At 37.6% G+C, this 72,089-nt stretch overlaps 1 protein-coding gene across 3 annotated transcripts; it reads right to left on the reverse strand.

Annotated features, from left to right (window-relative positions):
- Positions 1-29,531: 29,531 nt before the first annotated feature.
- LACS9 (long chain acyl-CoA synthetase 9) lies at positions 29,532-56,103 on the reverse strand. Of its 3 annotated transcripts, XM_088887619.1 has the most exons (13): positions 55,807-56,100; positions 55,547-55,616; positions 53,635-54,187; positions 53,212-53,292; positions 50,801-51,073; positions 43,191-43,322; positions 42,911-43,084; positions 42,547-42,776; positions 42,003-42,120; positions 36,583-36,714; positions 36,339-36,473; positions 36,054-36,260; positions 29,532-29,936 (listed from the first exon to the last, which is right to left on the reverse strand). In XM_088887619.1, exons 3-13 carry the CDS (start codon positions 54,079-54,081, stop codon positions 29,769-29,771), a joined length of 2,097 nt encoding a protein of 698 aa, XP_088743745.1. In that variant the 5' UTR covers positions 54,082-54,187; positions 55,547-55,616; positions 55,807-56,100; the 3' UTR covers positions 29,532-29,768. The 3 variants fall into 3 exon arrangements, with proteins under 3 accessions (XP_088743745.1, XP_088743746.1, XP_010242787.1); XM_088887620.1 differs by lacking the exon at positions 55,547-55,616 and having other exon boundaries at positions 29,532-30,883; positions 55,807-56,103; XM_010244485.3 differs by lacking the exon at positions 55,547-55,616.
- Positions 56,104-72,089: the final 15,986 nt, after the last annotated feature.

The following is a 72,089-nucleotide window of genomic DNA, read 5'->3' on the forward strand; positions in this document are numbered from 1 at the left end:
TATATAAGTTGAAAAGTCACAAACTTTCTCTACATTATTACCCCTTTGATTGCAAGTAAAACAAAGGAAAGTAAATGGTTTGCTGAAAATTTCAATTTTACAGTGTGCACATATTCAAAAGTGAAAAAAGAAAGTAAATGGTAATTATAGGGAAATGTTATCCCTTCTAATTTAATTTTCATCTCATTTAGATTCCCATTTAAGATTGATCTTCTTAATTTCATAGCTTATTATATTTCCCAAGTATTTAGATTTGCTTCTCCAAGTTTAGGTGAAATGCTAAAAAATTTTGGGATATAATTTGTTTTTCAATTGAATATCATTTTCCAAAGGGAATAATTTATTTTAGGTGCAACCAAAAGCTGCTTTTAGGTAGAAATCATACATTTTTGTAAAAGCTGGAGATAAGGATGAGAGGATTCTTTTATCCCACCAACTGCACATTGGAGAAAACTTTGCTGTTGAGGAGCTTTTTCCGTATTGTATTAAATGATTTAAATACACTGTCCTAAAATTAAAAGTTCAAGGTATACTCAATCAATCTACTGTTTGACTTTTTGGTCAAAAAAAGCATTAAGAGCAATTACTCTTTTACCCCGCAGCCTTGATATTGTGTCATGTGAAAGATGTTGATTTGAATGAATTAATTAATTAAGGAGCCAAAGTTTTTTTCAGCACATTCCATGGTATAAGATGACGATTTGAATAATTTCAGACATCACAGCCAAATGTCATAGTTCAGTTAGAACATATAGTCCAACAAGTCCTGACAATCTTACAGACCACTTTCAGGGAAATTCCATGGCAATTTAGACAGATCAGTGCTACTGCTCTGGGACAAGTTGCAAATTTAATCAACAAACAGAACGCCCATTCAATTAAGGAACAAACTATTAAAATAATGGGCAGTCAGTCATTGAGGAAAATGCAACCACATTGTTACCATATATCAAGGATCGATCTGTTTCATGTAAATTAAGCTTGGTAAATAATTAAGCTATATATATATCAATTGACAGGCTCATTGTAGATTTCTGAATCCCGCAGAATGTAATATTCAAAATGTCAAATACTCTCATTATATGCATCAATACCCGCCTTTAAAGAGGCATCAATTCCTAACTGGCACCTATCCCAAATGTAATTTGGGACTAAAAATTCTAATTTTAGGCTGAATCGTCATTCTTTCTAAATGTGTAAAAGCTCTATGAAATAGAGCAATTAATTAAGGCTGCTCTATGATTTGTGTATGAAATCCATGCATCATCATTGTGATCATTATAAATCCCAGTCTGGTATCATCATCATCTAAGCCTTGTCTCAAATATATGGGGTTAGTTACATGAATCTTATTTTATCATTCTATTCTGTTCAGTGTAATATTCATCATTAAATTATGGGTAATCAATTCATTTTTTTTTACTATTTCCACTTTATATCCTTTTTGGTGTGCTAGCTCTCTAACCCCTTCGACTTGTAATAGATAATCTGAAAAAAAGAAAAACTTTGTAATAGATAATGTTTATTACAAGCTCTGGTAAAGGAGGGAAGGTTAGCAACCAGCATTAATAATTTTTTGCCAAACTCTCATGATCATCATGGCCATCTTGATTTGCCTAGGTCTATCTTAAAAATGTATCTAATGAGATTGGAAAAAAAGATTAAAGTAATCTCTTGCTATGGATAGTCAGAAAGAAGATCATACAACAGATGAAACCCTAAATTGGTTTCAAGGAAAGGATCCTTGACTCCACCCAAATTAGCTTTATGAATTTATACATACCTTAAGTTTCTGAGTAAAATTGTAATAGGGTGTAATTTAAGTAAATATCTTAAAGAACCTTTTACTCTAAAAGCTAATACACCCTCTCACTTAAAAAGTGTATAACTACAGGCCCACTCACAGCTTGTGTTGACAATTTAAAAGCTTAAACTGTTAGGTAATGTCTGTGAATAGGTTTTTATTCAGTAAAACAAAAAATGTGTTTTAATATTATTTATCATAAGTCATAAAATAGTACTATGCTAGTGACTTATTTTTCAAAAGAAATTGCCCATCATTTTTTACTTGGCTTGTGTTTTTTATCTAAAAGTCTAGAAAATGTTGCTCAAGAGTCAACACTAATGAATTTTATTGAAACTGCAAAAGCCTTTTAATCCATGCTACAGAAATTAATGGGTATGCAGTTGAAAATATTAATTAATGTTTGGTATTGATACTGCAGATACAGCACGTTTTTTGAGAAAATAGTGTTTTTTTTTTGTTTGGAAACGTTGCTGCTAGGTAGGACGTTTCTGTTTGGTACCAATGCTCCATATCTGTTTTCAACACTGGTACCCATTATAGGAAGTCCACATCACTGCCATATCATGTCCTTATTGGCAGCAATGAACTCCAATCCGAGAAAATGTCAAATTCGGCGTTGCTCCAAACCACGCCTTCTTGATTTCTAAAGTGTGGCTTGGAGCACCATTTTTTATAGAAAAACGGTTCCAAACATATTAACGTTTCTTGGAGCACCATTTTTTCCAACGTAGTGCTGATATGTCACCATTTTCTGGAGCAATAGAATCGATGCCAGACCGACCCTAAGTAAGAGTGCACCTCATCCACAATAAGTGTGAATAGAATTTAATTAAAAATTTAAATTATGAGATAGTTACTAGCAATATTTGCAGTTAATTTTGAAGGTAATAGCTGATCTAACAATGAAGAAAAAGATATATAAATAAGTGAAAAACATATGAAATAATTGGAAACAGGGACCAGCTTGATGCTTAGCCGAAAAAGAGAAAGCTCTGAGAAGTCATTTATCCAAAGATGACAAATACTGAAAATCCCATGTGAAGCTTACCCTTATTATAGTTCAGGAGCTCATAGATGAATAAGGATCCAAGGTTCCTGAAGAGAAATCTATGTCATATTTTCTTTGTTGATAGATGAGTGTGGGCCATAGCTTGAATGAAATTTATTCCCAAGCTTCGATGAAAGTTTCTGTAAACATAATGGGTTTCAGTATCTATTTATTACAGAATCATAGCAGCAGCAGCAGACTTGTCTCAACTATATACATGGAATGGCTAAATGAATTGAAATCAGCTTCAGTGCTCACTAGACTGCACTTACATCGTTTATACAGTCTTTTATAGCCTTATATTAAGAATATCTCTACTTATATACCTTTTTATGAAGAGATATTCCAAATGTAAGACATTTGGTTACCAAAGCATTAATTCCATGGCCATTTTAATAACTCTTGATTAGTAATTAATCCCCTCAAATTTAATTGGTTACAAAAGAAAAACATTATGGTTGGTTGTTGGGTTGGGGATCCCTAACACAAAAGCATTAATTCCTCATTTAATTTGCATCCACTTTTTTGTGACATATTATCATTGTTTATTTAATTATTTCCAAGACTAGACAATGAAGGTAGCCCATTCGTGATACTGTGATACACACAACTCCCCCAAACCCGTGGGATTTCATCCCAAATCTTCACTACAATCAGCCAAATTTATAACCAACCATCAGTTGATACATACATGTATAAGCAAAATGATTCGAGTAGGGGTGTCACTTGGACTGGATTTGGTCCAATCCAATCCAGTCCAATGTGAATCCAATCAGGTTTAATCTAATCCAATGAATGTTTTGGATTAATTTAGACTGCTCAATTCAATGTCTAGACTATTCAATCTGTTCAAATTTATTTTGGTTTAGATTAGTTTCAACCCAAACATGGTCCATTGACACATGTATTCATATCTTATATCAATAGATCAATATTGGCTTAATCCAACCCAATTCAATATAAATTTGTTACAAATGGACCAGGTTCAATACAATCTAATAAATATTTTGGACTGGATTGGTCCAATCTAATATGTTTTGTTGGCCCATTCAATCCATCTAAATTGATTTTAAACCGATCTATTGACACCCTTAGATTCGACTACGATACTAAAAAAACTTGTTACCAATCAACCAGTGTCATAAAAATACATAATAATCAATCAAGTGGTATTTATCAAAATTCAACCTGGAGGAGGGGCCGAGAGGGGTTGATTGGTCAAAGCTCTTTAATTCAGTATCTATCTTTCCAGCATCAAAGTTTTGCAAACAGATTTGGGGTCCATTGTGTTTTAAATGGACGCTCATTTTCTTCTAAGAATTCCCTTCAAATACAAGGCATCTATATTCATCAATTAACATCAGTTCTGGGGATTCTAGCTAAGCTGTTAGGTGAGGTTCCTGAAATTTTTATTCTCTAACATATGTTGGCTGCATTAGATACATCTGAAGATGCTTCACCCAATCCCAGGTTTTCCATTCCCTAGTCCAAGTTTGCAAAGAAACAAATAAAAAAATAATAAAAAATCATGCAGCTGGTTCGTGGTCCTTGCTTTTGTGTTATGAAAGTAAGCTCGCTTTGTCCTTGGTGGCGCCCCACCTTGGGAGATTTTCCCAATACACGGATGGGATGTGCTATGGGGCGCCAATGTGATCTCCATGGGTTGGCCTTTCATGTCTCGTAATTTTAATTAAGTGTTGTTTTCTATTAACTGAGGAAGATCAACTAACCCCCCATAAACAAAACAAAAGACCCATTTCTTAATTTGAAATGCCTTTTATTTGCCTTTAGATCAAACAAAATTCTTTCTAACACACACCAATCTCAAACTATGGATGAATTCAAATGGCTAAATATAAAAACTGTGATATATATCTTGTGTTTAGGGCTACTAGAAGAGTTATTAAATTATTTAGGGCCCAATAACTTGCCAAACTATCCCTACTACCTAGGTCCAGTATGACCTTGATAAAGTCACAATCTCTCTATATTGTAATTCGTCTCTTTTCTAAGGTTAGTTACTGCATCTTACCATACATTTGTTCAAAGATGCAGCCAAATTTGTCCCTCTTAGCTGGGATCTCCCCCACAAAAACTTGTACCCCATGAAAGTTTCACTGGCATAGACCTGTACATTGGGAACATCTCCCATAAATTTAACACACACGTAGGGAAAATATTCAAATTCACATCTATTCCCACACAGCACATCTCAACCGTGTATTTGGAACATCTTCCAATAATGACAACGAGATGTGTTCTGTGGGGCACAGATTAGAATTCAAAAGATTCCACTCTGCGGATAGATGGGGTGCGTGTAGAGTTTTTGTGGAGGGAATCTGGGCTCCTCTTAGCTTAAAGCTGAAATGAGAGAGGGTCCAAGCAGCAAACAAAAGAAGCGTCAGAGAACCGTCAAACGGATCCTCTCTCACATGGGTAGGGGGCCATTTCAGCTCTGCTTGGCTTAAGACGAGTTCACATCATGGACCAAAGCGTGGCACCACATTGTGTGTGGTTTATTTGTCAAAATCTGACTCATTTGGGCCAAGTCACAGTACACAACCATGAAGGTTCTGTCAGCGTTTTCAATGTAAGTGATATGGGTCTGATAAGATCGAACCTAGGATTTCAGGTTGCAGTCGCAAGTTGAGACAGAGATCCCATCTGATTGAGACAAAGAAACCCAAAGAAGGATTAATGGCGCTCAGTAGTGGTTGGTTGGTCTGATTTCAAATTACCGGCATCAAAAGTTGCTTTCCAATCTCAATTGGATAAACAAGCTCAATGTGACAACTATCTAAATTATAATGGGAACATATGATTAGGAACTAGTTCAACCAATGATCAGTTGCTCTTGTGAGATTAGACAGGCCAAGAATCAGCTGGAACCCATGTGAAGACAACAGTTTTCCCTCTATCTTATTGGTTAATTAATTAACTAAACAGTGTTTTGTTTTACAATACTTGTTCCTTAAATTGCAAGAAGCAAAAGAACAGATGGCATAGTTCAACTAATTTATGTATGGCTGTTGAAGTATGATTAAATTCTTTGATAATGAAGTCCCTTAGCTTGCAACTTAGAAATGAAATCCATAACATATACATTTTGATCAAACAGCTGAACCGCCAAATTGTCAGGTTCAATTAGTTTCCGTGTGAAACAGAAATTATAGTGTGGGATGGGGGGATATACCAAAGGGATTCATGACTCATCTCAATTGTTTCTCATTTTAAGCCCATATTAGCCCCAGACCCACGCTTTTGCCTGTTTATAATTAGTGAATATTATTTTTAAATATAGAAATAATTAAAAGTTTTAAAATATTATTAATGCAATGAAAGTTAAATTTAAAAACTATTGGGAAAATATTTATCTTCTATATTGCTTAGTTGTTACATTAATTAGATCCTACGATTAGAAAAAATGATTTGGATGTTTTATTTGAATCTTATTATGAACATAAGTGAAACTGGAACAAAAAAAGATAAAAGTTAATAATTTATTATTTAAAATATATAGTGCATATGAATCTCAATTATTAGGATATAAGAGAACTTGTATATCCCCCACTACTAAAACCTTTAATTCTATTAGTAGAAGAAATAGAGTTAGTGTGGTACTTAATTAATAAAAGGCAAAAATCAGCTGTCATTTCATCAAGTTTATTTATTGAATTCAATTTTTATTTACAAGCTAATTGTACTAATATAGTAAATTCCCTTAACTCGTAAGAATTAAATAACTTTGATATTTTAGCTTGGTGGAATGTGAATGGAAACAATTATCCCGTCATGACACATGATCTACTAATCGCTCTGATGTCCATAGTTTCATTGGAGTCTTCTTTCATTACATGTACTATGGTTTTGGATGACATGAGAAGCTCATGAATCATAATATCATGGAGATCTATATATCTTTGAAGGATTTGTTAGATGCTAAGACAGACTACAAGATTGGGGAGGGCATGACACTTCACCAAATGTTTCATTAGAAACAAATGATCTAAATCAAGATCAAGGAGATGAAGGCGGTGAAACTTGAAGATTTGAAGTTGAAAAAAATAGCAAAATAATGAAGTCAATATTTTTTTGTATACTAATAATTGCACACCATTTTTAAAATTATGTAAATCTTATATTTCAATTTTATTTAAAAGTTATTTGTGATTTTTTCAATAGTCAATACCACTATATATTTTTATTTTCAATTTTGTTATAATATTTTTATATTTTATTCCAATTCCATTGTAATTTTTTTTCAATTTATGTTTTTTTTTTTTTTGCTTTGCACTCATTAAATTTAGAAGAAATGAAATTTCTTTTCAATTTGTTGTCTATTTTGTATTTTGTTAAGTGTTTTAGTTAAATTTATTTTCCCAAAATTTTTATCATTTTTATTAGCAAAAAACGAAAAAAATAAAATAAACAAAAAAAGCATAGCTTTGCCCATTCCTGTGGCCCTACACAGCCCAGACCCATAACATAGCCCAGCTCAGCATGGGCTCGTGTTGCGGGCAATGCCGATCCTGACCTTTGGGAGGTTCCAAGCCAGGCAGTTACGACCCACTATAGCAGGAGCAATCCATAAAATCATGTTAACACCACACGACCCACATTATACCTCTACCTCATCCTTTGATCACTATTAAAGTCAAAGTCAGGACAACCAAGAACGGCCCAAAAATCCTGATCCACCCTATGCCCAACAAGCAAAAGCAAGAGCAGAAGACCAAAGAAACCTCAAAAGAAACCCAAACAGCTCCCTAAAAGGCTAAAAGACTTATAAAATGAATGAGCATAAAAAGCCCGGGCCGAGACAGGATGGGCTCCCCACACACACCCCACAATCCATTCCCTCCATGATTTCGGAACATCTCCCCATCACAAACACAAGAGACGTTCCCAATACACAAAGGGGATGAGCTGTGGGGTGCAGGGCACACTGTGTGGGCAATCCATCTGAAGTTCTGAACTCGCTCTGGCCAACCCCTGTCCCCACCCGGGTCGGACAACAAGAAACACCCAAACACAAACAAAGGCCTTAAACTGAGACTTTCTTTCGTCTACCCCTGTTACCCCCTGACTTCAATTGCTATAATTTCCTTTTCTACTAAATTGGACCTTTAGGTATTGAGCATGAGCCCATGACTACAAATATCTACTTCCTTTATCCATCAACCGTTTCATTAATGAGTCCGGTTCCATCTTAAGTTGCAGACTTCTTTATCTAAATTGTTAATTCTATCACTTTGTCTAAACCACAACAGATTTCCTACAGATAAGAATTTTGCATATACTATGAAAACAATACGGGTGTTCATCGTTTGGTTCAAACAAAAAATCGAATCGAACCAAACCAAACCAAATTTGTGATTTGTTTTGGTTTACACCTGGAAATTGTTTAATTCAGTTTCATATTTTGCTAAATTGTGATTTATAGTTTTGGTTTGGTTTCTTTGACATTATAAAATGAATTAAACCATAAATCGTAAATCGAAATTATATATATAAGTGATGTATAAACATTATATATAATATAATATATCTAAAGTGAATGGATAAAACTATAAATATATAATAAAGTAAATTGTGAATTAGTACCCTGTACTTTGGGCTTAGTCTTAGTTTAGTATCCAAATTTCAAAATGTACTAATCCAATACCTGAACTTCCAAAATATTTCAGTTTAGTCCAATATCGTTAACCATCATTTAGTGGCATGTGAAAGGAAGCAAATCCTCTTTAGATATTATGTAATTTTTTTTATCAACCATCCAAATGACCAATTCTTTATCAACCATCCAACTTTAAATACTTCGTGAATTCGAACTTCAAAAATAAACATTTCTGACTCTACTAGAATCATTTGGATTCTATTACCCAAAATATCGAAGTAATCTATAGAGAAAACTACTTCCAAGCCTAGAACTATGTTATATGACTCACAACTAGTTGAGGGGAAGATGGAAGATGGAAGAATAAAATATGTTCTGTGACGGGCTTTGTACCAATGCTGCAAATGATGTATCTAGCATTGATTGCCAAGGTTAATTATTGTTTGGGTCCAGAAAACCAGTTACCTACTGCCTTCAGTGATGAAGAGGAAGTGTTACTGATAGTGAGCCGTGGATGAGGTAATTGGGTGACTTCTCTCGGCTTTACATTGTGGGGTTCAGCAATGGTGCCAATCATGGTTTTTAAAAACTAACTGGTGATTGAATCGGTTAAGGATTTGGTTATTGGTTCAAACGATTTGAATGGTTAATCAGTCAGTTTAGTGGTTTGTTGACCAAAATTAACGATTTTGAGGAAAAAAAACAGTTTTGGAAGAAAATGGAATTGATCAATGACCGATTTCTGGTTTTTCTAGTCCGACTATCCGATCCAATCCTCAGTGGTACCAACATCTGAGCCTTTGGAGCCAAGTACTCGGACCCATCCTCCCCTGAAGTATGTTATACGTCCAAGGGAAGGGTTGTCATCCAAGTGAAGTAAAATTTAACTAAATGAAGTAAAACAGTTGAGAACTAACAGCTCAAATTCCAAAAATAAGAGATCTTTCAAAGACGATCCACGTACGTACAGGAAAGTTGTAGAGATGCACTGTTTTCAAAACCGGACCGGATCGGACGGTCGGACTGTAAAAACCGGGAATCGGTTACTTGATTGGTTCCATTTTCCTCTAAAACCGTTTTTTCCCCAAAACCGTTGATTTTGGTCAATAAACCACTAAACCGGCTGATTAACCATTCGAACCGTTTGAACGGTTTTAACCGTTTTTCATTTTTTTTAATTTTTATCAGAATGGACTGATCATTCGGATCGAACGGTCGGACCATTCGAACCGGTAACTGGACCCCTGACCAATTCAGTCACCGGTTCGTTTTTAAAAACCATATAGAGATGTGTAGGAACAGAACTATAGCCTCCCTTCATTTCTCTTTCTTCTCTTTTAGTTATTGTGCTCGAGTTGGAGAAATCATCGAAGCACAACACGGATAAAATGGCATGTAAAGGTTGAGTGTTACAAATTTTAGTTCAAAGAGTTTGTCCATGATTGAATTGAACCTCTTATCTGAATCTTCAGCTTTACAATCTAAAGTGGAGCTTTTTACCATGGAATCTTCAACTCGCGAGAGAAACCATCTCTATGCCCCACTGTTTCTATTTCTCTGGTTCGATAACAAATGAATTCCTTTTGATTCAATCCTCATTCTTGAGGAAGAAGATGATGAATAATATCATATTTTGAAGGATAATTTTGATATATTGAAAAATTTAAGCACACATGTCATCATGTGATATAAGTAATTGACTGATTGCTAATAAACTTTTTTTTATAATAAAATAATAAAATAAAAATTTTAAGTTTTAAAATTTAAAGGTACTATTTGGGCTTTCTAATTAGGTTAAGCCGAATAAAATCAAAGAATGATCCAAAGTTCCCCAAACAGTATTAGTAACCACACCAAACTGTAGTCTGGTTTGGTTCCTGTATTAAAACAGTTCTATTTTGTTTGGGAATTTCTCAAACCATAATTTATTGGTATGGTTTGAGATCTTCTTTCAACCACACCAAACTGAATCATGAACACCCTAGAAAATAATCCAGCCGTATATTAGAAATATCTCTCCATGATTTTAACATGCACGTACTGGAGATACTCCCAGTGGTACAGCTGGATGTTATTTGAGCAGAGTTTTTGCTTTCAAGAATCTGGGCATGTCTAAACCTTTTCTTACCAATTTCTCCACCTTAAGCATTGTGGAGAAAACCTTCAGGGCCATAAATTGCACATATCCCAACTTTTCTCTAGCCCCACTGTTGGATTTTAATCTCATAAGAGATTAAATCATAAGAGATTAAATCCAATGGGTTTGATTGGTCAATTACATGAGAAATTGCACCTGTACACTAGATTGAAAAATCAATTTTTCTCTTACAAAACCCAATTTTGAACTTGTCCCACATTGGAAAATTATAAGTTTTGTTTTCAGAATTTCAATAGGAGCTGATTTACACTCCTTATAATTAGTAGAGGAGAGTATGGGGATTCGATATCGCGCAACGCACGCGCACATGTGTGCGCGCGTGTGCGGCGCAATGAGGCGCTTTAGAGACGCACTTTGCTCGCACTTCTCGCGATGGGCGGCTTTGGTTTTGGTGCGTTGCTGATCGTTGATCACTGTTGATGAGATCAACGGTCACGATTCAATCGGGTGTGATCAAGAGACACAATTCAAAGTTAACAGCCACTAACTGTTAACTACTTTTTAAACAGTCACAATGTTTGAAATTGTGACTGTTCAATGTGCCTTCTCTAAACCAGCACCTACCTTTTCTTCATACATCTTCACAAATTATTTAAGGAGAATGAATCAGACTCCAAAACACACAATTTCAAAATTCACTCTCTCTCTCTCTCTCTCAGTCCGGTCTGCTACAGTTTCTCAGAAGGTTTCTTTGGAGACTCTTCAACTTTGCTGGTTGCAGATTCTCGCCCAAGGCTCTGTTGTATCCTGGGAACGAATTTGCCTGTAACCCAACAGCAAACTTAGTGAAATTGAGTGGGGGCAAATAGCGTTCTAAAGATAGTGTCTTCAGACACGCCTCAAAGCTTCTCCTCCAAAGTTACAGTGACCCCATTTTCTCCAACAATTTTAGAACGTTATTCTGCAATGGAGGCGGAAGCAAGCATGACTTCGATCAAGATGATGAACCAAGATCTTGTTCGACTGGACTAGTTCGATGGAGCAAATTTCAGCCAATGGCAAGACAAGATGACCTTCTTTCTAACCACACTGAAGCTATACTATCTGCTGGACCCGAATCTGCAATCACTTCCTGAACCCACTGACAAAGACTTAGAGAAACTAAAGAAGGAAAGAGCAAAACGAGAAGAGGATTCACTTCTGTGCCGAGGATACATACTGAATGCTTTATCAGACCGGCTCTACAACTTCTACAAGGAACTTACATCTCCAAAAGAAATCTAGAAGGCCCTGTAATTCAAATACAAGGTGCAAGAAGCAGGTACGAATAAGTATCTTATTGCAGAATACTTTGACTTCACCATGAACGACCATAAACCCATACTGGAGCAAGTTCATGAACTACAAGTGATAGTCAACAAAATTTGATCCCTTAATATCATCCTTCTTGAATCTTTCCAAGTGAAAGCAATCATTGCCAAACTTCCACCCTCTTGGAAGGATTACAGGAAGAAGCTTCTGCACAAGGCTGAAGAACTTACCTTGGAGCAAATTCGGCAACACCTTCATATTGAAGAAGAGTCTCGATTTAGAGACAGTAGGGATAAGACCCTGGCCGGTATGCTGAACTCTAAGGTCAATTTTGTGGAAAACGGATCGAAGAATACTAACCCTGCATTTTAAGTAAAGAAGAATGATGGAAACTTCAATAAGAGCAACAATAAGAAAGGATCCTGCTATGTTTGTGGAAAGAATGGGCATTATGCCCGAATCTGCCGACATCGCAAAGGCGGAACCAAGTCTGCAAACATGGTAGAAGACAATCTAGTGGCCATGATTACTGAAGTCAACATGGTAGAATTGTCCTCTGGATGGTGGTTTGATTCAGGCGCCACAGTCCATGTTTGCAAGGACTTGTCATTGCAAACAGACATATGAAGAAGTGACTGATGGCCAGGAGGTACAGATGGGAAACCAAACATGTGCCAAAGTTGCTGGAAGAGACAGCATAGAGTTGAACTTCACCTCCGGAAAGACGCTAACTCCCCTGAATGTTCTCCATGTTCCTGACATTAGAAAGAACTTGATCTTAATAAATCTTGTATGTAAGAGGGGATTCAAAGTTGTCTTTGAATCCGACAAACTAATCCTATCCAAGAATGAAATGTTTGTTGAAAAGGGATATGGTTATAATGATATGTTCAAATTAAGTATTAATGAAGGAAAAGTTTCTACTTATATGGTTGATTCTTTCTCTTTATGGCATGATAGATTAGCACACTTGAATTTTAAACCCATAAAGAACATTAGCAAACTTGGTATAATTGCTTACAGTAATGAATTAACTGAAAAATGTGAAATATGTTTAAAATCTAAAATGTCTAAGAAACATTTCCCTAGTGTTGAGAGAAATTCTCAACTTCTAGAACTAATTCATTTTGACATTTGTGAATTCAATGGTGTATTAACTAGAGGAGGTAAGAAATACTCCATAACATTTATAGATGATTTTTCTAGGTACACCTATGTCTACCTTATGAAAACTAAGGATGAAGCCTTTGACATGTTTAAACTATATAAGAGTGAAGTTGAAAATCAACTAGAAAAGAAAATTAAAATCTTTAGAAGTGATAGGGGTGTTGAATACTTTAAAAATGAGTTTAATTATTTCTGTGAATAATTTGGAATAATACATCAGCGTTCTGCTCCCTATACCCCTCAGCAGAATGGTCTAGCTGAAAGGAAAAATAGAACACTTACAGAAATGATAAACTGCATATTGTTAAAAGGTAATGCACCCTTAAACCTGTGGGGGGGGAACACTCCTAACAGCCTGCCATTTACATAACAGAATTGTTTCTAGATTTAATAACAAATGCTCATATGAATTATGGACAAAAAGAAAGCATAATTTAGCATATCTAAAAGTGTGGGGGTGCTTAGCATATTCTAGATCCTAAAATAACCAAATTAGGACTCAGAGCTAAGAAAAGTATATTTGTTGGATATGCAGAACATAGCAAGGCCTATAGGCTTCTAGACTTAGAGTCCAACATAATAATTGAAACTAGAGATGTTGAAATCTTTGAAAATAAACTGTGTTCTAAACCTACAGAAAATGAATCCACAAAAAATGACAGAGAAACTCAGATCTCAATACCTGTTGATAATAATGAGACTGAAAGAAGAAATGGCACAATTGTAACACCTACAATAGGACTTAGAAGAAGTCAAAGACAAAGAACAGAGAAACACTTAGGTTTAGATTTTATCTCTACTCAGTCAATTGTATTTTTGGTTGAGGCTGATAGAGACAAGATTTTAAATAAAATACTTATTGTTCTAAACATTGAAAATGATCCAAAAACCTATAGTGAGGCCATGACCTCTAGAGATGCTGCCTTTTGGAAGGAAGCTATAAATGATGAAATTGATCCAATAATGTCAAATAACACATGGGTACTAGTAGATCTACTTCCAGGATCAAAACCAATAAAATGTAAATGGGTGTTTAGAAGAAAATACAACACTGATGGAACTGTACAAACTTTTAAGGCTAGATTGGTAGCCAAAGGATTTAGTCAAAAGGAAGGGATTGATTACTTTGACACCTATGCACCAGTGGCTAGAACAACTTTTATTAGAACACTCATAGCATTAGCGTCCATTTTTCACTTATCTGTTCACCAAATGGATGTTAAAATCGCTTTCTTAAATGGTGATTTAAATGAAGAGGTTTATATGGAACAACCAGAATGATTTGTTTTTCCTTGAAACGAGAAGAAAGTCTGTAAACTGGCTAATCACTATATGGATTAAAACAAGCACCTAAACAGTGGCATGAGAAATTTGATTCTTGCATCCTAGCTTTTGGTTTTAAACATAATAGTGCTGATAGATGCATCTACTCAAAATTCACTGAAAATTATGGAATAATTGTATGTCTTTATGTTGATGATATGCTTATTGTGGGTACTAATATGGTTGGCATAAATGAAACTAAAAACTACTTATCCTCTGTCTTCAAGATGAAAGATTTAGGAGAAGTAGATACCATCTTGGGAATAAAAGTTAAAAAGCATAATAGGGGTTATGCATTAAGCCAATCACATTATATTGAGAAATTACTTGAGAAATTTAAGTATTTAGGGTTTAAAGAATATAGCACGTCATATGATTCTAGTATAAAGCTAGTAGAAAATACTGGTAAAGCAATTGCACAACTTGAGTATGCTAGTGCAATAGGAAGCTTGATGTATGCTATGCTTTGTACCAGACCTGATATTGCATTTGCAGTAAGTAAACTCAGTCGGTTTACAATTGGGAGAGTTCTTGGGTATGTCAAGAGAATCTTGGAACTTGACTTGTTTTACTGTGATTATCCAGCTGTACTAGAAGAGTACACTGATGCAAGTTGGATTATCGATAACGGAGATAACAAGTCCACATCTGGATGGATTTTCGTCCTTGGTGGGGATGCAATCTCTTAGGCATCCAAGAAACAAACTTGTATATCTCACTTGACCATAGAATCCAAATTCATAGCCTTAGCGGCTGCTGGAAAAGAGGTTGAATGGATTAGGAATTTATTATTGGATATAAAACTTTGGCCTAATCCTATGCCTCAAATTTCTATTTACTGTGATAATGAGACAACTTTGTCAAGGGCCTACAGTGGTACCTACAATGGTAAGTCCAAACATATAAGTCTGAGACATGAATTTATTAGGCAACTGATTCAAGATGGAGTCATTACTATAACCTATGTGAGGTCAAGTAAAAACTTGGCTGATCCTCTTACCAAGGGCTTGGCCAGAGATTTGGTAAGAATGAGAACCAAAGAGATGAGATTAAAACCCTTTACTTAATCACTTGTAATGGTAACCCAACCTAAACTGAAAAACCATCAGTATTGGGTTTAATGGGTAACAAGTTACAGCAATGTAACTGTTAGCATTGACATTAACAAACTTCCCATCACAACATAAACAGTGTTGTCCGTTATGATGAAAGGTTGAGTTAAACTCTTAATGAAGTTCTGAAATATGTCAAATAACGGAACACATAGTGGAACTTCACCTATGTGAACATAGAAGTGGTGCTGCTTCTCATGAGAGCTTGGGTTTACTCTCGGGATTGTTCATGAAACCAAGAAAGAAGCACATGGCCATAACAGTGCTGAGCAAAACTTGAAACTCATGTAGAAACTGGACATTTTTGTGTGTATAGGTCTTCGGTCTGTCTTGAGAGTAATTGGTTTAAGGTCTTACTACCAATAACTTTGACAAGGCTCTGATATAACTATACTAACAAGAGGTTTAAGTTGATAAACACCTTTTGTATGCATAACTGTGTCATAGTAGTTTGGATTAAGAGAGAACTATGTAATTGATCAATCAATGTGGGGGATTGTTGGATTTTAATCTCATAAGAGATTAAATCCAATGGGTTTGATTGGCCAATTACATGAGAAAATGCACCTGCACACTTGATTGAAAAATCAGTTTTTCTCTTATAAAACCCAATTTTGAACTTGTCCCACATTGGAAAATTATAAGTTTTGTTTTCAGTATTTCAATAGGAGCTGAATTACATTCCTTATAATTAGTAGAGGAGAGTATGGGGATTCGATACCGCGCAACATGCGCGCACGCGTGTGTGCGGCGCAATGAGGCGCTTTAGAAGCACACTTTGCTCGCACTTCTCGCGATGGGCGGCTTTGGTTTTGGTGCATTGCTAACCGTTGATCACCGTTGATGAGATCAACGGTCATGATTCGATCGGGTGTGATCAAGAGGTACAATTCAAAGTTAACAGTCACTAACTGTTAACTACTTTTTAAACAGTCACAATGTTTGAAATTGTGACTATTCAAGGTGCCTTCTCTAAACCAATACCTACCTTTTTTCATACCTCTTCACAAATTATTTAAGGAGCATGAATCAGACTCTAAAACACACAATTTCAAAATTCTCTCTCTCTCTCTCTCTCTCTCTCTCTCTCTGTGTCCGGTCTGCTACAGTCTCTCAAAAGGTTTCTTTGGAGACTCTTCAACTTTACTGGTTGTAGATTCACGCCCAAGGCTCTGTTGTATCCTGGGAATGAATTTGCCTGTAACCCAACAGCAAACCCAGTGAAACTGAGTGGGGGCAAATAACGTTCTAAAGATAGTGTCTTCATACGCGCCTCAGAGCTTCTCCTCCAAAGTTATAGTGACCCCATTTTCTCCAACACCCACTTGTGAGGAACCACAATTATGAATTTGATAGTAAAAAAAATAGATAAAAATAAAATTGAATAAACAATTAAACCACATTAGAACACAATACTAAAGCAAATAAGATTAATAGAAAATCAATTAAAAAGCCAAAAGGATAATAATGAGAATCTAAAACTAAAAGAATGGCAAATGTACAATTTAGGGACTGGAGTGTATATCAAGTAGAGACGGCAATTCCACTCTGAAAATAGTCTTCTCAACTATTTTTAACAGTTTGATAAACCATGACAACAACCAAACAGTCTTCATCTTTAAAAACAAGACCCCAAAAGTTTGGTATATCTTCATGTCTATTGGGTTATTAAAAAATCTACCTAAAAATACTAAGCCCCTAAATAAGTTAAATTAAAGTGTTTAATTCAAGTTAATCAACCCTTGTGTTGTGTTCTATAGTAATCAAGTAAGGATCTGAGAAGGAAATAAATTGTCATCTTCTTCACACGTTTAATGAGAAATATGCAGAAATGATAGTTCTTTGATAAGCTAATAAATAGCGTTGTACACGTCCATTAGCAACTGGATGTTGCACCATCGATACTAACATCATTGCATTTTTTTTTTCCTTGCAAATCACAGGAAATTGATTTTAAATGAAAATCAAAAGAGATAAATGTTTTAGCAAATTGGAAATATTCCATGAGTTTGAATTGGAAATGCTATACATGTAATGTTGTACAAATTCTAGCAAACTCTAAAATCCTCTCAACGTTGGATAATTGCTCTCTCAAAAAACATAAAAATTTGAAAAATTAGATAAGTACTCAAAAATGATGGAAAGGGGCACAGATAGATAGATAGATATAAATTAGTTGGTTTAAATAATTACATTGACTTTTTATTATAAGTAATTAATAGAAATTTTAAAATTAATTTTAGTTAAATGAAATAATTACATTAATTTTAAATGTTAAAGCTTATTAAACTCAAACGGTTGGTTTGAAAGTTTAAATCAAATTTAGATAATTGTATCTTAGAATTATGGATGGCAACGAGGCGGGTTCGGGGAGGGTTTTATAAATTCTAGACCCTATTCACCTTTCTAAACCTCTCAACTTGTACTCGCCCCAAAACCTATAGCAGGTTGAATGTTGAGAATCCAAACCTTTCCTACACATGAAAATGCAAAACCCTCCCCAACCCTACCTTCCCTGCATTCAAGGTTAGGGGTGGGTTGGGTTTAGAACCTGTATCTAATTTCCTATTATTTTTTGTCATATATAGGCAATAAATAAGTAAAATAACACAAATATACAATATAATTTCTAATCATTTGATTAAGACATAAAGAAAACACATAAACTATCAATTTCCTTCACATAAAATTCAAAATATTATTAAATTCAACACCTAATATATAAAGTTTATACGCTTTTAATGATATGCGGGTAGGGGAGAGTCGGGTTTATCCTAATACCGTACTCTGCCCGATTCTCAAAACCTGTTCTTCAAGCAAAAAGAAAAAAACTTTCCCATCGGGAATGGTAGGGACAAGTACCCACCAAGTAGGGTAGAAATTGCCATTCCTACTTAGAATCAAGATTGTGAAACACATGGACAATATATGAACCAAATTGACAAGAGATGGTTCTAGATATAAGCCAATATCCGGTCCATTGATATAAGATAAGAATATAGGTGTCAATAGATCGGATTTAGGTTGAAACCAATCTAAATTAAAATGAATTTGAACAAATTGGACAGTCCAAACATTGAATTGAATCAGTCCAAAATGGTCCAAATTATTCATTGAATTGAATCGGACATGGTCTATTGGTAATGGATACATCGGGCTGGATCAAATTTGATCAAATCCGGTCTAATTGACACTCCTACTTGAGCAGCAAACCACCCATATCATCATGATCACTTCATTGAACTATTCAATCAATGTGATGGGATCTGTTCCTCACAAATGGGTGCTTCACGGGCACATCCACCATGCATTGGGAACATCTCCCGTAAATAATAATAAATAAGTATGGGAGATGTTCCCAATGCATAATAGGATGTACATGTGAGGTGCCAGGTGTGAGGAGCATATCCGATCTCTCAATGGATAGGAGCAACAAGCAATATATTCAAATAATAGGGACATAGTCAAGGTAAACTGATGAATCACGCTTACTAAAAATTCCTTGTTGAAAACCACAAAATCGATTTGAAAATTGAAATCAAATGGAGATAATTGTCTCGTGACAGTTGGGAACTAAGAATTAGGATTGCATAGTAAAAGGGTAACGTATGAACTATGAACCAGACTGACACGTTTAAGTTCAAAATTGACGATTAGTAATAATTCCCAAAGAGGAGATTCGATAAACATTATGATAGATGATCAGAACAATATGATAGATTTAGGACATTTTAAGACCCCGAATGAGTAAACTTCTTCACCCGCATAGTATAAAACGGGCTTGATTTGTAGTTCAATATGAAGCGATAAAAAGTGGCTCATATTTTGGCTATAATGAATGGGATGACGCTGGGATGTCAATGGATCGGATTTGGGTTGGACCTCATCCGGTCTAAATGTATTTTGCACGGGTTGGATGGGTTGGTCCAAATATAAATGGTTTGTACACATAGTGGACCGAATTTGGATAAAACTGATCAATCCGGTAGTCCAAAATCATTAAATATGTGAATCACAGTGAAAGCAGTTTGGTCAAGTTTAATATAAAACTACTTTTATAAAAACACTCCAAAGTATTTTTATAAAATCACTTTTACAGTAACATTTTTATGAAAGAACTTTATTTATTTTTATAAATACATTTTTATAGAAATGTTTTTATGAAAGTATTTTTATAAAAGTACTTTCATAAAAGTACATTTATTATGAAAATACTTTTATGACAGCACTTTTACAAAAGCACTTTTATAAAAAATAATTTTATGAAAGTAAACTACTTTTACGAAAGCACTTTTATATAAGTACTTTTACATGGAAGCACTTTATGAAAGCACTTTTACGAAAACACTTTTATAAAAGCATTTTTACGAAAATACTTTTACAAAAATATTTTTACAAAAGTATTTTTACAAAAACACTTTTATGAAAGCAGTTTTATTCATTCACTTTGGATTGAATTGGACCTAATCCGATCCATTTGCATTTTAATTAGACTGGATTGGATTGCAATAGGTGTTGTAGTTTTTTTATATATATTGTCTGGATTTCTCATGTTATTTTGATGTTTGATTCAATTTGGATTGAATTAGACCCAATCCAGTCCATTTGGGTTGGATTTGGTCCAGCCCATTTGTAAATGGACCAATATTGGATTGGACCAGATTGGACCAAATCCAGTCCAATTGACAGTCCTAGATGATGCTGGAATAAGGTTGTTGGTGTCCATTGACAAATCACAAAACAAAACGTTGGAATGAGGTTTTTGCAAGCTTTGATAAAGAAACAAAAGAAAACCAAGCTTTATTGTCGTTTTTTTTTTTTTTTGCAATCTTTGATATCTAGATTCAAGATTTCAAGGAACAAAGCACATGGATTACTTCTTGTTTATCTTCTTCTTTAAAGCTTGTCACCACATTGTTCATTATCTCATTGCAGGATTGCTACTACATTCCACCTAAAGAAAACAAACTCTTAACAAAAAATTTGGTTATAGAAGGAAAAGAGAATGAGACAGATTGGGAATAATTTTGGCTATAGAAGGAAAAGAGAAGATTGTTAAAAATGAACTCTTCTCAGTTTTCAAACATTACACATTTCTTGTTTTAGAAATGTAGAGATGGAAAGAGCTGTCGAGGTTGCAAGTTGAGAGAGCTAGAAATGGTATATGGAGGAGAGAGAGGCAATGAAGGAGAACTCTCGACTAGGGAAGAAGAGAAAGAAGAGGCCTACTGATGTGGCCAATTTTGTTTTAGTATATAGTATAGATAGATAGGTATATCAATGGTTCATCATGTTTGGGTTGGGTCAAGGTAAACCCGTTTCCGAAAACATGTAGAGCCAATTCCAACCTAGACCCTATCATATACATTATAATTAAACAAGCTTATGGAACAAACCTTTAGCCAAATAGTTTGACAATAAAATTTACCAACTTTCTTGCTCCCTTGTCAAAATATCTTAGATATCTCCAATAAAATAATAATTCCAAACATTTTACATGAAATTATTATAGACAAACCATGAAAATCATATATAAAATGTTGGGAGGGATCTTTATAAAATGACATATGATACATTTGAATTTGAATTAGAACAAGTTGTTGACGCTATGTGATTTAATGACAACAAACTCATTGACAGTACTTATGAATGTATCAAGTGTGTATCAAATCCAATCTAAATTGTTAGAGAAAGTATTATGAAGAATCTAACTTGAATGAATGTTTTGGGTAGCTGTTAATCAGTTTGTGACTTTGCCAAGAAGAAGATTGCTACAAACAGTTGAAAAGAAAGAAAATCAAATTCTATTGTTTTATAATGTGTCATGTTTTAAAGACCTGATATAAATCATTTGCATGAGATGCACTCTATGGGCTTAAATTGACCAAACTTGATTAACCTAACCTTCAAAATCAATGGCTAGTAGTAGGTCTAGTTCTTAAATGTTTCCAAACTCATTAGAAAATGATTTCTAGAACCTTGGGATCAATATCTCAAAATTTCTAATGTTATGAATTGTGAATAGTCGACTACCTATGACAACCATGATTAGCATTATTGGGACACTACTCAGTAGTCGACTATAGAAAATCCATAGTCAAGAGGAAGTAATTGACTATCAGATAAAAGGATTCTTCCTTACAAATGGTAGTCAATTACTAACTCATAATGGTTATTTTTTCTTTTAGTATGCCTTCTATCTTGTTGGGTACTTGCATTGAACATTTTCAAGTATGGATTAATCCATTCCCTACAGATCTATAATGGTCATATGCTCTCTACTACTATAAATCAATGGTTTTGGATTGAAAACACGTAGAACTTGAATCAATGTAAATCAGCTTAGAAAAAGAGAGCATTTGTGAGCAAGAGTTTTTAGAGAAAATAGAGATTTTTGAGCTTAATCAGTTCTATGGTGAGAAAAACTAAATAGTCTTTGGGCTTAATTATTACTAAGATTTCTTGAATCTCTTTTAAGTCTTGAGCCTATTATTCTGTGTATACTCTTGTATCTAATATAGTTTGTTTGTATTATTATTATCAACTAATAAAGGCATTTGTATTTAAGTTTCACATCTAGTTTGAACACCATTATAGGTCTGGTTGGCACCTATAAGTTTAATTGTTTAGGTTTGATTGGCACCTGGAAGTTCAATTGTTTAGGTCTTATAGGCACCTACTTATTGTAAGGTTTTATTGGCACCCAGAAGTCTAAAGATCCTTGCGTGCTTTACATTTTTTCGCAATTGTTTAGTTTATGTATTCATTTTACTTGTTTGATCATTCTATTTTTTTACATTGCATTGAATAGAATACACATTCATAGCCTTTCATTCCATCAAGTTTACATTCATTCATTTAGAAGGCATTAATTAGGCAACACAAGTAAATATAATTCCAACACTATATGATTGGAGCTCAAAATGTAGATCTAGACCTTGTGTTATGGGGTTTGATGAGTTCAGGTCTATTAATTGGTTTGACCTCGACCATTGACAGGTAGCAGTAGCTAGTTTTGAGGTAGGATGAGGGAGTAGTCTTGCTATTAACTCAGGGGCCATTTGATAACAGCTTAAAGTTAGGGCGGAATAGTAAATGATAAGACACTAAAGCTATATTTGATTTGAAGGAAAAAGTAGGGAAAGGAGGGGAAAGGCAAGAGAACCTTGACAAATTTACGTCCACAAACAAAGGAGCTGAAATCCACTAGAATAATGACAATGGAATAATACAAAGTTATGCAAATACTCTCACTCTCATGGAAACCCTAAATGCCAATACACTTGAGCTCTTATTCTCTACTTGCTATCAATCTTTTCGAACAAAGCCAAAAGATACATAAAAGAGAAAAGCCTGAACACATAATACAACATATCCTGATCGCACCATAAGCTAAAAATGGATCAGGTCCATTATGCCACGGGTTTCGCCCCTGCATCCCTATTCTTCACTTCCACCACAAATAACTATTTTACCTTCAGATTTTTCTCCACAAATATATCACAACATAGAGAAAGATATAACAAGAATTTAAGGCACAGCACAACAACAAATAAATAAAACAACGAACAAAATAGGACCCACCATCCACTACCAGCCCACACTGGTTATCTTTTGCATGGCATGCAGTCGACGGAGACCTCTTAGTAATTTATTTTCTAGTGGAATATTCTAAAAGTAAAGATCGGAAAAGAAGGGCCCATTTGGAGCATCTTTTCCCACGGGTTGTTGGTTTTTTAGAAGTCAGAGAGCTCATTTTTCGGTCTTTCTCTGTTTGGTTGGGAAAAATCTTTCCACTGAAAGATAGAGCCTCAAAAAGACAAGCTTGATTTAAACTTATTTCGGGAAGTTAGAAATAGAGTTTTTTTAATTTCATTTTTACACAAAAAGGCATGCTTCTAACCAAACTCACTGTCTTTGGTCATCGGATCTTCCAGAAAATCTTTAAAAAAAGATGGCACTGAAGTTATTGTTGAATCTGATTTATCTGCACGCTATTAATCTCTTGAAGGTCTTTTTGAGTTGTGACAACATAACGGACAATATTAACATTTTGATGGTTTTAGACCCCGTTTGGTTTGCAGAAATAGGGGTTTGGAATTGGAATCGGAATGAGCTATTCTGATTCCAACTGTTTGGTTGGGTAGAATCGGAACCCCATTTACATTCCTGCTGGAATGGCCATTCTCTGCCCCTCTCTTGGGAATTAAATACCATTCTGGCTGATTTTAACTCACATTCCCATTCCTGTCTGAACCAAACAGACTATGGGAATGGACCATTCCTATTCCGATTCTGGAGGATTTTGATTCTGATTCCGATTCCAATTCCAATTATGAACCAAACGGACCCTTAGTTTTAATTATATATTTATACATGACAATATGAAGTTGCGATTGGTTAGGGGATGTTTGAAACCGTGACCGTTTTTCGAAAAAATGGTGCCACATCGGATCCACATGGGCATTTCAACAAACACCCATATATATGAATATTTGGTTCAGGCGTTTATTGAAAAATCGGGCATGCCTCGTAAATCGGGATCCCACCGATGTATGAAACGCCAAATGGTTGACTGATGTATATCCTATGTGGTGCTTACCTGTCAGTACATATATGAAAAACAGTGATGAAAATCACTTTACCAAACAGCATAGTGTTGCTCATTGCCTATGTGGCAGAAGCATTTTTTTGTGAAAAACGGGTCTTAAAAGCATGGGCCTTTTTTTTTTTAAATCGGTCCCAAAAAATGCCCACGCTTCCAAACACCATCTTAATTAGCAAGTGATACATAGCAGCAAATCCCCTGAGTGGCAGTTCAGTTGGTGACTCAGCACCCTTTTTAGTATAGAGCAGGGTCTCGATGTAGAGAATACCAATGGATCATCTCTATGTGTATGTACTAAAAAAAATGCTTAACTCAATAGTGTTAATTTATCCATCAAAAGAGGGAAAAAAATCTTTTTCTTTGCTCTGTTGATTCAGTTAATTGCTTTCTTGTGGTCATATACTTCCAAATTTCTTCCATCGAATAAGTATTATTACTCTCCCTTTCTCCTAGCCTTAGCAGCATGGGGTGGAGACCCTATTAATCATTGTAGTGATTTTGATTATTTTTGTAGCTTTTTGTGCTTGAGTCGATGTGAATCATGAAAATGGAAATCACAAAAACAAGTGACTATGGACTTCTCAATCTCAGCAAAGAGGAAAGAAGAGATGAAGACTCCATGTCACCTTCACATAGTCCACGGTTGCTATCTCAAGGAAAGAAAGAAAACATTAGAACTACTTAAAAATGTAATTTTAGCACAATATATCGTTACCTTTCAGATGATCAGACTGGAGAAAAAGAGGAGGAAGAGCAAGACAGTAATTTGGACTGCACATTGAACCGACTAAAGCACATCAACTTTCAAGCTTGCTCTAAGCAATGAAAGGTAAGTGAGCAAGCAACTCGAGTGAAACCCGTTTATTAATTTCTAACCAACTAGAGTAAAACCCATTTACTGAGGCCCTGAGCTTTCCCTGATTCCCTCTCTAGTGTATGCCAATATGTGGGCCTTCCTCCTAGCTTTTGGGTCCTAAGTAAGGAAGCATACCTGACTCTAAGCTGCTTTCCAATACTTGCCAACCCACCAACCATTTAGGATAGATGCTAATTTAGAGCGTTCAATTAGACAATATTTAAAGAAATAATTGTCATATTCCGGTTTCTGTTTCAATTCCAAAGGTGACAGTAATCCCTTCGAGTATTTCTTGCTGTCGTGAGAAATGTAGGTCCATCCGATACTTTAGTTAAACTTTGGGAAGCTGCTTTCAGACTTGGGAAACCAGAATGGCTCAAAAGGCATCATTTCCAAAGCAGAAAAATCAGGGTTTGGGCCTTTTGGAATTCAAACTTCATCAAGCTTGTGCACAAAGACACAAGAAAGTATATATTGAAGTTGGAACCACCTACCTATTGATAGGTGAGATATGAGAATTCAACGATAAGGAATGTGAATATTGACAATTCTGCCCCCTTCCCTCTCCATAAGGTGTTGTGTAATCCAAGGACCATTTACGATCCCAAGTAAATTACCTAGGCCTGCTTCATTGCAAAGGTAGTGGCATCTAATTGCCTTCAAGTTCTCGAATTGCAAGTACACTTTATTCTTTGGTTTTACATTATTTATTTATTGGTTTTTAGAAAAAGGATAAAAGCCCCATGTATAACCCCTTTAGTTCTTATAAAAACAAACAAGGTATATCTGAACACTTGATTTTACAAAATAAAATAAAGGGTAAATTACAAAGACCCCTCTTTTACTATGGGTCAGTGATAAAGTCCCCCCTGTACTTGTTTTGCGACAAAGACCCTCCTTAACTTTAGCTGTTAGACAAAAGCGTTAAATTACCAAAATATCCCACTAACCTTTTTCTATTTTCTTTTTCTTGCCCTTTTTCTCTTAAAACATATTTGGCCTAGGAAATGGATATATGATTCTCCAAAGTGATTCAAGCACATTAGATGATGATGTTGAATCCGAAATGAGCTACTGGTCTCGCCCTCGGGAACCCGGATTGACTAGTTACATGGGTGGGAATCTCACTCTTGCCGGAACAATCATCCCTCTCATCACCAATCTCTCTTTCCTCCGCCTAATCGACTTGCAGAACAATAGCTTCAGCAGTTACCTTCTAACAGACTTGGGCAAGCTCTTTTGGCTATAGACGCTAATTCTAGCTTCCTATGTCATCCATGGAACCATACCCTCCTCGCTTAGCCTCTGTTCTAAGCTTCGGCTTCTTGATTTGTCAGATAATCAGTTTCACGGGTCAATCCCACCAGAATTAGGTATGCTATCCAACCTTCAAGATTTGGCTTTTGCAAAGAATAACCTTACGGGTTCAATCCCTTCTTCCTTTGGAAACCTTTCCTCTCTTAACAAACTCATCTTTCTCTCAAACAATCTACAGGGATTCATTCCAAATGAATTAGGTCAGCTCCATTTCTTGTTACAATTAAGCTTAGCTAATAACAATCTCTCAGGTGAGATTCCCACCTCTCTATACAACCTTTCTTCTTTAATAATCATGAGTTTGGCCAAGAACAGGTTTTCAGGACATTTTCCATCCAATTTGTTCTTTACTTTACCCAATCTAGATACCTTGTTTGTGGGTAGTAACTTGCTACAAGGACCAATCCTCGCATCTCTCTCCAATGCTTCAAGCCTGAAACGACTTGATCTCTCATCCAACCAATTCACAGGACAGGTTCCCCTGCTCTGGAATCTTCCAAATCTTTTAATTCTGAATCTTGAGATCAATGGTTTGGTAAGCAACGGTGAAAACGGATTGGATTTCATCACCTCATTGCAAAATTCCACCCTTCTACAAGTTTTTTCTGTTGCTACAAACCAACTCACTGGTCCTATTCCCTTCCTTGATAGGTAATCTCTCAACTCAGCTTTCTCTGCTAGTAATGGGTGAAAATTATCTTAAAGAAAATATACGAAAGAAATTGGGAATCTACATATTCTCAAAATGTTGTCTATAGAATCAAATTCCTTAACCGGGAACATTTCTTGAATGTTTCAAAACCATTGTTTTTATTGTAACCATTTCACCTAACTTCAATGGAGAATACAATGAACAGTATAAAAGGGTAATTTGGACATTTAAAAAATTTTAAACAATGGGATGAAAACTTTTTCTAAAGTTCAAGGGGGTCTTTGTCACAAAAAAAAAGTACAAAGAGACTTTGTCACTGACCCCATAGTATAAGGGGGGTCTTCGTAATTTACCCTAAAATAAAAGGCTATGAGTTTCTTTTTATGCTATGTAATTGGTTTGCTGAATGAATAGAAATGGAAGTGGCTTCCAATAAAAAAAAGAGGTAAAATTCAAACTCTCTTTTTTATGATAAAATTCTTTAGTTGCTTGAAAATTTGGAAGGTAGTTGGATGTACAAAGAAGAAACTAAAGCAATAACCAGACCAATCCACCAATCAAAACAGTGAAATATACTTTCCTTTTTAGTTAAATTAATACGAAGGCAAAAACAAAGATGCATTAATTCACCATATAAAAAACGACAGTGAAATGCCACTTCGAGTTTCTACGTCACAATTAAGCCAAAAAGAAGGCTATGGCGGTGCATTGTAGGGTTAATAGCCCTGAAGTTTTTGACAGTTGCTAAAACCCCCCCTCGTGTTTGGTAATTGCAATCATTTTCTCTAAATCTTTTGACACATTTGCAAATAGACCCCCTGTTAGAATCCTCTAACAAGAGGCACAAATATGTCCAAAATACCTAGCAATTACTTTTGACCAAACTTTTTAATTTCCAATTTTCTTTTTATATCAATCACTATCCCAAGCCCTTTCTATCTTTTATCAATTGCTCAAAAGTAAACTGAAACTTCAAACTTTCTTTTTTTTCGGTTCATAAAGTTTGTATTGTTTATATTGTAGAAGCCATCCTCAATAGTAACTGCATGTATAGTTTAGACATTTTTGTCTCTTGTTAAAGGATTTTAACAAAGGGGTCTATTGGCAAATATGTTTGAAAGTTCAGGAAAAGTGATTCCAATTACCGAACAGCAGGAGAGGTTTCAACAACGGTGAAAACTTCAGGGGATGTTTCAGAAATTTCCCATGCATTGTGTCAAGATCTACAGATTATTGGGTTATCGTCATCAGCACCGTCAAACATCATTATAAACACCTAAACTCAAACATAAAATGCAATTCACCATCACTATCACTATCACTATTATCAAACCTACCATGGACTTGATTTGCCTACTCCCATGTAGACCAAGAATTCATAACATCAGCCAGAAGTCCGTAAGCAGCATATAACGAACCTATGGAGGGCTTGGTATATGAAGGCATGGATCAAAGCAGTATAACTGCAGGCTCTCCGTAGTAAGGTCATTGGATCTCAATCCCCTCTCCACTCCCCTATAATGTCATCATCTTCACTAAGCCTTATACCAACTACATGTGGTTGCTACCTGAATCCTATTTTTTTGGCATTAGTTCAGTTTGATTTCATATCCATTATTAAATTAGTAACACTTCAACCCAATGTTTTCAAACCGTCATTGACCTGGATGGCCGGACCACTCAGACCAGAAACCATTCAGGCGACCGATTCCGTTTTACCCCAAACCCGGTATTTAGTAAAAAATCGTTGAATTAGTCAACAAACCGTTCGACCTGGAGAATGGTTTGCTGTAAAGTTTTAAAACTGAGAAATCTCAGATCTACGCAGATGTCTTTCTCACGCGGGAAGGTGAGAGATCTGAGATGTGTGAGATCTATGCGAGACGGTGAGAGAGTGAGATCTGAGACTGAGAAATCTCAGATCTGCCACCATCGTCGCCGCTGTAGTTTGCCATCGCCATCGCCGTCGCCACTGCAAGCCTGCAACCAACAACTCCTCCTCTTCTTTTTCTTCTAACTCTTTCAGTTCAGCCAACAGTTTTCTCAAATCTCTCTTATTCAAAGTTTCAACCCTTATTTTCTCTTATATAGTATGCATCTTACCCTAACATTCCAATCTAATGGGTAAGATATTCAAACTGTTCAAACTGTTTGACCCAGATGGTCGAACCGCTGACCCAAAAACCAGTGGCCAGAACGGTTCCATTTCCGGATCAGTTTTTAAAGCCTTGTTTCAACCATTTCTTACTACATTAATCCATTTCCTTTTTGACCTACCCTACCTTTTAACCCTTTCAACTTGCAATAGATCACTTTTTATGGATGTTGTCAAAGGTCTTTTATGCACATTACCAAATCATCCTACTCTATTTTCATCTTATCACCTATTAGAAGTTTAGAACTATTCGTTCCTTCCAATGACTTCATTTCTACTCTATCCTTTCTAGTTTTTCCACGAACCACCGAGGATGTATATAACCGAGCATTCGATTCCGAGCATTTAATAATGGAATAAATCAAATCAAGTATGTACATTTGATGGCTATTTTGTTTTGTCATGCTTGGCACGAACTTTTAAACTGATTTTTTTTTTTCTTTCAGGACAGAAAAAACCAGAAATGCAAGTCCTTTCTCTTCCATTCCGATTATTTTTTAAGCGTTAGGACAAAAATGATAAGTTATCTCCCAACAAGAATAAACAAACAGAAATTAAACACTTGACTAAAGTAATATAAACACTTGACTAAAGTAATATAATTGTGAAGATGAAACTAGATTGCAGATGCCATATTCTCCATGAGAAGCTGCATGGCCTATCGAAATTCAAAAATGCCTGTTACTAGCCTTTAGTCTCAAGATGCATACAGCTTGGAGAGCTCTTCAGAAAATTCTTTCCTAATGACTTCTCGCTTGAGTTTGAGAGCTGCAGTTACCAGGCCAGATTCTGGAGTCCATGCATCAGGAAGCAATTTAATTTTGGCTGGAGTCTCGAACTTCTCCAAGCGAGCATTCTTTGCAGCCTGTAGAGGAACAGTATGAAATGGTGAAGATGACATTGAAAGGTCTTTCTTGTTGGTGAGTCTGGGTACCACTTAATAATATCTTGTGTTTTGGCAAAAAATATTTGGGATTGGTTTGCTTATTTATTTGGGTGCAGGTGGCCACCTCCAACTAGTCTGCAAAGCTTGCTTTCCTCTTCACCTATTGAATGCTCAACGAAAAGATCAAGAATTATGTGGAGATGCATGAGAGCAGCTGTTTGTTGGACATTATGGGAGGAAAGAAATGCAAGGATCTTCTCGAAAAAGGAGAGAGGCTTGGAAAATATGGTAGAGTTGACTCATATAAGAGTAATACACTGGCTGAAGACAATGAAAGAGTTTACAGATTTTTCAACAAACAATTTGCTAAGAAAGTGGAAAGAAGTTGCTAGCTCAGTTACAAGGAAGAAGACTTTGAATCTCATGTGGAACCCTCCACCTCCTGGTTTTATTAAACTAAATTTTGATGGCAGTAGCATGGGGAATCCAGGGCCTTCAGGTATTAAGGGGGTCCTAAGGGATGAGAGAGGTAATGTAATAGCTTTGTTCTCTAGTCCAAATGGAGTGGGAGACTCCTTGAGGGCTGAGGTGTTAGCAATGTTGGAAGGGGTGCAAAGGGCCAAAGAAATTAAAGTGAAGAAACTGATTATAGAAGGAGATTCTGCGGTTGCTGTGGATTGGCTGAAAGAAGACACCTCCAAGATGTGGAGCTACAGCAATGAGAAAAGAAAATTCAAGTGGCTCATTAAGGATATGGAAGTCCTATGTACTTGGGTTAAAAGAAATGCTAATTCCTTTGCTGATGGATTGGCTAGGCAACGAGTTTTTAGAAATTCTGGGTTTTGGGCTCAATTGTAAGGTTCCGAGTGTTTAAATCAGATGTGTATTTCTGTTCTGGGGAGTTAAGAATCTTTAGCTCCTCTTCCCTGTAACATTTTTCCAATATTAATGAATTCTGTGGTTATTGATCAAAAAAACATTGAAAGGTCTTTGTTTTCAACTATTTTATTTTCTGAAAATCAGCACTATGAAGTCATTAACAAGCAGATTTTCATTTTAGTTCCATTCATGAAGAAAACAAGGCAAAACATAGTACATAACTAAACAATATGTGAGTGTACCTTAAATTCATACTAGAACTTAGTAAAGTGGAACTATATTGAGTCTTCTTATCAGCTGATTTTTACATTTACCACAATTCATGCACTAGACTTCAACAGCTTATCCCAAGGACATTCAGTAAGTTCTATTCTACACTCAGAAAGAACCTAGGACTCAATAAAGATAAAGAAAGATGAACCAAACAATAACGACATAACACAATACAATTAACTAACTTAGACACATTAGAACCAAAGGCTGCTTGCTCTTCAAGGTGATATGTGACTTTCTTCAGGAAAATCCAACAAGTATATCACATTTGCCCCATGACCACTCCTAATCACCTTCCAAGATTCATATCTTAAAAAACACAGTAAGAAGGGAGAAAGGTTACACTATAGTTCAAGGAATTTGTATTTAGTTTTAAGCTTAGGAACATGAAGGACTAAAGATAAGGTGAGGGTATTTGAGGCTTTGATGTCCCCTTGCTAGAGATAGGAGAATGAGAGCCATCAGCAACACAAATCTTGTCTCGGCCAGATAAAAGCTTGGTAATTAGAAAATAAATGAGACACACTAGTCATATGGTCAGAGGCACTAGAGTCTTTTATCCAAGGAATCCTACGATTACCTAAGATAGAAGCATGATTCGCAGTGACACGAACACCTAAATGAGCATAGGCAGAAGATGAACCATTTCCTAAGGAGATAGTAGTTGTAATGATAAATTCTAAGTAGTTGATGAGTCAAACATACTTAGGGTTGTCAATGGGCTGGGTCCAACCCGATGAACCCGATGACCCAAACAGATTGGGTCGGTTCTGGTTCCTGATATATTGTCCCGATTATTATCGGTTTGAATATATATATATATATATATATATATATATATTAAATAAATTAATATATAATATATTTTCAGCAAGTTTATTATAATCGGGTTAGACCCGATTGTCTGGAGAATCGATCGGTTTGGTTATGGGTCTAAAATTACATACCCCTATCGGGTCAAGTTCAGTTAGGGTCCTTAGTATTTTTTGTCGGGTTTATTCCAGTTCTACCTATACCCAACCCAGGCCTAACCTGTTGATAGCCCTAGCTATACTTCTCATACTCTACATTGGCAACCTATAAGTTGTTCCCCTATTGATTTTTCATCGTTGGAACCTTTCTCAATCTTAGAAGAGGTGACATTGGCATCGCCACCTTTGCCATTGTTATTTTCCTTACCATTATTATTGCTCTTAATGTAGCTTTCAGGACACGATAAGTGTCCTTCGTATCCTTTGGTTTCTTGCAATACTCACACACTACATCTTTCTTCTCAATGCTAGCCCTTGGCTTCATTCCAGCCTTGGAATTGAAGTGGCCCACTCACAAAAGGGGATCTTCATTTCTCAAAGGAAATACATCCTAGATCTATTACAGGATTCAGGAAAACTAGGGGTTAAGCCAACTGACTCTCCCATTGATCCAAATCATAGATAGGGTGATTGTTGTGGTGAGATTATCAAGGATGTAAAGCAATTCCAGAGACTTGTGGGAAGGCTCCTATATTTGTCCATGACCCGGCCAGACATTGCTTATGTCGTCGTTGTTCTTAGTTAGTTCATGCATGCTCCTAAGACCACACACTTAGAGGCATCTGAGAGGATCCTCAAATATCTAAAGAAATTTCCGAGAGCTGGTTTGCTATTCCAAAAGGATGGGCATTTGAAGGTTGAGGTATATACAAATACTGACTGGGTTGGACCAATTTTTTATAGAAAGTCCACTAGTGGGTATTGTTCTTTTGTGGGAGGAAACCTAGTCACATGGAGAAGCAAGAAACAAAGTGTGGTGGCTAGGTTTAGTGCTGAAGCTGAGTATAGGGCAATGTCCCATGGGGTGGCTAAAGCTATGTGGATAAAGAGTTTGTTGAGCGAACTGGGTTTTCAAATTGATAGCCCCATGTCTTTGTATTGTGATAACAAGGGCAACCCAATTCTTCATGATAAAACTAAACATATTGAGGTTGACAAACACTTTATCAGAGAGAAGATTGTTAATGGGGAAGTGTGCACCCCATATGTTAGTTTTGAGTAGGGCTAGCAATCTTGACTCTAACTCATTTGACCCACCCAACCCACCCAATCTATTGATGGATCAATATGGGTCGAGAAACCCATTAGGGTCAAGATGGGTTGGGTCAAAGTCAATTCTACCTATACTCGCCAGATCTCAAAAACTAGAAGCTATAGTGATTCGAACTCAAACCTCCTAGCGTGCAAACATTTCATTACACTTCCAAACCACTACCAAATTTAATTTTGTTAATGAAAGTGAAATAAAATAAATTTTAATACCTTTCATGTTCGCATGCAATTTTATACAAAAACACTCTTGCAAAAGCAATTGTACAAAGTAATTTTATGAAAAGAACTTTTACAAAATCACTTTTAGATAAGTACTTACGATAGTACTTTTATAAAAGTACTTTTACAAAAGCACTTTATGAAGTGCTTTTACGAAAACACTTTTATGAAAGCATAAAAGCACTTATAAGTACTTTTATGAAAGCACTTTTACACGAAAGCACTTTTATTAAAGTACTTTTACGAAAACACTTTTATGAAAGTACAAAAGTAATTTTGTAAACGTACTTTTATTACGAAAGTACTTTTACACAAAAGCACTTTTACAAAAGTACTTTTATGAAAGCATAAAAGCACATTTATGAAAGCACTTTTATGAAAGCATAAAAGCACTTTTATAAAAGTACTTTTACAAAAGTACTTTTACAAAAGTACTTTAACAAAAGCACTTTTGTGTAAAAGTGCTTTTATGAAAATACTTTTATGAAAGCACTTTTATAGAAGTACTTTCATAAAAGTACTTTTGCGAAAGACGGACAAAAATCATAGAAGCTTTAAACAAAGACAAAAGTCGTACCAAAAATCTTCTAAAATCAAGGCGAATCAAGCCATGTAGGATTCATGTACTGTCGCCAACACCTATACAGACTGCTGACATCATCTGGCTGCATCATCTCGTAGAAGAGAGCCAACAGGAAAGGTATTCCCAAGTGCCTTTACCTGCTCTGATACCAAGTTGTGAAACTAGTGTTGTAAATCTAGGGTTTGTATAAGAAAGAAAGAAAGAGAGAGAAGAAGAAGAAGAGGAATGTGTCAAGTGGTGTGTTTTAATTACTGTTCACACCCTCAAAGGCAATTTATATTTTGAAACAAGAAATTACAAGGAGGCCCCTACTTGGGTGCCCAAATACAAAGATAGTACAAAGAGAAGAGGAAAAGACTAAAAACACCCTTGCCTAAACTTTGTCAACACAAAAAAGACACCAGGAGCTTTTGTTGGAAATTACGAACTTCTTAGTGTCTTTACTCTCCAAACACATTGACAAATACTCAACCCCATTTACGGAGCTCTCAATGGGGATGGCTCTGTTCAGGTTGAAGGTGGTGGTGGTGGAGTTGAATTCAGATAGAGAGATGAACCTGAACGGACCCACTGCTCTTGTGGTGTTGGTCCTTGGTGATGGTGGCAATCTGGTCTCCATGCCTTCTTCTAGGGGTTAAGACTAGGGCTGAGAAATATTGAGAGGTGGCAGAATTTCTCAACTGACATGGAGTTCAAAGAGATGCAAAGACAGCTGGGACGAAGTGGGACAACATGCTGAGTGATTTCAGGAGGGTTTACAAATGGAAGAGAGGTGGTGAAAGAGAACAAGTGGAGAAGGAAAGCCACTTTCATGTCTCGATTTACAAGAAGAAAATACATAGATTGCCAAATTCGTTTGTTGAAGAGGTCTTCAAAGAGTACTCTTGGTTCATGGGTCTTCATATGAAAAGCTCTCAGAGCAGAGGACCTGCTGCAGTTGTTGGAAGAGATAAAGGAAGATAGCTTTTACTGGACTGAATGCTCTCTCCCACTGCTACCATCTCCTCCTTTCAAAGATGATGACCTCTCTCTCTGGTATGATAATAACATTTTAAGGATATATAAACCAAAAACAACCTTTTTGGTGGTGAATGAGAACAAGTAGGGAAGGAAAGTTACTTTCATCTCTTGACTTACAAGAGGAAAATATATAGATTGCCAAATCTGTTTGATGAAGAGACCTTGGAAGAGCAGTCTCGGTTCATGGGTCTTCATACGAAAAGCTCTCAGAGCAGAGGACCTGCTGCAGTTGTTGGCAGAGATAACAGGAGATCAGCTGTTACTGGGCTGAATGCTCTCTCCCACTGCTACCACCATCTCCTCCTTTCAAAGATGATGACCTCTCTCTCTCTAGTATGGAATAACAGTTAATGAAATATAAACCAAAAACAACCTTTTTCAACGAAAAGAATAATTTTTTTCATCGTTGTGAATTGGATTTTATTTGGGAGGTTGCAACAAGCGTCAAGCAACCAGGCATGACGGCAACTACAGAAGCTTTCTTCATGGTGGTTGAGGAAGCTTATCTGGGGTTGAGACTTCATTGGAGATCATGGCTCCGTCATCTTCTTCATCTTTTCAATGTATAGTAAAGACCAAAATGACTAGGAGAAATTTGTAACTTTCTTAGCAGTCTGAAATTCTGGATTTTGAAACCATTAACCTGGCTTCGACCGAAGAAGAAGAAGAAGAAGAATAGAAATGAAGTTTAGACGAGGTGTTCAAATGAAGGATACTTTTGGCATTTTAAAAGAAAACTGCCAGAATGCTAATGGCCGGAGTTGAGTTGATATTTATTTAGTTTAGGTCCTTGAGTGTCATTGCCCCAAAAGTACAGGGTACCTATCTATAATTTTCCCTAAAAAAATAATGGCTATTTAACATGTAGACCATTTTCTAAATCTATGCTGATTGATTTCTAAGATATAACAACCTAGACACGGAGAATAGCAAGAATGACCACTAGGCTCTAGAAAAAGAAATCAACAATTCAACAAGAAAAAGATTTTCATCAAACCAATTTACTTAGTATGGGAAATTCTGATTTCATATGCAAACCTTTATAAGTGATCCATGCACTTCCTTCATGGTTTCTTCTTTCTGGCACAATTCAGAGAACTCATTAAAAATTATTCCTTGCATCCTAGCCCAACCTTCCACTGTGTGCTGTGAAGCAACTACAAGAGCAACACAGTAACTATGAAATGGATCGGCATGCAACATGATATTGTCAACATAAGGACTTGTGATAAGAGCAGCCTCCACCTGTAAGACAAAAGGTCATTATCTGACAGAAGTATATATTAAAAAAATAAAAAGAAATAACACTAAAAGCATCCATACCTTCCCAAGAGATACATATTCTCCATGTTGAAGCTTCACAATATCCTTTTTACGGTCAATTATTTCAAGGCAACCATCAGAATGAAATTGCCCGATGTCACCAGTGTAAAACCACCTCATTCCGCTCTCATCAATCTTCATCACAAATACATTTAACAGATGGTCAATGTACTGCATGTAAAATTTTTTTTCGGCAGGTATCCCCACCAATGAATTACACTCGTGCAAAACTTTGAGACTCTACCTTATAAACTTCATTTGTTTTTTCTTCATTTTTGAAATACCCTATTGTAACATTTGGTCCACCAATAACAATTTCTCCTCTAGGCATTGGTGAATCACTAGTTAAATATCCGCCTTCAGGCCAATCAATCAACTGCAATTCAAAATCTGATTAAATATCCTTGAAGTTATACTAAACAAGAGAAGTAATGAAAGAATGACTAAATAAAACACTCGGTGCAAGATGATAAAATTAGACTAAACAATTTTCAGCAAAAAATTCATCACAGAACATAAAGAAATATTTTACTGTATCCATTAAAAATAGATCACGATGGATAAGGAGAACAGAAAGAGACCAGGAAACCATGTGCTTGACTGTGATAATCATGACAAAAAGAAGAAACTAACTATGCATGCCTTATTGATGCATATTAATGTCTTTTCTCGTCAAGGAGAGCTTGTGTAAGATATAAATCCCTCAATGATGATAAGAAATACAACCATGATATCATCTAGCATCTGTTTCATCTTATATATGTAAATATGACAATCATAAAGCAACATACATTATGTTTGTTCTTAGCAATTTATAATAGATAATAACAGGATGCAATTTTGATTTCCAGCATTTAGGAAAGTAAATTGACAATAATAAAGTAGGCAGATGTATCTAACAATCATAAAAAAAAAAAATATCTTTTGATGGGCTGTTAAAATTAGACCTGAATAATTAAAGGGAGTAACTTATCTTAAGCACTAATGACCAATACCCAATTAAAACTTGTGGTTGTAAAAGGTTAAAATATTGATTTTATGTTTATCCATCCATGGTATTTAGTATCAATTTAGTCCATTTACTTACTGTCACACTTTCAACTAATCAAAGCACCATTTTCCCCTTAGCTACCATTCAGAAAGGTTAATAAATTATTATAATAAAACCAATCATGAAGTTTGGAGTTAAGTTGAGGCATTTTTTTTATCAGAAACGGTAACTTTCATTAGACATATTAAGAGAATACATTGTCACCACCCAGTCAAGTGTGTTTACCCCAAGAAAAGCACTTTCTGATTACAGAACAGCCCAAAACAAGTTTTCCCTGAAAGTTCCTTGCTTTGCAAGGGTGTTGGCTAGTCCATTCGCTGACCTCCTTTTCCACTTGAACAGTGGCCCAACCTCCCTTGCTAAGCAGTTTATTTCCCTCATGAATTGTCGATGTACCCAGGCCCCCAAGTTATGTGACTGCAACCACCCAATTAATAGTTTAGAGTCCCTTTCTACCTCAATTTGGTGTAAGCCCCATTGTTTAGCCACTCTTAGACCTTGTAGCAAGGCTATAATTTCTGCTCTCAAAGAGTCTCCATCACCTATCGGACCTGAATACAGTGCAACCAGTCTGCCCTCCCTGTCTCTGAAAGCTCCTCCCACCCCAGAGGGACCTGGGTTTCCTAAGGAACTCCCATCGAAGTTCAGCTTCACCCATTGATGTGCAGGAGGGATCCATTGCTCCTTTAACACAGACCTCAATGAGGAAGAGTTTGCCACAATGTACCATCCTCTAAACAAATCATCAGCTAAATAATCTTTAAATAAAGGGGATATTTTAAGCCAATGAATGACCTTGGTAGATATGCAGTCAATGATTTGCTCCTTAGATCTTTCAGAATCCTGGAAGATCCTATTGTTTCTTTCTTCCTAGATTGACCACAAAACAGCTGCTCTTGTTGCTCTCCACATTACTCTCCCCTTCTTCTTTGGAGGTCTAAAGAAGTTCGGATCAAAGAGTCTTACTACATCCAAAGGAGGGGTCCACCTGCATCCAAAGAGAGAGGAAAACCAATTCCAAACAAAGGCTACAAAAGGACAGGATATAAATAAGTGTGTAATGGTCTCACCACAGGCCAAGCAGAGGCTACACACGTGGGGTGAAAGGCAATAGTTTGGCCTTCTTTTTTGTAGCATATCTAAGGTGTTGATTTTCTGGAGTACTACCTCCCAGCAAAAGGCCCTTATTTTTGGGGGTACAAGGTTACACCAAACCTCCTTTGTTGGGAAGGTTCCTGCCAAGTTAGATGAATGGAGAAGAGCATTGTAAAAAGAAGCACTAGTGAAAAACCCAGAAGGAGAGGCTGACCAAATTCTACTATCCAAGCAAGACTAATCAAGGAACAGAGTATTAAGAAAGGCAACCAGATCATCAACCATACCCATTTCGGACTCCCTCAACCCCCTCCTCAGACCCAAATACCAAGAGTTACCATTCAGATAAGACAGAGGAAATGTTTTTTTCTTTATTCAACAAAAGAGAGTAGATGGACAGGAAACTATCTTTGAGGGAGACATCCCCAAACCAGACATCTTCCCAGAATCGAACTTTATTCCCTGCACAAGCATCAAGTCTGATAAGCGGAAGAAATGAGGGTAAAACGCCATGGATAGCTTTCCAAGGAGATGACCGGGATGCCCTAGGGTCAAGACCAGTATCCCACCCGTTTTCTGCCACCCCGTGTATACTCACTATCACTTTGTGCCACAAGTTGTCCTGTTCCAGAGGTAGTCTCCATAACCACTTACCCAACAAGGCTGTATTCCTTAGCTTTATGTTTCCTATACCCAACCCTCCACTATCTCTACTTCTAGAGACCACCTCCCACTTCACCAAGTGGTCTTTCTTTGTATCCCCTGGTTCCCATAAGAAATCCCTCATTAATTTCTCCAGTTTAAAAGCCACACGTGGGGATCTTGAAGGTAGAAAGGAAGTAAATTGGTAGGTTTGCCAAAGTTGATTTTATTAGGGTAAGTTGAGGCATTCATGAACATAGATCTATACTCTGCCTCAGCTGAAGATGTAGCAACCATTAACTGCTTTTTGCTTCTCCAAGAAACAATATTTCCAGCTACCATAACACAATATCCTGATTGGATCTCCTGCCATCCACATTTCCTGCCCAATCAACATTTGTATATGCTTCTACCTTCATGTGTCCATGTTTAGCAAATAATATACCCTTCCCAGGGATTCCCTTAAGATAGCATAACACCCTTCCGCAACAACCATGTGTGTCTCTGGGAGCATGCATGAACTGGCTGATGACACTCACAGCATATGAAATGTCTGGACGAGTCATACATAGATAAAGAAGTTTCCCCAGTAACCTCTGAAACACTCCCTTGCCAGCTAAAAGTTCTCCATCATTAGCTATGAGTTTATGATTCACATCAATAGGGCTAGAGGCAGTTTAGCACCAAGTTTTCTAGTATCAGTAAGAAGATCTAGCACATACTTCCACTGAGAAGTTTTCGTTGTTGCATTTCCCACTGTTTTGCCAATCTAAGACCTTGAAGCCTTTATTTCTGCTCATAGAGAGTCTCTCATCCCAATCGGACCCGAGTAGAGGGCTAGCACTTTTCCTTCCTCATCTCTAATGAATCCCCCAATTCCTGAAGGACTTGGGTTGCCTAGAGAACTTCAATCAACATTCAATTTCACTCTAGCCTATAGAGGTGGGGACCAACTCTCCTAAACCATAGGAGAAGAGAAAGAGGAAGTAGCTATAGCACTCCAACCTCTGATTAAGTCATCATAGGACAAGTCCTTGAAAAGTTACAAAACTTTCAACCAATGTATAGCTTTGATGGCAATGCCCTCACCAAGTGCTTCCTTGTATTTTTCTTGCCCTTGGAAAATCCCGTTATTTCTCTCCACCCAAACCAACCAAATAATAGCTACTCTTGTTATTTTCCACATCACCCTACCCCTTTTCTTTGGTTAATTGAAAAAACTAGGGTCAAAAAGGCTTAGCACACACAAGGAGGATTCCACATGCAACCAAAGAGAGAAGAGAACCAGTCCCATAAATAAGAAACAAAAGGACAGGATATTAGTAGATGAGTCACCAACTCACCGTGTCACCACTCTTGAAGCAAAGGCTATAGACATTAGGGGATAGGCACTGGTCTTGGCCCTTTTCTTTGAAATATGTCCATAGTATTGATCTTTTGGAGAACCAGTTCCCAGCAAAAATCCCTAACCTTTATTGGGACAAAAGTAGACCACACTTCTTTAATAGGAAAAACAACAAGAACAAAAGTAGACTAACTAAAGCATTAAAGAATGAGGACCAAGAGAAAAACCCTAAGGAGGACTCCGACCAACTTCTACTAACCAGACAAGACTGATCTAGGAAAAGCAAAGATAACAAAGAAAACATCTTGTCTACACAAATCGCTTCTAAATCCCTCAAACCTCTCCTTAGGCCCAAATCCCAAGATCCTTTAGACCCGCATAAGGAGGAAATAACCTTGAATTTATTTAAAGAAAGGGAATACAAAACGGGGAACCTATCCTTTATGGGAGTGTTCCCAATCCAAAAATCCTCCCATAACAGAATTTTGTTACCTAAGCACGCATCATACCTAATGAACGATTGAATGGCAGGCAAGATTCCAACAATCGCTTTCCAAGGAGAAAAAATGAAAAGCCCTTAGGTCAATACCAGCATCCCATCCACAACCAATGGCTACCAAACAATGTATGCTCTCTACAACCAAGTGCCGCAAACTATCAAGCACTAAGGGAAACTTCCACAACCACTTTCTAAGCAATGCTAAGCTTCTTAACCTAATATTACCAATGGCTAATCCCCTTGTTCCCACTTACTAGAAACTACTTCCTACTTTAGTCGATGGTCCTTTTTTGAGTCACCCAATTCCCATAGGAAATCTCTCATTTTGTGGATGCATCCAGAAAACTATATGACAAGAGAAAACAAAAGACAAATTTTTATATAGTGATAGAAGGGCAGTGATAATAATGATATATAGAGCTAAGCATTGGTCAATCAAGAAACAACACATCTAAAATTTGAGTTTGGCACAGAGTTTTGAATGTTGAGATGGATGAATGGAAATGCTAGAAAAGATAGAATTACACTTGAACATATTCATAGAAATCCAGTAATTACAATACGTGACAAAATGAAGGAAAGTAGACCAAGATGGTTTGGTCATTACATAGAAGACCATCTACAAAACTAGTAAAAGTAATCTATTGAAAGTTGAAGGATCTAGAAGAGCTAAGGGAAGGACAAAAAGAACAGCAATTGAAGTAGTTAGAAATGATATGAGAGCCCATAATTTAACAATGGATGTGAAACTAAATAGAGCAGAACGGCAGAACAAGATTCATAGAACCAATCCCATATAGTTTGGACAAGGCTTTCTTCAGTTGAGCAATTAACATTCAGCCCTTCAAACCCTGGCGAAGCCTAACTTTCAGCTATTAAAGTCACTTCTGTTATGCCATTTCATCACCTAAGTGTTTTCCTATGAAATTCTACAAGTAGGAAACTTGAATTCCCAAGGAGAAAATTACATATTTGTCAAAGTTTCTTCTTGATGAAAACTTGTGAAATAGAATATCTCCCTACATTTCTTACCTTGATAAAAGCACAAGGAAGTGGCGCTCCAACTCGACCAACAGATGTATCATCGTACTCAGAGAATGTCCCACCAGCACAAGTCTCAGTTAGCCCATACCCTTGCCCAATTGGAGCACTGAAAATGAAAACATTCTTTGATTAAACTGTAGCAGAAAGATCACAACCATAACATCATTTGAGAATCAAATTGTAGATTCCACAACACAATTTAGCTCAAAAAAACATGTAAGAAAGAATAACTTAAGCATTGAATGTAATTGGAATTCTGATCTGCATCAAATGTATCTCACAAATGGAGATATAGTAAAATCAAGAGGCGTCCATTTATAACTCCTTTCTATTAAATGTTTTTGTCATTTGATCATCAATCTACAATGTTTTGGAATTTGATATTCTACCTGATCTTATACAACTTATTTGTCTTGAATTCTCATCCAAAATGCTCTCTCAAATAAAATACCAGCTCAAATCAATATAAAAATGAAAATGCAAACTTTCTTTCTTCATAAGGAACAGTGAAACTCTTTTAGGGAATACTAACCCGAGACATATATTAATGAACCTTTGTGTATCAGGAGAAAGAGGAGCCCCTCCAGAAAGAAGAAAACGAACACGACCTCCTAGAATTGCCCGAACCTTTCTAAATACAAGAAAGTCCCATAGAAGCTTCTCTAGTCCCCATGCTCCAAACCAACTACCATTTACTGCAGACAACCTACGCCCATATGAAAAATCAAAGAGTTTCTTGGACAGTCCACCCTTTCCATCTACCTGACACACTAAAAAAAATCAGCAAACATGCAATTACCCTTGTTCTCAAAAACCAAATTAGCCAAGAAAAAGGAAACAAAAAGAAGAGGACAAAAAGTAAAGAGAAACACATGCATGTCACAATATTCACAAACCTTCTTTCGCACTCCATCTCGAACACGATCAAGGATGGCAGGCACTGCAGTCATCAGTGTTGGCCCCAACACAGATGCATCTCCTTTTGTACCTTTTTTTACCTTGTTTGATGTATCAGTAAGAGTCAATGGAGATCCATATCCTATGGCACTTCCAACAGCTGCAAGTAAATTCTAGAATACAAAAACTGATACTGATTCAGACAAAAACCTTGAGTGTAAATTGGTTCAATTTTTAAACTACTTTAGCTGCAAAATCAAATTAGCTCATAATGTATACCTCAGCTGCTAATTCAAGAATATGGGCCAAAGGAAGGTAGGCCAAATAAATGTCCTTGTTTCCAAGACCGGGAACAATCGTCATGACAGCAGAAACTGTAGCTAGGACATTCCGGTGTGTCATCATTACTCCCTATAGTTATAAAATCTGAATGTAAGATAACCTCCAACCCAGCATTAAGATTTAAATCACTTTTGCATGTTACAACTTAGAAACAACAATGAATCAGTATACTAGAGAATTTTGGGTAAATTAATGAAAGAAATAAAATATGTAATATATAGTCATTTGCAGTCAAACAGACTCACCATAAAAACTATAGGAAATAGTTGCAAATTTCCACTGACAGGTTATACATGCAGAATCTATGTTTCTATAATATAGATCAGCATAAAAACAGTAAAGGTCAGAAAATAGTTTTCATTAACATTTTACGCCAGGAAGAGAAAATGGCATGGTGCATAAGAGCACTTCGTGGTAGATTTAAACAGACAAGCTAAAGCATTGGCAGTAATTTAGTATGAGCCTGTATAAAATAGTTAGGTGGAAAAGGCTCAGGTTCTTGTGTATGCAGAGATTTTTTTCATGTGGCATTTGATGTAGGACAAAAGAGGTTATGCATATATTGTTACCACATCCACCTTTACTGACCTACACAATTCTTCAAGACCCAAGCATAGAGACAATTGAAACTTAATCCCTTAATTTATTTAGAATTTGCATGTGCATTTGTTTACTCATTGAACTGAATTGTGGAACTAAAACACTTCAAGGGCATAAACAACACCAATCAAGGTAATCTGATAAGATTGTCAGAAATTGATACTTTGTTTTTCTTTTGCTTGGTGCTTCAGATTTGGGCCTTTTTTACATTCTGGATCTAGTGCACACACATCCTTATCTAACATGATCCTAGGTATGGTACGATGGATCCCTCTTTTCGCAGCCTTTGTATTCTTTTTATTTCCACATTATAAATAAAATCACTTGTTATCTATTTAAAAAAAAAAAAAAACAAAACTTCTCAACAAGGAGCTTTGTTCTTGTTATTGATGAATCTAATATGATCTGCATTCCATAATTTCATCTCCCACACTGCAGTGAGTCATTAATTACTTCTTCAACATTGTTTTGTTCCAAATTATTAAATTATTATCCAGTCATCATATACCTTGTATTAAAAGGAAAATTCTATAAATTGATCAAAAAGGAAAATTGCCATCAATGAACAACATGTCCAAAAATGAGTTGCAGAAATGCGTGTTCTGAGATGGATGAGTGGAAAAACCAGTGGAGAGATAAAACACCTTGTCTTCAAAAGAGAATTTGTACATTTGCACTTCTCTTTGTTTTTTATGATAACTAATAAGTTCCGAAGTTATTGATCAAAAAAATGAGTGGAAAAACTAGAAAGAATAGGGTCAGAAAATGAAGTCATTTAAAGGAACCTAGGATTAACTCCAATAGGTGATAAAATGCAAGGTTTAAAATGTCAATGTTGATGGAAATATCAATGATCCGAATATAAGAAACATGTCGGAAATGTCAGAAATATCAGGCGCCTAGGCATGTAGGCGCTTTTTGGGGTTTGCCTCACCCAAATGCCATATGGTCTCAAGCGATTTTTTTTATTTTTTTGGAACAAAAACAGGGCTCCGTCCCTTCTTAGCTCCTCCTCTTCTCTTCGTCTTCTACTTCTAGAACAAAAAAACAGGGGCTCTGCCCCTTCTTTTTCTTTTTTGAGCAAAAATATGGGCTCCGCCCCTCCTTTTTCCTTTTTTTTGGAACAAAAACAGGGGCTCTGCCCCTTCTTTCCTCCTCTTCTCTTCGTCTTCTACTTCTGGAACAAAAAACAGGGTCTCTACCCCTTCTTTTTCTTTTTTTGAGCAAAAACAGGGGCTTCACCCCTCCTTTTTCTTTTTTTTTTGGAACAAAAAATAGGAGCTCCACCCCTTCTTTTTTTGAACAACAACAGGGTCTCCGCCCTTCTTTCGTCCTCCTCTCCTCCTCTGGAACAAAAAACACAGGTCCATTTCTTTTTCTAGAAGAAAGATAGGGGCTCCACCCTTCTGTTATTTCTATTTCAACAACAAAAGTAGGGGTTCCACCCCTTTTTATTTTATTTCTTTTTAAACATTAAGTGAGGCCTAGGCGCCCGCCTAGGCAACAAGGCAACTAAGCACTCCCCTGTCGCTTAGGTTCGCCTTGGTGCCTTGAAAACTATAGACACACCTTTTTAAATTATTATCTTGTTCCAAATCATTAAACAAAGCTAAGAAACTAAGGTTATAGACCAAAGAATACACTATGAAGTTTCCCTATAAACATTAAGATTTAGACTTCATGATAGAATGAGTTAAAGCAAAATTTAAATTCATAAAAAATGTAAATGGTTGTAATAGATTAACCAAATAATCTATTACACAAACAAAAACTAATATTTGACTTCATGTTTGAAATGAATATTGAGCTAGTTCAAAGTGGTAATCATGCAAGTTTGGTGGACAATAACTTGTTACTTCACATACCTACAATATTTGTTACCTACTTATGTTATAATACTATCTCGAGTACTCCACATAGTACTAGTAGTGTTCACTGGGGAACATGTCAATTCTAATAGAATTTCATGTTGCTACCCATGAAAGTAGAAATGGAAATATGTCATGGAAACTATCTCTTGTACTCCACATAGTGTTGGTAGTCTTCATTGGGGAAATGTCGATTCTAGTAAAATTTCGTGTCGCTACCCATGGAAATGGAAATATGTCATGGAAATATTAGGGAAATTAGGGACATTTTAAACCATGATTACAACCATATACATTTTCTGGAGTTCAAATTTTGCTTTAACTCATTCTATCATAAAGCTCTGAATGGTTTACAGGGCAACTTTAGAACATATTCTTTTGTCTATAACCTTAGTTTCTTAGCTTTGTTTAGTGATTTGGAACAAGATAATAGTTTAAAAAGGTGTGCCTATGCTTCTTTTATCATTCTATATTTTGCATATTTTACAATGTTTCCACCATGTCTATAATTTTTACAATATTTCCCTATGATATTTCCAAAATTTCCAACATGTTTCTTATACTCGGATGACCGACATTTCCACCAACATCGACATTTTCAACCTTGGGTGGCAAGAATAGTGTTGAAGAACATATATCATGCATCACTAATCTGATGACTGACCCCTACCCCAAAGAGCCATATATATCTAATAATATGAATAATTACAGAAAAGCCCTTGGAGGGCTAAAAGAATAAAAAAGAAAAGAGAAATACAAAAGAGCCCTTAGAGGGGATGAAATAGAAATTCAAAGAATAAGAAAAGAACAAGACTACAAAACTACTTAATGTATTGTAGTACTATAGTCCCTCAGTCACTTGATATGCATGTGGCTGGTTCTTCTTCTGAACACCCTTAGATGGCCTAACGGACAGTTCGGAATGATGTGACCATGCTATTTACAATAGGTGCAAACATTCCTCTTCTTGCAATGGGAAGCAATGTGTACAAATCCCTTGCATTCGTAACACTAAGTTTTTGAGAAGTCTTTATCACCAAATCTCTTACTCCCTTGAACAACAAAGGCAATGTCAACCCCAGAATCCATTGATTTCCCATCAATACTTGCAGCAGTAAGGAGTCCAGTCTCTTCCCTCAAAAGTTTACCCATCACTGAATCCAAATCTAGAAGAGTTCCTCTACTCAGTATATTAGACCTGATTATTTCATATTCAGGTCTCAATCTCATAAGAAAATGATTCACCTTCCTCTTCTCAAAGTGCTGCTGGAGATACTTGACACATTCTGCAGAGTCTAAAGGCTTTATATGAACAAGTTCATATTATGGCCACAAGTCAAGGAAACCAGCATAATATTCTTGAATCTTCCTATCTCTCTGGTAATAAGCAAAAAACTTAGACTCAATCTGATATTGTCTTCATATATTGGATTGATGATATGCATTCTCCAAGTACACATATATCTCATAGGCAGTATGCATTCTTCTCATGGGTACTGCAATATGAGATACCACCAAACTGAGTATCCAGGAGACTAATTTTCCATTATCCAGCTTCCATTGTGAATAAGCCTTGGCATCTGTCTCATCTAGCTTAGTGACCTTTCCATTCAAATATCCCACAAACCTTTTCCCTCAACAAAGAAATCAAAATGCAACTTCCACATGCTGTAGTTAGTTCCATCAAACTTTACAGGAATAATATCAGCCATCTCAGCCATTCCAGATTACAACCACAGTTCAAAAAAGGGTTCACAATACTGAAATCAATGCTAAAGAGTAGAAGAATTGGTGATTAACTACCCAACTAAAATCAGATATAGTTCAAATATAATACTGAAGTAATATTTCACAAAACAGAATGTGATTAAACTGCAAAAATTTTAATACAGAAGATTTAAATTGATGACAGTCCAAAAAAGGAATGTTTTAGGACTGTTAAACACAAGGTGGGATCAAAACCCTAGCAAAAATGACCCAATATTCAAAACAAATTAGACCAACAGTAATAGAAGCCCATGGTGAGCAATGGTATCCCAGGAACCGAGAGTAGGATTAACAGGCACAGAGCAAGGGTTAGTAGCCAAAATCATATTGACAGGGGTGCTTGATTGCAGTGATGGGAGAGACTCAGACGTCTCAGGATGGACCAAAGACTTTTCTTGTTCATCAGCTTTGGGCCTGCAAGTTGGTGCTACTGCTGGGGAGCATTCCTTAATAGATTTAACACTTTGTCTAGTCCCAAGACTCTGTCACTTGTCCCCTTCCAATGTCCCTTCACTCAACCTTAGATGATTCTCCACCAATCCCTTTCAAACACCCTATCTAACAGAAGCAATTTGTTCTGGTATCACCTCATTTGAATTTTGGTTTCCCATCCCAACAACCTCATCATACTCAGCCTGGTTTTAGCCACTACCAGTTGCTGCCACATTCGAAGACTGGGATTTCATATCGATGCCTTCTTCCTTGAACAACAAAATAGTATTGAAATCATCCTCCGAATTCTCTTCCACTATTTTTCTTTGGTCTATGTTGCCTGCCAATGATCCGATCTCTGAATCAGAGACACTTTCATCGTTCTCAAACTGTTCACAGTCCATCCATCCTATCCACCACTTCAATATCCTATGATCTGTTCCTAACATACCTGGGGTTCAGCTGATCAGACGCTGCTGCTTCAAAGGAGTTAGAAGAAGTCACCTCTAACCTGGGATTCCACTAGAGAGACGATTTTAGGTGAGAGGAAGACTGCACATAAATAGCCCCATCGAGACAGGACGAAGAGAGACAGTAATTGCCATCCTGTGTCAAATTTAGGTCACGACGACTCACATGACCACTTAAAAGAGCAATAGCCTCCAATAACAACCAGTTCACTAGAGCTTCCAACCGAGTCACCCTCTCTGCTTGAAACAATTCCCATTGAGTCTGATTTACTTGGGCCCACAAACTTTTTCTCTTCCAACTTAATATGGGTTGGACCCCCAATCAGATCTGAAACGGTCGTTTTAAGAATCCCAACATAAGACTGCGTGCCTGCCTTTTCTAAGTTCATTTCAAAATTATTTGAATTCTTTTCTTTTCCAGACCCACCTTAACCTGGCTCCCGAGCTTCAATTGTTCCTTTTCCCCAAAAAAAAATCACTTACATTAATTCTTATTCCCTTCCTTTTGTGCCACGTGTACACCCACCTGCCACACCAGCATCTTCTTCAACCTCCAGCCCTACACTCCAAAAAGACGCTTCAACTTCTATTACTACCCAGACCTTGCACCATCCACCGACCAGAATGCCAACCGACCTGGGAACGTTCTCAGTCTTCACCCTGGCCATCCAGATCAACAGAAAACCTCCCAAATCTTTTACGATCTTGTCAATGTGAAGTCTTCTTCCAATGAGTGAACAGCCAACCAGCTTCAATTCGAAAGAAAGCTCCATCAGTAAACTCCTTACTATTGCAGGAGTAAGACCAATTTTCAATTAAAACCAACCCCAAGTCTGTCTCAACTGTTCTAAACTTAACCAGCCTCTCCCCAATGTCCAAAGTCGCACTACTGTCATCAAAAGGAAACACAGATATATCAGATGCCACCTTAGTTTTCTCTTTATAACTCCCACTATTACTTTCCAGTCCAACACATGCTTTTCTGCCTTAACAATCAGTCTTCTCTACCAAGCACCTCTACTATCAGCTTCCATGAACAACCTCCAGGCTCTACTGCAACTAGCAACCAGATCAATTTGCTAGGCATCTTCCTTTGAAATGTCCCCAGGCATTGTCATTTCCTAGAGAGAAGTGCCTTTAGGAAGAGTTTCAAGAGGGGCCCCAGAAGTTGTAGTGTCTATAGGTAAACTTTCTTTCAACAACAAGAAGGTTTGGAGCTTCTGTGCAATCAGCCTCCAACCTGATCCTTTCTGTTGTTGCCGAAGTACTCTGTGGCCTCTACATACCAACCTTTTTGGTTACACTTCAAAACCACCTGATACCTCCTTCTTGAGAGTTCCAAGGAGCTCTTCTAACCATCACTCTTGACAGAGAAAAGTGCCCCATCAACAAAGCCTTTCATCCATAGTAATACTTCTCCAATTAAGAAGATAGAAGCCTTCCCTTCTTCTTGGACCTTCAACACCAGTTGGTTTCAACTTTTTCCTTCTTCCAGAATGAACTTCTTTGCTTTGAACACCAACTCACACCTCCATCTTCTCACCTAAACAAAGGACTCCTCTCTTTTGTTGCATTAAAGAAAAAAAAAAAAAGGTTAAAGAAAATTGGCTCACTTGCTTGTTTTGGAAAATCTTCCTGTTTATTTCCTGCCAAATACCCCAAGAACACATTATCAGGCATTATGTTCATACCATCTTGCCTTTCTTGCTTAAACCATCCACCCTCCACCCCTTCAAGAAGTCCACCACTGAAGCTGGTCTTTACTCTCTTACTGTATAAACGGCCAACATCCTACCACATAACCATTCAATTTTTTTGGCAAGTGTAATCAAGTCTTTCCTCCAAAAATTGGAAAAGATAGACTTATCTATTTGACCATTTGGGGAGAGAGAGAGAGAGTCCATAAAAGAAAGTGAAAGATTAGGTGAGAAAAATGGTAGATATTAAGAAAGAAATTGCAATAAATAAGTCTATAAAACACATAAATATATAAAGTCCAAGCAACTGCATTTAAGCAAAGTGCTTTGCCATTTCCAAGAAACTATTACTTTGAACATAAAGAGGTTCCAAGTTGCCTTTGATCACAATCCTGATTTATTGAGAGGATGAATCACTAGCAACCACTCTAAAATCACTAAATCATGGAATTCATTTAAAATGTACCCCCACCCCTGGGAGGTTCTGGGCACTAATTATGGATTAAAGAAGTTGGCAAAATCTGACAAACTAAGATACATATATTCAAATCAGAGGCATCATCATGATGTTTGGATGATATGGACACAAGTCTGATATTTACATGACCTCTTCTATACGCAAAAATGTGCCACTTATAGAAGATATAAATGCATACCTTAATCAGAATAAAATCAAAAAATTACAACAGTAGAAATTAGATACATCAACCAACCTTAGGCAATCCAGTACTCCCACTTGTATACATTATAACTGCAATGTCAGATGAAACAGGCATATATGCACCAACAGGGTTTTCTCGGCCAAGTCCCTGCACCTTTTGAAAAGAAGAAACTACCCAATTAGTGCTCCTCTCAATCAATGAAGCTTCAGATGGGACCCCATCATCTTCTATGTATATTACACGTTTCACTGTGTCAAGTCGTCCACTTAAGTCTACAAGTTTTTTCAGTTCTTTACGTCCACAAATCACAGTTGTAGCCTCTGTCTGGGAACCAAAGGAAGCAAATAATTAGATAAAGCATCCGAGATAATAAAAGCATAGAAGTTGAAGAGAGTAAGGTTGATTTTGCTTCCTATATGATTGTTTGATATGTACACGTAAAATTAACACAGATAAGAGGATCAAATATCAATGATTCTGCTAACAAATAGACTTTAAATCAGTTTATTACCAAGGTTCAAAATTTCATCACATATCGGGGTGTACGACTATCGAGTGTATCTTATCATATCAGCCCCGCTCTGATACACTAAATACGAAGTATTTTGTGTTTTTAATATTGTCAAGGGGTAGGCCTTGCTAAGACTGATTCCCTGTAAAATTTTGAAAAGATATAAAAAAAATAGGGAGCATGTGAGTCAAACCCCCCATATCAGTGTATCAATACTTTGAACCATGTTCATTACAGTGAATTAAATTGTTTCCATAAGTTAATAACAATAATCTGGACAACCTTTTCAAGTGGTATCAAAACTAGAAATTTGGTCATGATATTTAGATAAGATTCACATGTTAGGCGGGAATGACATTAAACATATAACTAATCCTCCTGAGATTGGATTAAAGTATCTAAGGTTGATTGTTCTCAATAAAGAAAAACATCAATGCTTTTAAGGGGAAAATGGCCATACTTAAAAGTCACTAAACAATAATTAGGCTGTGTTTGGTTGCAGTGCAATTTTATTTGCACTAGTACAAATTCATGGGAGTGCAAATGTAAAAAATGCAAATTCTTGTTTAAGTTTGTCTTGGATTTTACTTTATTCTGCTTCATGTCTTAATTTACTTCATTTGTATCGTAATCAAACAAAATAAGCTAATATTTGAAACAAAAATAGGTCAGAATTTACACTCAAATCATTTGCACAGCCATGGTTTTTGAACCAGTGCAAATTTATTTGCATTGCAACCAAACACAGCCTTAGGAACAAACAAATCTGCATTCAGGAGAACTGGTATATCTTGGTAGAGAACTAATTTTTTGCAAAACCCATCTCCCCTAGGCTTGAAAACATGAAAACATCCCTTTAGGTTTAGGCTAACCATGGATTTCAATCTTTAGCATTATTGGAAAAGTTTCAAATCAAAAACAATCATGACAAACAATCTGCAGAACAAGAAAATACAATGTATCTAAGTGATGCAACATACATCTACGCTCTGTGGAAAGACCAACCAAAATAACATTCCCACTTTATAGGAAAGAGTGAATCTTCAGAGAACAAGGCAAGATTCTGGAAATCTCTGGCAGAGGATTCTTGCCACCCTCTCACCCTTTATCATAGGTTTCCTTCACTGTATCTCCATTATTCATGATCTTCCCACTTCTTTTGCTTCCATGGGCATATCCAAAAGTCCTTTTGGAACTTTGTTTTTTATAAAGAGTTTAAGGATTCTGAGTTATAGAGGTCTAATTGTGTGCTCCATCCCCTGCTGACAATAAGAAATACACATAGGTCCAAGAAGAGCAAGGAGCTACTAACAAGGTGTGATATGGGATAATATTGACTTGTCCACTTGCTGTATGGGACTATGAGGTGACAGTCCAAGAAAAGGAAAGTTATTGGTCCAGGTCCTCCAGGAAGGGCATTTTAATTGATTTTGTGGTAGAAAATACAGTGTTGAGTATGGGGAACTTATTAGAAAATTAGGATAGAGAATGGAAGAACAAATATAGACTACGGATAGAGAACTAGAACTGTGGTGTCTAGAGTGAACCTAGTTTCTTGAGAGGCCCATCTTTCTCTGCCCCAGCTAGGTAGATGATTGTACTCGTCTTACAATTAACTAAAGAATCTCTGTATTGATAAAGAGTTAGTTTGAAATAATGTGAAAATGGGACCCAGATCATGACTAACTCAAAATTCATCTGATGATAAGAGACCTTGAACTTTTCTTTTTAAAACTTGTTGGACCGTAATAGTTTTTTCCTATTTGTATGTCATAGTTGAAACTAGCTTTTAAGATGATAATTTTGGAGCCATATCTTGCATCTTAGTTATATACCTTATCAAATAAAAATGAATTGACATTACGTAAATAGTACAGGATGGTGTGCACAAATATCAAAATAATGTCCAATTTATAGAGTGCGAAGAGTAAGATAGGTAAAAAAATCGAACCTCATTTAATGAGTGACAAAGAGCCTCCTCCCCTAGAGATGAATATATGGTGACAACAGTGATATTGCACCTGAAGAATCCCTGGTCCATGAAAACCACAGTACCATCTTAAAAAATTGTGCATAGATTATCAGCTAATAAAGAATTGCTATATTGAAATCATTTTAACAATTGAAAGGTTTAAGAGGCACCATAACCTATGCCTTTAAGGAATTCAAGGCCACCATAAAGAAGCAAAACAAAACATTCTCTAGAATATAAGAAGTATTCTAAATTCAGTGAATTAGCAGAAGATTGTAAGGAAAAAATTAGATATATAAAAGTCACTAATCAATAGTATGCAACAGAAGACTTATCAAAAAAAGAAATATGCAACAGAAGCATAAAATATCTAAATTTTATCTGCATGTATGATATTAGCACCTGTAGTGCAATAAACCATTCTGCACATGTATCAGAAAAGATTGCAGCTCGCTCTCCTCTTCCATGCCCTAATTGCAATAAACCAGAAGCAAAGTTGCAAACAGCTTCAAAAGCTTCACCATAGCTAAGCCACTCATAGCTTCCTAAATGAAGCTTCTCAAATGATCTGCCATCTTCAGATACTTCTGTCTCCCTTGAAATTAACCTCCGAGTTCCAAGTAAGCGCCTGTCACTGTGCTGCTTGCATGACTGTTCAAACAAATCCGCAATTGTTGAGATGCCCTCCCATGCTGTTTCGACAGGGTGAGTAAATCGATAGTTTCGGATTGCATATCCAGGTTCCCCACCAACATCAACAGGTAATCCCCTCTTCTTTCCACTCTTTGTATTCCAAAGAAAAAGAGAAGCTACAAGTGGAACAAGGATTCCAAAAATATAGAGACCCATTTTTTCACTATGCTTATAATTCCCAGGTATAGCAGAACCTACCAACCGCACTCTTTAGGACTGAAATGATAGCAAGTCATTTCCATGCAAAACTTCCAAATAGAATCTGCAAGAGAAACCACAGGCTTATCAAAAGGAAAAAGAACTACTGTGTAATGAATAGAATCAAATCAAAGAAGTTGTAGTGAAAAACCCTTGTTTATGTATCCTAACTAGCTGTTGAACCATAATTGATCTTCTAGCAACCATTTTCAACATGAATCATTTTGATTCTTGATGAACGACAATACAAAATTAAATGAGATATAAGAAATTCAGTTTCAATGTCCAAACTAGCCAGCACTAGGATAGTATTACCTGGTCAATTTGGCCATTCATAGTGGATTCAACCAAGTCATTATCACATGTACATGATGGTCTCAGTAGTACACCCTAGTAGCTTGTATCAGCATTTCATACACTAAGATGAGAAATTTGATACTATAATTGATACTGGTTCAAAATGTGTAGCACTAGCACCAATGCAATATAGAATTAGTATATGGCCTGACTAAGCAACAGAGAATATGTCCCTTGATAGGAAAAGGATTTTTGTGGCTAGCCCCATATAGTTGGGATAAGGCTCTGTTGATTTGAATAGAGCTAATAGTCGTGATGAGCAAGGGGAGAAACAAGGTTTAAAATATCAACACACATGATACGCAAGGTTGCATATTGTGTGTATTCAAGTAGTGATACTTTTCTTTTTTTTTTTTTTTTTTTACATATCGATACTTTAAACCTTGGGGAGAATGACACTTTCCATGAAAACGAATGCTCTACAAACAAAATTAGAGAAAAATAATGATGCACCTACCTAACTAATAAACTTAACACAATGAATCATAACCACTTGAACCAACAATAATAGAAATATCTATTTAATAATGCACTTAACCAAATGATCCTTATTGGTAAACTATTAATGAAATTAGAGAACTACCTTAAACATAATGAACCATATCACATGAGACAATAAGAGGAATTATCTATTCAATGAAATTAGATAACCAAATGGTGCCAAGTGACCAAGTCCATCAGAAGAAAATGCACAGATGACCCATTGTTATTTGTTAGCTCATTTTATTGAACAGAATAAAAATCAGAATCAGCATATATCAATCTTCAAAAAATTGGCGTGCATATGCATCATTTTAGATACTCCAACATGCATCACTTTATCATGCTATATTAGTTTTTCGCAGAGCAATCCTAACAATGCAAGGACTATCTGAAAGAAACAAGTCAAATAACGACCAAAACCTCAGAACAGCGGCAATAGCCTAAGCATATAGCCGAGCAAGAACCAAATGAACAATACATTGACAGCCGGAAACGCCATGAAACGTGTTAAAACTATTGACAACCACAAGGCATGAATCAACACATGAATATATCCCACTGTGTAGTGTGTCAGTCAAAGTACCATCTCCACCACTAAATTGAATACAGAAGCTTGAAACTTGAAATACTTCTAAAGCTCATTACTACAACGCCTAGAAATGGAATGAAACAAGAACTTAAATGAATGTACAGGAACATCAATACTGCAGGAAAAAAATCAAAATTGAAGCTTTGACGAAGAACAGCATATTAGTGAGTAATATAAATATAAATCAAATAAACAAGAAAAAACCGAACCCACCAAAATCCAGCACTAAACAAGAAGAAAACCCTAACAATTACCTTCAAAGTACAGATCCTGGGATCAGAAAGCAGAGTTATGCAACCAATCCAATTCAAAAGACCTGCATTACCATTCAGAGAGTAGATAGAATACTCTGGGAATTTTTTTTTTTTTTTTGTATTTTCTATCAATGAGAGCGGAACGTCTATGAAAACCCTTAGATCCAATCATGCTGCTTTTATACTTGTAAATAAAGATGTACTGAATGAGGCGGAGACATCGCGAGTGTCGGAGGTTGGAGTTTGAGATTTGATAATCCCTACGAGTTTGATTTTCTTTGGGTTTGTTTTAGTGAAAATGTATGATGCGGAAAAGAAATGATATGGAAAAAGTATCAACCAATCAAATCCACCCATGAATTTTGATATATACACATGTAGTCCGCATGGTGATCAATCAGGGCGACTCACGTATTAATTGTGGATGATGTGATGTGTGTCTTTAGGTCAGCCCTAATCGTGAATCGCCCTGATTGGTTTAAGTACCTGGCCCACTAATTGAATGGTTTGGATTGTTTGAGAAGTACGGTCAAGATATTAATCAATTACAAGTGAACACGTCAGTATTATTTATATCGGATTAGCATTAATGACTTCGGACGGTTCCAACTACCGCTCAACCAAGCAAGCGATGTACTCCATGTGCTGCAGTGGCATGTTGGGACAGTTGGAAGCATTGCTGTTGCAAACTTGCAGTGATAATATATTGGGACAGTGTTGAGAGCATTTTGTTAGTAACAGATCCCTACACACACTTTATATGGCTAGTAACTGCTGGTCCCAATAGCCATTGTAATCATACATAATAAACATCACCCTTGCATTTTATATGGCTAGGAATTCGGATAATTAGATTTATCTCTGTAGTTCTAAAGGATTCGGGATCTCTTACCCGAGACCGGATTTGCTCCTTATATGAAGTGTTTTACATGCACATCTTACCATGTATTAAGAATATCTTTCATATTTATAACTTATCATTCACGGGAGATGTTTCAAATGCATGATGGATGTACATGTGAGGCACCCAACTGTGAGGAGCAGACCTCGTTCTCTCTTATCCACAAGTATTCTATCTACACCTACCCACTAAAAATTAAACCCGTGCATTGGGAATATCACTACATGCATAATAACATATGCATAACATGTAAGAACAAGACAAGTGTGACTGTCATGTCATGTGGATAGAGTTCTTGTGGTAAGAAATCCAAAGCGTGTGTAGTGGCACAGGAGCACTTCATGGGGAGCCAATGCAAATTCTATGGTCAGAAGATATTCCTATGTACACATTTCATGGCTCTTGGGACCCGTTGTTGGAATCGGGATTTAGATTTTGCAAATGTCCTCACAACACTTCATATCTATGAATTGAAAACATCTTCTCGTGAATGAAAATATACAGGTAGAAGAAGATGTTCTCACTGCAAAGCTGCAAATGTTATGAGAACGATGTGAAACAAACTTTGTGAAGATCAAATCTGGATTCGCTTTGTTGGGACCTTGAATTGAGACTAGATCCGGACTCTCACATCACTCCTTTAGAGTTGAGATAAAAGTGGGACAATTTGTGGAAAGTTTCTCATTTTTAAACTCCTTTAGAGTTTAGATACAGACAAATCACTGTAAGTAAAATGACAAAATTCATATTGTGAAGTAGGAAGATTATCCATATCCTTTCACAACTATTCCTGTCCATCAAAATAAGGCAAAAACAAAAAGGAAAAAAAAAAAGCTTATTAATATATTCATATTGGTTTTTATCCATTTTCATTGGAGTAGGCCCCTTCTCAACCAACACTCAAACCACAACAAGGGAAGGGGAGAACACAACAACAACTTTGTTAATAAATCAAATGTTTTTATCTATCAAATTTACTTTTTTAGACATAAATATGATAGAATTACAAAAAAAAAACTAAGAAAACATTACACATTATTTTCTCAATATAATCGGTTCAAAACAAACAAGAACCAGAATTGGTCTGATTATTAATTAGGATAAGATCACAAAAATATAATCAGTTTAGTCAGTTCAATTTAGGCTGGGTAGAACAGATCCGTTGGCAGCCCTAGGTAAATAGGCTACACAACAGGGACTGTCCTTCCAAACCCAAAATCCCCAAGCTAGTGAAGGTAGGACTTGATCTTATGTCTCTCCTAGCTATAACTAGTTTTTTTTTTTTTTTTTTTTGTCTCACTTCCTTTTTTAAAGCTGGCTGGCACCTTCCCCCCTTGTAACAAGGTTATGTAGAACTAAAGCTTTACCACAATGAAATGAAAATATGGGAAATTGATGGGGTTCTTTTGGATAGTTTACAATTTTACATGAATCTACTTAGGCCATGTTTCGGAGTGCTTATTCGAAATAAGTGTTTATTTGAGTCAAGACCACACCATTAAGCATTTATTGATGTTTGAGAAATAAGCCCAAAATAAGGGCATATTTTTTAAGACCAAATTTCCAGTTTTATTCTTAAGTGCTTATACAATAAGCACTTATTCAATTTTTTTCTTCCAAAATTATCCCTGGTTGAATTTTAAAATACCATTTATAAAACTATCCCTAGAATTTTATAAAAGTACTTACATAAAAGTTCTTTCTTAAAAGTACTTCTCTAAAGTGCTTTTTATAAAAATACTTTCGCAAAAGTGCTTTTATAAAAGTATGTTCATAAAAGTGCTTTTGTAAAGTGCCTTTATAAAAGTACTTTCGTAAAAGTGTTTTATTAAAGTACTTTCATATAAGTACTGTAAAAGTACTTTCATAAAAAGTACTTATGTAAAAGTGCTTTTATTAAAGTGCTTTCATAAAAGTGCTTTCATAAAAGTGCTTTTACAAAATTGCTTTTGTAAAAATACTTTATAAAAATGCTTTTATAAAGGTGCTTTTACTAAAGTGCTTTCATAAAAGTACTTCCATAAAAAATGATTTCGTAAAATTTGAAAGAAATGAAGGACAAAATAGTTACAAATGCTTATTTAAGTGCTTATTGGAGAAAAAGACTACCAAACGCCCAAAATGAAATAAGTGCTTGTTTTTTAAAGGGTAAGGTAGTGTTTGAGAACACTTAAAAGCAAGCACTTCTTTTAAGACATGGGACCACACATTAAGTGGTTTTTAAGTACTTATGGGTGTTTGGTAAAAAAGTGAGGAAGAAATACTTTTTTTAAAGAAGTACTTCTTTGAAAAAGTGACTTCAAGTTGGCTTTTTTTAAGTACTTGAAGAAGTACTTCTCCAAAAAAATGGAACGAACTAGTCCCTGATGATTTTTTATAGTGCCTAAAATACCCCTACAAGGGTTATACCTCCTTCTCCATTCATTCAAACCTCAAACCCAGGTAGCAGCACACCAGTTGTAGGTCCACGGGCGACGATCAGCTGTGAGGAACAGTGGCTGGTGGACTTGTCGTTTGGCAAGTGGCCGGTGACGTGTGGCACCCAGATCTTATGTCTCGAAACACATTCTCTGAGTTTTGAGTGCTATTTTGATCCCTTTCAATTGCTACTTCCTCTTCTTCTGTTTCGGAAGACTGTTGGGTCTAAAGTGTCAGAGCAATCCGGGGAGAGAGAGGAATGCTATGTAGCCGGAAAATGTTTAGCCTTTTTATAAAGAAAGATTTGAGGAAGATATTGAAGCACAAGGAGAGTGATGCCGGAGAAAAAGGTAACTACTCTCTTCTTTCCCTTTTCTGTTAACTATAGATTTGCTTGAGTTACGGATGTGGGTATTTGATTTTGGAGTTTTTCAGTTGCTTTTCTATTGTCGGCATTTTGTTTTGTGGTTAGAGTTATGGGGTTGTCTGTCGATTAAGGGGTTTAGCTATCAATTCGGACGCATGGAAGAACAAGAACATTGCAGCTGGGGAGGTTTTGATTTCTGAATAGTGAGGTAGCTGGAAGATGTTCAGGTGAGTGAGAAAGTAATGGATAAAGAGATATGTGATCGACAGGGGGTCGTTGAGAATTCTTCGTCAAGTTAGACTGATCCAGCTCCTCAAACTGTAAGTGTGATAGCACCTGCAAAGGTGTCTCTGGAACTGGAGAAGCATACATGTGTCATCGATGCTAAATGTGGTGGAGAATTTAGTGGTGAAAGTTGGGATGGAGAGAAGGCTTGTAGGATCTGTCATTTGGGTTCTGTCTCAGATTGCCCATCAGAGGTTCCTTCCGATCTTATGACGCTTGGTTGCGGTTGCAAAGGCAAACTGGGCATTGCACATCGTCACTGTGCTGAGGCCTAGTTTAAGTTAAGAGGCAACAAGTATTTATTTTTTACTTGTTTTCTGAATATGGGTGTTTTATATCCACTTTGGATTCATTATTGCTCGATTCATATAGTTCTTGGACAATCATAGCGGCCATGAAATCAATTTTATGAATAAAAGGAAAAACTTTATTGACCTCAAGCAGACATTTTGATCATTAGATCCTAAATAAAATGTACTGAAGGTGTAGATTTTATAACTTATACCACTAATAACTACACAATTTGAAATGGTTCTTGGACATGCAAGAATAACATAGGTCCTCAAAAGTAAGCAGATTTGGAAAGCCGATCTTATCAAAATAGCTACACCACAATTAGATTTAGTCATATAGATGTTGATACCTTGTCTCCATTATATAGTGGGCAAGAGGATTGGGTTCCATTGTGTAGATGGTTGTGCTCTTGTGTCTCAGGATTGTGCAAGCAGAAAGAAAAGGATCAGTTTTTGTTGAGTTGTAGCATGATGTTATGCACAATTGGAATTTATTAAGGAATTGACAATTGGGAGTTGCTTGGATCAAAAAGTGCTTGGATCACAAGCAACTTCCAACTGTTAAACCCCTCAATCGACAGACAACCCCCTCGGCCCCTCCCCCCCAACACAAACACCTCCTTTACAATTCCAAGCAACTCCCAACTGTCAATTCCTTAATAAATTCCAATTATTGGATCAGAAAGTGTTTTCTGAAAGTATTTTGTGAAAATTGTGCCTGAAAAGGACTTTCTAGAAGTATTTTGTGAAAACTATGTCTTAAAAGTACTTTTTGGAAGTATTTTGTGTAAACTGCGCCTTAAAAAATACTTTATGAAAGTATTTTGTGAAAAATGCGCCTTAAAAGCACTTTATGGAAGTATTTTGTGAAAACGGTGCCTTAAAAGTACTTTCTGAAAGTATTTTGTGAAAATTGTGCCTTAAAAGCACTTTCTGGAAGTATTTTGTGAAAATTAAATCCTAAAAGTGCTTTTTGGAAGTAATTTGTGAAATATGCACATTAAAAGCACTTTCTGATAATAGTTTATTATTTATCAATATTATTAATTATTTGTTAATATTAGTTGTTATTATTGTTATTATTATTAATTGGATCCACATGGCGATTCACGTGTAGGTCCACATGGGCTTTCAGTTGAAATGTATAGTATAAATGTGAAAAGAATTGTATATATGTATGATAGTATGAGTGAAGTGAGGGATAAAATTGTCATTTGTGTCAATATAAGAACTTATGGGGAAAGTAGCTTACCAAACATTCTCATCGTAATAAGTGATTTGAAAAGTGGGTTATGAAACAACCTTAAGTGGTTGTTAAAATAAGTACTTCTTAGAAGTACTTGTGAAGTACTTAATCATCAAACAGGGCCTAAATCTCTTAAACTACCCCTACTCTTCATGAAATTGACAAACTGTACCCTTACTGTTTAGATATTGTCTTGTGGTACCCTTAAGTTTTCTAACAATTGTCATGGTTGTTAAGTGCTAATAGAAGGAAACAAAATGTCAAATTTGTCATTCACTATTTATCAAAATTTCAAAATAAAACCCATGAAGCTTGCATTGTTAGTGTTGCTGGTGTTATAACTTTCTTGGTTTGGTTCGGTTGCCTCGGAACCTCCGACCACAGCAACCGTAGGGATCTTATTTCATATCATAGCTACGATATCGGACTCTGACACCATAACCTCTTCTTTAATTGAGACGTTGCTCTCTGTTTCTTCTCCTAACTTCAACTTGAGTTATGCTAATTGTTACAGACACCTAACAAAACAAGCAACAAAATGCTCAATTATTCAAGTGAAATTCGACAAATTGTGTTAGGACCGACCTATTACTACATACAACCAGTAATCCGTTGATTTACCTTTACAAGTAAATTTTCTTTCTCCCACTGGAGAGTATCATAATATCGGGTTGGGCATATGATGAAATCACTTGCTGGCTTAAAGACTCAGTTGCAAGGGTTGGAAAATAGAAGATAGCTGCAACTAGAGGACATAACTGGTGAGCACAAAAGCTAGTTGCAACGGAAGTCAAAAATATCAAACTTCCATTGTAAGAACTCAATGAAATAAAACAGGGAACCCAACACAAATATCTTTGGAAGGGTGCTTGGGAGATTCCTGTGGTAGCGGTGGAAGCAAAGTTCAATGTTGGTGGCGGTGCTCTGTTTCCAAGCTAATTATAGAGACCAACAAGGGGAAGAAGAAGATAGAGGGATAGGTGGAGAGAGAGAGAGAGAGAGATGATCGGAGGTGAAGGATGGGCAAGGGTGGAGGTGCCGATTTCTATAATTTCTTACCTTTTGGTTTAGAGACAAAGGGTCGGAGCAAGGGTGGAGGTACCAGTTGGTGAAAGGGTTTGTAAACCCTTACAGAGAAAAGGAGTCAGAGCAAGGGTGGAGGTGTTTTTCAATGAACAGTATGAATCGTTGGAGTCGGGTTCAGCTACGCCACCGTCGTCTACATCAACCCTCTTCGGCACTGGCACCTTCATTGAAATATCAACAGTAAGTTGGAGATTGTTTGAAGGACTTAGGCGAAAAGTATCGGTAGTAAAGAGCGTGGTGAGGCCCTTCATTACCAACTCTCTCAATAGCTTGATCTTCACCATCAGAAGAAATGCCACAATGGCTTTGGCAAAAAGATTTAGGAACAATAACTGAATCATCTTTGTGAGGAATGAATTTCACTACTAACACCAAAAGTTATGAAGTCTCCTAACAATAGTAATGGAGTTCAATTGTCATTGTAGTAGATCTGAGCGGATCTGAACAGATTTGGTGGAGTAGAAGTAGTAGATGCAGATCTAGTTTCTTTTTGGGAAAGCAGAGCATATGGTCCCGTTAGCTCCCAATCTTACTCAATGGACTCGTTGACTTGGAAACTTTTCTTCGGAAACATTCCCATAAAACTCTTTTTTTGGTGATTTCTTCAGTGTTTTCGATGACAAAACCACCGCTGCCGCTGCAAGCCTGCAACTTGCAACGATGATTTCTTCCTCCGCCCCTTCTCCTCTTCGTTCTCCCTCTCCACCTCACCTCTTCGCATATTAAGAGTTCACCAGAAAACCAACCCAACTAAGATAACCTTCTTACACATATTACTTTAAAATGATTACCACTGACCTAGCCGGAAAACCACTGATTCCAACGACGGCGATGAACAATAAGGGTATTGTAGGAATTTTAAAATGATCACCACTCACGTGATGTCACATGTGAATAAGGTGTGACGGAAAATTAACGGCAAGGGAGGTTTTAGACATTCAGAAAACTTAAGGGTACCGCAAGACAATATCTAAACAATAAGGGTACAATTTGTTAATTTTGTGAACAGTAGGGATAGTTTAAGAGATTTACCCTTTTAAAATAAGCACTTGAAAAAGTTGGGCGCCAAATGCAAATAAATGTTTATTCGAATAAGCACTTGTTTTTAAGCACTTATTTTAACATAAGCACTCCCAGACATGGCTGAAGTAGGGTTGTCAATGGGTCAGGTCTACCCAATAGACCTGAACCATCCAAACCGTTTATAATGGTTTTGGTTCTATAATTCATTCCGATGGGTCAGTTCTGGTTTTATTTTTGTATCCCGATTATTATTAGTTTTGGCTGTCCCAAACCGACTAGACACGAACCGATTATATATATATATTAGTATTTTATTATTTTACATGTATATATATGTAATATAAAAAATTTAGATGTCTAAAATAGTAATTCTAGGTAGGCTTTAAAACCTAAAACCCGTAACCCTTTTGGCCTTTTCATTTTCTACTAATCAATTTCCCATGATTCATTGTCGCCGACTCAGTTCCTCACTTCCTCTATTCGGCACTTCACTTCAACTATTCGTGTTGTTCGTTGAATATTGAATGAAAACGAATGGAGGGGATAACAAAAAGCTGCAACTCGATTATTGATCTCAGCTCAAGGCTCTGCGTGTTCATTGATTCATTGCTCAGAAAGTCGGGGGTTGGAAGAAGAAGTTCTTTTTCCTTGAGAAGGACGGTGGTTGGGGTGTCGATACAGCCTGGTACAGTAGTTGCTAGAAAGTTGCTGAGTGCAGGGATGCCAAATTGCAGGCTACTATCTAGGAGCGAGTTAGAATTGAGGAGCTTCTGGCCGAGCCGATGCTTATACAGGCAGGACTGAGCCGTATAGGTGGGTTAGTCGTTAGGTTGTGCATTGCTTGTTTTAGTCGTATATCTGTTCATTTTCTACTTGGCTGATAATCTGGTTTCTGTTTGTAGGTATGCCGAGCTTGTCTTCAATGATGTCTACTGACGATGACATGAGGTTTTCTCGTAAGAAACGTCGAGCTGAGCGTAGGTTGTCCAGGGGGAAGGTTTCTTCACCCGAGACCTCTCCCATTGTCAATCTAGAAGGGGAGGGGGACCCGATGTGCACCGAGCAACATCTGCTTGATACCTAGGTTGCCTAGGAGAAGCGAGAAGCTAGGCCTTACGTATCCAACATCCCCCCCCCCTTTATCCCCAGCATTCGTGACATGTTTGTGATTGATCGGACAAGCGATGCTCATGTAGCTCTTTGGTTGGGCAGGGGATACTTCTCACTTTGTTCTTGGTCTTCGCAGGCGAACACCCTCAGCCAGGTCTTGCTAGATCGTGCTCACTCTAGGTAGAAGGAGAGGGCCAATATGCAAGCTAATATCGATCTGCTTAACACCGAGGTGCAGAAGCTCAAGATTGATTCAGAGGGGGAGCGCCAGGAGCGCCAACGCCTTTATAATGCGAACCTGAGTCTGTAGCACGAGCTGAGTGAGGCGCGATCCAGTGTGCTCAGGAAGTGGACCGAGCTGTTGCTTCTTATTTGCAGTCCTCCACATATAGAGAAGTAGAGGGCCGTGGACGGTATTCTCTCGATGAAGAGGGGATTCAAGTTGTGTCATCGCTATCTAAAGTCCCTATATCCTGATCTCTATGTTAGCTTCGTTACAACATGGAAGGTCCCACGCGAGCTCGTCATGCAGGTGGATGAAGAGCCCCTAACCCCAGAGGAGGAGGAGGAGGAAAATGACAAAGAAGGGGTTGAGGGAGGAGGTGACGAGGAGGCTCTGGATGATAATGGTGGTGATGAGTAGCTTGGTCTCCAGCTCGGACGGTGGTTTGGTGGTGGTGATGGTGATTTCCCTTACTGTTCCAGTGGCTTCATGTTCTGGCTACCAGTTTCCAGGTCAACGGTTCGATTGTCCGGGTCGAACGGTTTGGGTGGTTTGCATTAGGGCAAACTAGCAGGTAGTTATATATACTTATATATGAGAACAGAGAAGTGGAGAAGAGAGTTTTTGTTGGCTGAGAAAGAAGAAAAGAAGGAAAGAAAGAAAGGAGAAAGGAAAAAAAAAGGGAAAAGGGGAGAAAGAAAAGGAAGGAAAGAAAGAGGGAAAGAGGGAAGAAGAAGAAAGAGGGAAAGAAGGAAGAAGAAGAAAGAGGAGGAGAATCATTTGATGTTCACTAGCGACGGTGACGGCGACGACGAAATGGCAACGGTGACGACGAGATCGCGATGACAATACTAGCGCAGATCATAGATCTGAGATCTGAGATGCGAGTTCTCATCTCTGCAACTTCCTCTTCTTCTCTCTGTATATCAGATCTCAGACCCAGAGAGTCAGAGTTTTTCCCACGAACCGCTGCCCGGGTTAAATGAATCGACGGTTTGACCGCTCGGGTCAGTGGTTTTGTGACAAAGTCAACAGTTTTTTACCCAAAGACGATTCAGGGGTGAAACCAAACCGGTTGCTTGGATGGTTTTCGGGCCGAACGGTCCGACCATCCAGGTGAACGACAGTTCAAAAACATTGGGTGTAAGATTTTCGGGGCCTGCTTGCCTTGTATTGTCTGAACCAATTGAACTCTTTTCTTTCTCTCTTTCTTTTTTTCTTCCTTTTTTTTAGCGGCCACTTGCCCGCTCTCTTGTACGGCCGTTTTGGCCCCTGTTAATAAAGTAGTTGTTTCTCGTAGTACCCCTGTTGCCTTCATGTTGATTTGCTTGGCTTAGTGGCAAGTCATATTTCTATGTTCTTTTAATGTTGCTAATTTACTCATGACTCTAGGGCGAGCTGTTAGTTGACTCTGGCAAGTTCTTAGATGCAGCTTGAAGCACTTTGTTGTTAGAGGTAGTACCTATGCAGATTGTCCACATTCCAAGCACGGGGCACTATCTTCCCATCAAGTGTTTCAACTCGTACACGTTCCCACCTATAGTCTTAGAAACTTTATAGGGGCTTTCCCAGTTCGGACTGAGCTTCCCCACACTAGGCTCGGGTACCATAACCTTCCTGAGTACCAGGTTGCCAACCCTGAAGTTGCGTTTTTTGACTCGAGCGTTGTAGTACCGAGCTACACGCTGTTGGTACGTTGCAGTCTGAATTTAGGCAAGGTCTCTAGCTTCTTCTACTAAGTCAAGGTTGGCTCGCAAGTCTTCCTCATTTGATTCTTTAGTGTATACTTCAGATTGTAGCATCGAGATCTCCATTTCAGTTGGTATTACTACTTCAGTCCCGTAAGTTAAGTTGAAGGGTGTCTCGCCTGTCGTTGTCTTGATGGTGGTTTTGTAGGCCCACAGCATGCTGGGCAGCTCGTCCACCCATAACCCCTTAGCTCAGGAAAGTCGAGCTTTGAGGTCACGCAGAATGGTCCTATTGGTAACTTCAGCTTGTCCATTAGCTTGTGGGTGCACCACTGAAGTGAAGTTTTGCCTTATCCCCATCCGTGTGCACCAATTTTGGAATTTGATATCCTCGAATTACTTCCCATTATCTAAAATCAATACTCTAGGCAAACCAAACCTACAGACAATGCTTCGCCAAAAGAAGTTCTAGACGTTGCAAGTTGTTATTGTGACCAGAGGTTCGGCTTCTACCCACTTGGTGAAATAATCTACAACAACCACAAGGAATTCCTTCTGTCCTTTGGCCGGTGGGAAGGGGCCCAACAAATCGATCCCCCACTATGCAAATGACCATGGGCTGGTTAAATATCTTAAGTCGGTAGTTTGTCACATCACTAGACTAGCTTAGTTGCATCTACTTTCATGGTGGGCTAGTAATACCCTTGTCGTAAAGCCTTCTAAGAAAGGGCCTTGCCCCCCATGTGTCCTCTACAGAGGCCTTTATGGATTTCGTGCAGGATTTGGTCAGCTTCTGCTCGTTGCAAGCATCGTAGGTAGGAAATGTGAAAGACCTCCTATAGAGCAGCTTGCCTACTATCACTTAGCGAGCTAACTATTGTTCTATTCACCGAATTACGTTCCTTTCTATCGGTAGTGTTCTGTATCTCAGGTAGTTGTAGATCAGGTCAGTCCAACTCGACTCTATATCAGTTATATGGGCGACCTCTTCCCCTCCCTTTTCTATCGAGGGACAAGGTAGCTCTTCTATGTAGATGGTTCATTTTGTCGAGTCAATCGTGCTCGCAAGTCTCGAAAGGGCATCAACCTCTATATTTTCTGATCTCAAAACTTGTTGGAGATACCAAGAGTCAAAAATAGGGAGGAGTTCTCTTACTTTGGCCAAGTAGGCCACCATGGAGGATTCCCGTGCTTCGTAGTCCCCGTTTACCTGGTTTACCACAAGCTGTGAATTGCTGAAGGGCACCAAGTGCTTAGCTCCCACTTCCATTGCTAGTGCCAAGCCAGTCAGCAATTCCTCATATTCAGCCTCATTGTTAGAAGCTTGGAAATGAAACTGGAGCGTGTACTCCAGCTTTATTCCACTAGGTCTATAGAGTATTAACCCAGCTTTGCTTCCACCCTGGTTGGATGAACCATCCACATGAAGTATCCAAGGCTCCTCATCCCAGCTTGCTATCTCGTGAGCTGGAGATGGTGCCGCACTGGACGAAGCTTCTACTTCCAGCTTTGTCGCTTCAGGGAGTGGGGAGTTGAAGGTGCACTCGACAATAAAGTCTACTAGGACCTAAGCTTTTATTGTTGGTCGTGGTTCGTACTAATGTAGGTATGTACAATTCACTCAGACCCTTAAAGAACACTCAAACACCAAGAGTAACACCACAAAAGTACTTACGAGCAGCTTGCAATCAACCTCCACGCTGCGATGAACTTGCGGTACACTGCCACTTTTATGATGAACCCACAACACATTAAGCAAAACTGCGACAAGCCCGTAGTCCACCAAGTCCAGTCAATGCTTGAACCTAAATAAACCTCAGAAAGACCCGTCCAAGAAACCCAAGCACACTTGAGTGTGTGATGATGCCACACCAGCTATGACGTGCGATGAACTCACAACCTGCGAGCCCGCTCTGGATGACGGGTTAGAAAGGACAGTAGGTTGAGCCCACGGCAAGGCCCACGTGTGCCCGGACACACGTGAACTCACGACAGGAAAGGACTTTGCAGACTGCCACGTGGAATTGATGAAGTACCGACCGCCAAATGGTGACATCACCGTTACCACATAGGATTAGTTATGATGCGCAAAAAGGTAGTAGCACACGTGAGTAATGAGAGATCTCAAGGATAAGGAAAGCAAATCCTTGAGAAGATCCTCATGAGACACATGGAGATACCATAGTAGCGCATCCAATAACTGATAATGAATCAAATATTCCCTTCCCTGATACAGAGCGAATATCCTCATCTCCTACCTTTTAGGATCTCGGGACCTCCTCCATAAATAGAGATCCTCCTCACATTAGAACTCATTTGATCCTAAGCATTTACCATCCAGTACTCTCGAGTATGCCCTAACTCTCCTATCGTGCAACTCTAATCTAGAGAACCTTGCTCTTCCATCCTCACGGGGCCTTCCTCTGTCTTTCAAAGAGACCGCTCCTCAACCTAGCCTTACCCTGTCTACAATAGAATCTCTGGTTCTTCTTTGATCACAGAGAATGGCTTTAAGAAGAATCAACCTCACCATTATCCCTGAGGAACAGAGCAACACTCAGGAGAACACCAACCTTAGAGCAGAGAACCAGCCTGAAATGCAAACGCCCATCCAAGCGGATATTGAGATCTTGTCAAACAAGGTCAATTGGGTTTGAGGCGCTTTTCGAAGAGCAGTTCAAGAAACTCGAAGAGATCTAGGAAGAGACAAAGAGCGCTCTCCAAATCATGCTCAGCTGTTCGGCTTAAGCCAAACAGACCCTTGCCGCTACTATCTCCGACGCCCCGAACTCCATTCCTAACCCCAATCGCCACGCCTCTAACCCTACACCCACCGTCCCAAAACAGCCCAATAGGGCCAACCTAACCCCAATTCAAACAGGTCACTAGACCACCCACCAATTTCACACCTTCCCCCAAACTGATCCGATAATAGAGACCCCTCTTAGCCGGGACGAGCTGAGGGAATACGTCTGGGGCGAGGTTCCTCGTCCTCTACCGGACGGGTTTAACTGTAGGGTCAATGTTAAGTTTATGAGTTATTAATTTAGGGTCTATGCCAGGCATCTCTACCGCCGATCAGAAGAAAACATCTAAGTTATTTAGTAAGAAACTTACCAGTTCATATCGCACGGTTCCACTAGGCAAGCTCTAATTTGAAGTGTATTTTCGGGCTCCATTCTATAGATCGAGATTGCAATAGTTTCTTCTATCAGGCGAGCTCTTTCTTTAGTATGTTTCGGTGGTGGTTCCAGGTCTATGTCAGCGGCTACCTTGCCCTTGGCTTTCAAAGATGCTACATAGCACTTCTTGAACTCCAACTGGTCTCCTCACAACACTTTGCCCTTGGCTTTCAAAGATGCTACATAGCACTTCCTAAACTCCAACTGGTCTCCTCACAACACTCCTATGCCTATGTCTGTTGGGAACTTTAGTGTGAGGTGGTACGTTGAGACTACAACTTGCAAGGCATGTAGGATTAGTCGCCCCAAAATTGCGTTGTACGGCGACGAGGTAGCTACCACTAGAAAGTCGTGTTCAAAGCGTACCATGTGGCGAGGCGAGCCCACCTCAACCAGCACCCTCACTTTGCCAACTAGGTGAACTACCTCGCCGTTGAAACCTACCAGTGGTATATCTGCGGGCTATAGGTCGGCCTTGTCGAGCTCCATTTTCTTGAAGGCTTTCTATAAACAAGATATCTATCGAGCTGTTGGAATTTACTAGAATCCTTTTTACTTTGAAGTCATTTATCAACAGTTTTACGAATAGGGCATCATCGTGTGGGTACTGGATCCCACGCATATCATCATCAATGAAATAAATCAACTCCTCTTTCCGAAGTCGTTTGGTCGGATTACTGCCCTCTTGTTCCAATTCTCTTCCTGCATTTCTACTTGCCGATGTGGTGCAACCTGCTACTATTGATCCTCCCGTGATTACATTTATGGTCCCTCGGACTTGCCTCTCTTGTGGCTGCTGGTTTTGGGGAGCTGCCTCCTGCTCCCTATTTGCCTGGGGTGCTTCCCTACTAGTTCCTTCTCTAGGTTGTCGTCCTTCTTTAATGAAGCACCTCAGGTAGCCCCTCTTGATGAGGTCTTCGATCTCATTCTTTAAATTCTAACAATGCTCAGTATCATGTCCTATGTCTTTGTGGAAATGGTAAACTTATTTCGGTTCCGAGTGGTGGGATCCCCCCTTCATCTTGGGAGGCCATTTCACGTAGTCATTTGATTGGATTTGCGTCAAAATCTCCTTCATCTTAGTGTTCAATGGGGTGAACGTCCTAGTGTACACTGGCGGTGATGTTGGTCGTCTACTTGACCCCCTAACCAGCGACTTGCTCTTTCAGCGCGACGAGCTGCTGCACCTTCCTCTAGGCGACCTGCTTCTCTTTGGAGACTTACTCCTTCGTTTGGTTCTGCTCATACTCACTTCATATTTAGTTTGTTTTCTCTTCTCAACTTGGTTAGACTCTAATCCCACTGCTTCCTCTGCCTTGATGAATCGATTAGCGACGTCGAGAAACTTGTCCATGGTAGCTGGTGGGTGTAACTCAGGTTCCCACTTCAGCTTATGATGTTGTACCCCTTATTGCCCGCAATAAGCTGTACAACGGGATCCCGGTTGGGGATCTGCAGGCGCTCCATGTTGAACCTCTGAATGTATTCTCTCAGGGTTTCATTCAGTTTTTGGACGATGTTGAACAGACAGATTGTGACTTGGAGCATCTTTTACTGGTTGCAATTTGGTTGATGAAGAGTTGGTCCTAGTTCTTGATAGAATTGCGGGGGGAAGCCTGGAGTACCAGAGCCAAGTCTCCTCTTTCAACATTGTTGGGAACACTATGCACATGCTTGCATCATTGTCTCCATGGAGAAGCATGAGTGCCTGAAAGCTATTGGCGTGCTTTGCTGGGTCTGTCTTGCCCTTGTAAGATTCTAGGGTTGGGGCCCAAAAGTTCTTTGGTCTTGGTGCCTTGAGGATCTCTGGGGCCAATGACGTTTCTTGGCTTAGATAGGATGGTCCGGAAGGGGAAGCCAACCTGCTGGTAGCAACACTGTTTTCTCCATGCTGCGCTTCATTGCTCATGCGGGCAAGCTAAATCTTTTGTCCAACATGGTGCGTGCGCTTCCTGTGTTTCTTCTTGGTACCTTCACTCGAACTGGCGTCTTTGGTTCCAGTAGGAACCTTGGCCTGGCTCTCCACTGGAACCCGATCATTTCTAATTGCACTGTCGACGTGGCCTTGGTTGTTGATTCTATCAGGAACCTGAACCTGGCTACGAATTTGAGGGTGAGCTGGGTCTTAATGGTTGACCTGGTTCAGGTCGTTGTTTTGGGGAAGGGCCTGCTGGCTGTTTCTGGGTAGTTCCTGATTGTTGTGTGGTTGCTGTTAATTGTTCTGGCCTATGGTGATAGTGGGGATTTGGCCATTGACATTGTTGTGAATGGAAGGATTGTTTGAGGATGCCATTGATGGATCTTCTGGAAAGAATAAATGAAGGGAACACTAGCTTTTCACTATGTTTCCCACAGACAACGCTAATTGGTGATGCACAACCTGCACGCTCTCTAGTGTCTTGTGACTAGGCTCGAACAAGGTACTGATCTGGCAGTGTCGAGATGATGTCTGTGCGTCCGA

This window comes from Nelumbo nucifera, chromosome 5, assembly GCF_055504915.1.
Source record: "Nelumbo nucifera cultivar China Antique chromosome 5, China Antique-T2T, whole genome shotgun sequence".
In the NCBI taxonomy this organism is placed as follows: domain Eukaryota; kingdom Viridiplantae; phylum Streptophyta; class Magnoliopsida; order Proteales; family Nelumbonaceae; genus Nelumbo; species Nelumbo nucifera.

Excerpts from the sequence above, each read along its gene's own strand:
- LACS9 (XM_010244485.3), bottom strand. The coding sequence starts at position 54,081 with ATGGGTCTCTATATTTTTGGAATCCTTGTTCCACTTGTAGCTTCTCTT. Across the intron at positions 53,293-53,634 it reads AATGGTTTATTGCACTACAG|GGATTCTTCAGGTGCAATAT; the intron begins GTGCTAATATCA and ends TTCATGGACCAG. Across the intron at positions 36,261-36,338 it reads AATATGTATCTCTTGGGAAG|GTGGAGGCTGCTCTTATCAC; the intron begins GTATGGATGCTT and ends TTTGTCTTACAG.